Source organism: Lupinus angustifolius, chromosome LG09 (genome assembly GCF_001865875.1).
Source record: "Lupinus angustifolius cultivar Tanjil chromosome LG09, LupAngTanjil_v1.0, whole genome shotgun sequence".
NCBI lineage: Eukaryota > Viridiplantae > Streptophyta > Magnoliopsida > Fabales > Fabaceae > Lupinus > Lupinus angustifolius.
In genome coordinates, this window is record NC_032017.1 from 3,425,969 (window position 1) to 3,482,453 (window position 56,485).

General features: G+C 31.9%; 6 protein-coding genes across 11 annotated transcripts; 2 read left to right on the forward strand and 4 right to left on the reverse strand.

Annotated features, from left to right (window-relative positions):
• On the reverse strand, positions 1,349-10,637 carry LOC109357151 (germinal center kinase 1-like). 5 transcript variants are annotated; one of them, XM_019600916.1, is made up of 21 exons: positions 10,547-10,637; positions 9,528-9,670; positions 9,076-9,132; positions 8,567-8,594; positions 8,364-8,486; positions 7,199-7,310; positions 6,901-6,938; positions 6,693-6,746; positions 6,214-6,282; positions 5,952-6,068; positions 5,754-5,822; positions 5,164-5,243; positions 4,753-4,881; positions 4,400-4,673; positions 4,007-4,090; positions 3,744-3,917; positions 3,336-3,457; positions 3,124-3,241; positions 2,319-2,431; positions 2,068-2,229; positions 1,349-1,491 (listed from the first exon to the last, which is right to left on the reverse strand). In XM_019600916.1, the coding sequence occupies exons 2-21, from the start codon at positions 9,620-9,622 to the stop codon at positions 1,452-1,454; spliced, it is 2,058 nt and encodes a 685-aa protein (XP_019456461.1). In that variant the 5' UTR covers positions 9,623-9,670; positions 10,547-10,637; the 3' UTR covers positions 1,349-1,451. The 5 variants fall into 5 exon arrangements, with proteins under 5 accessions (XP_019456461.1, XP_019456460.1, XP_019456463.1 ...); XM_019600915.1 differs by having other exon boundaries at positions 10,473-10,576; XM_019600918.1 differs by having other exon boundaries at positions 10,499-10,558.
• LOC109357152 (probable protein phosphatase 2C 39) lies at positions 14,319-17,875 on the forward strand. Of its 2 annotated transcripts, none has more exons than XM_019600920.1 (5): positions 14,319-14,460; positions 15,771-16,016; positions 16,460-16,736; positions 17,266-17,420; positions 17,537-17,875. In XM_019600920.1, the coding sequence occupies exons 1-5, from the start codon at positions 14,428-14,430 to the stop codon at positions 17,672-17,674; spliced, it is 849 nt and encodes a 282-aa protein (XP_019456465.1). In that variant the 5' UTR covers positions 14,319-14,427; the 3' UTR covers positions 17,675-17,875. The 2 variants fall into 2 exon arrangements, with proteins under 2 accessions (XP_019456465.1, XP_019456466.1); XM_019600921.1 differs by lacking the exon at positions 14,319-14,460 and adding an exon at positions 14,753-14,800.
• On the reverse strand, positions 20,458-21,856 carry LOC109356403. The gene is made up of 2 exons (XM_019599731.1): positions 21,722-21,856; positions 20,458-20,994 (listed from the first exon to the last, which is right to left on the reverse strand). Exons 1-2 carry the CDS (start codon positions 21,848-21,850, stop codon positions 20,695-20,697), a joined length of 429 nt encoding a protein of 142 aa, XP_019455276.1. The 5' UTR covers positions 21,851-21,856; the 3' UTR covers positions 20,458-20,694.
• LOC109357367 (probable bifunctional methylthioribulose-1-phosphate dehydratase/enolase-phosphatase E1) lies at positions 28,253-35,077 on the forward strand. The gene is made up of 12 exons (XM_019601291.1): positions 28,253-28,541; positions 30,170-30,306; positions 30,702-30,797; positions 31,015-31,134; positions 31,299-31,388; positions 31,546-31,722; positions 31,934-32,089; positions 32,542-32,691; positions 32,770-32,871; positions 33,815-33,924; positions 34,003-34,121; positions 34,703-35,077. Exons 1-12 carry the CDS (start codon positions 28,337-28,339, stop codon positions 34,792-34,794), a joined length of 1,554 nt encoding a protein of 517 aa, XP_019456836.1. The 5' UTR covers positions 28,253-28,336; the 3' UTR covers positions 34,795-35,077.
• LOC109356115 (VQ motif-containing protein 19-like) lies at positions 39,210-40,228 on the reverse strand. The gene has a single exon (XM_019599451.1). The coding sequence runs from the start codon at positions 40,196-40,198 to the stop codon at positions 39,488-39,490; it is 711 nt and encodes a 236-aa protein (XP_019454996.1). The 5' UTR covers positions 40,199-40,228; the 3' UTR covers positions 39,210-39,487.
• LOC109356087 (dynamin-related protein 5A-like) lies at positions 50,278-55,578 on the reverse strand. The gene is made up of 8 exons (XM_019599425.1): positions 55,279-55,578; positions 54,515-54,706; positions 53,971-54,177; positions 53,333-53,761; positions 52,743-52,970; positions 52,473-52,668; positions 51,495-52,176; positions 50,278-50,722 (listed from the first exon to the last, which is right to left on the reverse strand). The coding sequence occupies exons 1-8, from the start codon at positions 55,561-55,563 to the stop codon at positions 50,536-50,538; spliced, it is 2,406 nt and encodes an 801-aa protein (XP_019454970.1). The 5' UTR covers positions 55,564-55,578; the 3' UTR covers positions 50,278-50,535.

The window sequence follows — 56,485 nt, forward strand, 5'->3', positions numbered from 1 at the left end:
TACCTTCGAGATCCCGGAAATGGCTCAACAAGGTATGTTCTTCATCTTCACCATGAACTCATTTGGGGTTTCTTCGGTCTGGACCATGGATGTTCCATTCGGGTGTATGTATGGGCATACACATTAGGTTGTGGGAACAAAGTCATGGTCATAACGACTTCCGCATTCACTCTATGGATTTCGGATGGAGAAGGAATTTCTCCAACAATTTTGAGTTTTTCCTTTATTAAGTAGTATAGATAGATATAGATATTAAAAGTAAGGATATTATGAATATTAAACTTGAACCCAAATTCTAATAAGGTTATAAAATAAATTTAAGTTTGAATATGGTCTGGGTTTTGTTAAATCCGATTCAGATTTGAGTAGGTATATACAAGTTTGAATTATATTATCATTCGTAAGTGAGGGGATTAAATGGTTATTTTTATTTTTATTTAAAAATAGCAGTTATGAAGTAAATGTTAAAAAAAAGTAGTAAATCAAACCAAGTATGTATGTTTTATATCTGTAAATGTTTGCAAAGTCTTTCTTTTCTAAATTGTGAAAAATAAGATCAACATGTTATTAAAATTGTTCTACAATAATTTTCAAACACTCTAAACTCTATGTCCCTTTTTTGTTACGGTATGTTAAATAATATTTTTTTTTATAATTTTAGCAGATTTGCATGGTGAACATTTTAATTCTAAATACATGCATCTATTATAAATTTGTTATTTGTCAATCAAATAGATAAGATTTCATTAAAGTTAGCTTTATACTTATGTGTATCTTGACCCACTTTACATGTATTTATTAATTTATCATATTTGTCTATGTATCCATTAAAATAATATAAAATATAGGAAAGTATTAATTAAAAGACTTAAATGTCCATGAAGATATTCAATCTTCATGTATCTATCCTATATCAACCAAAAAAATGTTGCTGATTGATTTAAAATTCATGCCATGTTTAAGAAGGATAAATTATTAATAAAAAAAACACAAGTATAAAACACAAAAAACAAGGATAAATTATGAAAAAAATGGGTTGGAAGGGAAATAATTACTATGAGAATTGAAATGAATGGAGCTACATATTGGAGCATATTGATGAAATATAGCATAACTTTCTTACTTTGAATTAAGTTTATTCCCATTATTTCTTTTTTAGGAAATCAGTTACTAACTGCATTAGTTTAGTTATTTTTGTTTTTGGTAAGTTAGTTGTATCTCTTGTATAAATGAGTTTTCCACTCATTATTCACAATTCAATGAATGAGAAATGATGAATTCAGTAAATTCAATATAGTATTGGAGCATATTGATGAAAAATAAGAATATTGAACAAATAATAATTATAGTAGAACATATAAAAAGTTCCTTACAATGATGTATGTACATTTTAATTAGAATAAATGCATAAATAAAGAGACAACACACAAAAGGATAATGTGTAACACTGCTCAAGATGGGTTCAGATCCCTTGAGGTTTGGCCTTGCCATCTGTGAAACAAAGAATCACATAGTAGTCACACATATTTCATAGCCTCTAATATGAATTATGCCAAAAAAAGGAGCTTATTCATACAATTCTATGATAAACTTATTCAAGTAACTAAAAAACATTATAGGGAGATCAATTTTTATAAGCTTATGAAAATAAGATATTCTCATAAGCTCAGGGAGATGAATGTTTTGTCGATGAACATGAGTTATAATAAATCCATGTAGCCGATTCCCACCTAGTGGGTATAAAAATAAGATGTTCTTATAAATCCAAATAAGCTTTGAGGAAAAAAGATATAAGCATTGACAATATATATGAGTCTTATATATTGCCACTGCATTACTTACCTTTCATTGACTCTTCAAGAAAGTAATATAACTGAACGGTGAATGATGTACTAACTGAATAAAAAAAATTACAATGACAATGCATATATGTTATACTCATAAGCTTTCTCGGAGTCATGCTCTATATTTCATTAACAAGCTAATAGTCCTAAAATGAAAAGCAAGGAAAACTATTTTAAAGAAGAAATCTATTCAAAGGGAAAATTATATATAACTTCAATAAACCTTGAGAGAAGAAATCTTGCAAGTGGGCTTAAATTGCTATTTGGATGAAGTTCCTTATTCAATTGTTTCTTGTAGTTATCAGAATCTGTATCAGATAACTTAGTCTTGCTGAATAGTTGAACTGCAAATTCCTGCAGATCTTTCAATGAATCTTTCTTTGAACTGCATACAAAAGAATGAAAGAAATGTGTTTATTTTGAGTATTCTCCTTTATTGGTTTGTGTGATGAATGTTTTTTGTAGAAGCCAAACCTTGCCAACTTCTGAAGCAACTTTTTGACAAGAACATCAGAAGATCTAGGATTTGTGCTCTCCATGTTTATGAGAGAATTGATAACTGACCCTTCTGGATCATCAGCAATAGCCTATATATATATATAAATTTGAAGAGTCCAAATGCAAAAGTGAAAATTATATTTAGAGCAAGACGACACCCTAAGTTTGACTGAAATTACACAAACCACACCTATATTTTTTGTACCTACACAAACCACCTCTATTTGTATACATACATTATACTAACTACCTCTACACGATAAATAAGTGTGACCTTTTAAACAAAAAAGGGGTGATGAATGTATTAAGTTAAAAAAATATGGGATATTGCAGAGACATGTCCAAATATTTTAAGAGTCAATGTTTCTTCATTATTTTTGGTTCGTTATAAAATGTACCAATAATTCTAAGGATATATTATTTAAGTCACTTTTATACTATATTGTAAAGAACCAAAATAATGAAAAGATATTTACTCGTACACTATTTGGACTTGTCTCCACAATTTACCATATTTTGTTTAAATTAATTTCACTTATCACTCATGCATAGGTACTCAGGATAATGCATGTATATAAATTCGGGGGCTTGTGTAGATGTAGAAAAGGGAATGGTAGTTTATGTAATTTCACTAAAACTCAGAAGGTGTGAATGTAATTTACTCTTATATTTATATACATATAATGAAACAATTGTTATTGTTGAACCTTGAGGATCCTTGAACACAATTTTACTCTACCATAATGTTTAGACAAATATTAGAATGTATATATAGATTTACCTCTTTTATTGAAGGAATGAGCAAAGCTGATAACGGTGCAGAGGATGATATTATTTTAGCACTTTCTTTATTACCACTAGAATAATGTGATCTTGACATGCCCTTTTGTGATGATGGTCTGAAAAAAAAAGGTATTTCTTGAGAATTTATAATAACTTATTTATATCAGAACAGATACATTACCAGTGTCATTGCTATGGATGCCGATGTACCTCGAAGAACCAGAGCTGCTCGTCATTTCTCTCTTGCTTTCTTGTTGATTGTTAGTTTTCCCCGGTGCAAATCTCTCGCGAGCATTGCCTTTCCTTAGTCCTCCTTGGATAGCAGCCTTTGCCTACAGAGACAAACAGTCACAAAGATTCTGTTTATAAGTAATATCAATCCGAAATCCGACCAAGCAAACATGTCAGTCTCCTGTAGCAAAAATATAAATCATGAAAACGAAAAATGGTGATTTGTTTTTTTACAAGAAGCGCTAAAGATGCCGTTTAAGAAGAAAATATACTTTACAACATGTATTGTTAACTTGCAAATATATAACATGAGAAAAGGGTTTATCTTGCAATACATTAATTAACACACAAGTGAAATTCACAGCTTATATCACAAAGAAATTAAACCTCGGAAAGATTCGCAGCACTGTCTTCCAATGAGGTATTTGAATTTCTGTCATGAAGTCCCACTCGGGAATTTGGTATCTCTAGAGAACCAGAATCATCACGGTGGTTACGAAAAACAACAGTTCCACTGGTAGTCATAGAAGTATCTTCAAAAGAGGCATAACTGCTGCTAGACTACATTTGAAATTCTCATTAAGTGACTGCACAGAACAGCAATAAGATCTGATCAATTTCTTATCGAAGTAACTCAGCTTGAACAATACCTGGGAGCTCTGGTCACGAAGCCCCGATGGCCTTGATCCTTTTGGAGATCGAATAACAACAGTTCCTGATCCAGACAATTCATCCTGAAAATTGAAGGTTTTTCAAAGGATAAAAGCATGTCAAGGATTAAAATGAAACTTAACCGAAATCATAGGAATTTCATCTTCACTTCATGATCGACACAATATTCAAAAAAGCAGATTCTCTAAATGATTAACCCACCACAGACATTTTAACTACTGTTTTGCGTCTGCTAAATGGGTAACAAGATAGAATGGAGGGAAAAAATTTATCCGATTCAGCTCAAAGTACGTAAAACTCAGCAGGCAATAACTTATGGAAGCATTAATCATATATCCAACAGAGACAGACACATAGTAAGAATCGATTACATCTTCAAGATTAGCCAGATGCTCATCGTGGTAGGAAACTCCGGGATCTTTTCCAAACGAGCTTTCAAGTGATTCATTAGGTGCACTTCTATTAGCAAATCCCCCTTGATAGCCACTCTCTGGAGCTTTTCTTTCGGTAAGCTGATTATTTGAAACTTCAGCTTTCTTATCTCTAAATTGAGATGGTCGTAAAACACTACGAAAAGTTCCGGTACCCTGTGATCCACCAATGCTGAAGTCCCATCCAGAATTTTTCATGGTTTTACCCTGATCACTGCAAATTAGAAACTATTCATAAAAGTTCACTACATAAAACTAAGAAAAGTGACAGTTAGCAAATAGTCATAACCTACCTAGGCCAATTAGTTTCTTCAACTCTTGAATCTCTCGGCACCTTCATAGTATCAGATGCCTCCCCCATCCCTCTCCGCCCATTTTCAGGTGTCTCCTGATCATCCTTTATTTGGTATTTAGGACGCTCCCTATCAAGAAACCAAAAGGCATGGTTTTAGAAGAAAAGTCGGGAATATTATATGCAATTTTCAATTTTCTGGTCATGAAAAACATGCTAAAACTACACAGACAAAGGCTTTCAGAAGTTAATCCTGACACCTCATTTTTTCCTCCTTTCCCGAGATATTGACTAGAGAAAAAAATAAAAGAAACGAAGAGCAGATTTTGTTATTTTAATAATAATAGCCATAAGCAAGGGTAGATGGAGATACATAATAAAGTATAGCAAGACCGTTAGCAATAAGTCGCACCTTATTCTTTCAGAAAGCTTGGGACTCTTCCTAGCATACCGAATGAAACGGTGTTTGAGAAGGTCTTTAGCACTTGACCTCTGGAATTGAAGCAATTAAATGGGAAAAAATTAAGAGACTGGCAGAGAGGTTAATCATCAATTCCACTTCAAGCCTATGGTCTAAAAAGCTCCTTAATGGTGAAAAGTAAGTTGACAACTCTTATATAAAAAAATTTGTACTCGACACTTTCGACAGCTACAAATTTAAACATGACAAATCAAAAAAAATATTTTAATTAATTAGGATGCAAAATTAACATACATGAAGTCCAATATTTTTAATTAATATTTCTTATGAATCTTATCACCTCCCTCCCCCCCTCCCCAATTTTTTTTCATAGACAACCCCACTAAGCATGACAAAACTCAAAAGGGCCATTTTCTGGTTATTCTCATACAATCCATAAGGTGAACATTTTACTCGAATTAAAGCAAAAAATAAAAACATGTTCATTAACAAATAATAACAACTGCAAGTATGCCCAAGGGAAGAAATAAAGGAAAAAAGAAAATGAAACAATAGAGAGTGCCGGGAAAACAGACACTTGCCTCAGCAGGGACCTTCTTCAAACACAACGAAGCAAATTCTTTTAAGGGACGAGAAAAATGCTCATCTAGCTGCAAAAAATTACATCAAATGTCAACTATTTTATACTGGGAAAAAATAACATCTCCATCTTGAAAACTTCTTTGACTCGACAGTTAAAAACTTTAAAGATGGATTGCTCTGATATTAAAGAATGCAACCTGCGGAGGATTCTCTCGAGGTATGATGAAAAGCACTCTCATAGGGTGGAGATCAGCAAGTGGAGGCTCCCCTTTAGCCATCTCAATGACAGTGATCCCTAGAGACCAGATATCTGCCTGTGTAAAAATAATACCTCTGATGATTCTGAGGGTCTTAAAGAAAATAATAGGGAGTAGGGACCAGAGACAAAAAATAAAGATGGAAGGACAAAACCGAAGAAAAATTATGAAAAAATGACATGTAGAATAACGATAAAATAACCTTCTCGTTATATCCTTCTGAATTCTGAATAACCTCAGGTGCCATCCAGAATGGTGTTCCTACAAATGTCTGTTATCAAATAAATTAGCATATACAAATATACAATCAGATGAAGAGTAATGATTTAGAGCTAGAAGTTACTTTTGTAATAACAAAGCATTTTGTGCAGTAACAATAGTAAATAGTAATGAAAGAAAAATACACATGAAAACCAGCATTTAGAAATTCAGTTGTGGAAATCTAATCAAGGCATACTCTTTTGCATTCTAAGATTTATTTGACTTTAGGGAGTGTATAAACTGGTTTATTTTCCAGTTAAAGAAGCAAAATTTTGTGTTATCGAAAGGACGTTCAGAGTAATGTAAAAAATTATAAAATAATGGACATCTGTTTTAATCTAAATGTAATAAAAAATTAAAATTATGTCAATAACCCATCTCAAAGTGGTCAAGGATTTAACCTTAATGAAATATGTTTACCTTTCTCTGTGATATAGTCCTTGTTAGCTGTGCAGAAACACCAAAATCTGCAACCTGATGACATTTCTCATAGAAATTCACTTGTAAATGAATGGAAATCCACAGCTTTTTTTTTATTTGAAGGGGCACATCTTTAATTATTATTTAGTAAGGTTGACTCTAAAATACACATATTAGAAATTATAACCAAATATAGAGTAAGTTATACCTTTACATCACCATTCTCAGTCAATAAGATGTTGGCAGCTGCAAAATTGATATTTAAATTGCTGTCAATAAAGCTAATGTAAAACAAAAAATAAAAATCTGTTAAGGTTCCATCTCAAAACCAATTGGCCATGAGAGGAGTAGTCCAACAGGTATTGAAACCATTACCGAGACAATGAGGTAGGCGATGTGGGACTTACTTTCCAACAAAATCCAATGACTAAAAAATTACATATGCAAGAAGAAAAACAGCATCGAAGTACAGCAAAAAACAATGGAGAGTGGGTTGCTGCCGATACCTTTTATGTCTCTATGAATTTTTCCTTCACTATGTAGGTAATCAATGGCATGGAGCAAGTCACGCAGAATGCAAGCAATTGACATTTCATCAAGTGGAGGACCTGATTGAAGCTACAGAAGCAAAACCAGCATTAACTCCACATGCATATACTATACAGCCATATTAGAAATTATAGTTAACAGATACAAAAATGATAAACATGGGCACACAAAAATTGACCATTCAAAACGTCAACTAGCATGCCTCGGGTTTTTCTTTTTCGGGGTTTTAATATTAGGAAGTAAGTCCAACATAGTCTATATCGTTGTCTCAGGAGTGGTTTAAATACTTTTTGGGCTACTCCTTTCATTGACAATTAGTTTTTAGATGCAGATTTAATAGAAAGAAATTATAATAATAGGGGAAATACGTCAACTTAAGGTTTTCGGAAGAATTTAGAATTAGATGACATGGTATTAGAGCCACTATGACCAAGTGGTCTAGAGTTTAATCCCTGTAACTTTTATTATATAAATAAAAAAGTTAATTTCAGCACAAGGTAGGTGGGCCTATGCATTGTTCTTGCTTCATACCTGAAGGAATCTTGCCTAAGGGTGCATGTTAGGTCTATTAAAAAACACAATCATGGGCCTTTTCCTAATACCTTAAGCTTTTGGAAATGATGGATCATGACAAACAAACTAAACGGAAGAGACCAAAGGTATGCGAAAAATGTTAATAAGCATGCAGTACCAGAGAAACTAAATCAATCAACATCAATCTAAAAATCCTATTGCCACTGATAATGAAAGAGCTATTAAATTAAAAACATATGTCATCATAGGTATAGGAATAATTGATAAAACATCAAAACCGTGTACCCAAAAAATATTAAAAACAAAAACAAAACTCCATAACCTAGTTCAATGCATATTATTTCTTTTATCCATTGGAGTCTACATAAGATAGGACAGGATAGCCTAACTCTTTATCTTCATCTTCTCTTTGTCTTAACGAAATTGTTCTTTTATCCAAAAGAATATAACAAGAATAGTTCATAAATACATGACATAGTTTAAGGATAAGCAGCGGAAGTATCACTAATAGAAGCAGATATCTTAGGAAAACCAACTCCAATTTTCATGCACTGAACATATAGAAGCAAGTAAGCAGGAGTAACCTACTAGATCCGCAACAGAGCCACCAGCCATGTATTCCATTATTATCCAAAGTTTAGTTTGATTGAGATAGGAACCATAATACTCGGTAATGTATGGAGATCGACATTGTGAAAGAACAGAAATTTCCTGAAAAATTAAATTTGATGGAAAAATATAATCACTTGGGTACAGAAAATGTGGAGTACAAGTATTCTATAACATTATACCTTCTGAATATCATCAATTTCATCTTCACTGCAAAGGGGCAAAAGTAAAGGAAAGGGATGTTAGCAGTAGTAAGAAGGAACTGCATAACAATTATGAAAGGTCGGCCCTGCGCATGAGGGTCCCACCTAGTGGGACCTGTGGAGGGTAGATGTATGCAGCCTTATCCCTCAAGTGGAGAGGTTGTTTCCAGGATTTATATTGTGCCCTTTTGGTGGCTAAGCAGCAACCTTATCGTTGCGCCGAGGCTCACCCTCCATAAGAATTATGAGTGGAACACAAAAAAAAGATCATGATGTTAATATCAGCTACAACATTTTAAACAGAAAATCTCAAACTTAAATACTCATATGTAAATTCATCACAACGCAAAAGATATCAAATGCATCTCATGGACAAGTTAAAAGGCTCCCAACCTCCCATTACTATGAATTGATTAATGTCCCTAACATGGCCAATACTGCCATTCCTTGAGTGAGAATGTTCTTTAAAAGAGAAAAATTAGACTTACGATTCTTCCAAATCGATCACTTTGATAGCGACTTCTTTGTTGAGCTCCTTGTCAAACCTGGAAATAAGATGGTGCAAAGTGACAACCAACTCACTGTTCATGTCTAACTAAAGGCCTGTTAATAAAGATGTTCTAAGAACAATAACTTGTCCTCTAGATCAGGTCATTTATTTTATGTTATTCAGAATGATGACTTCAAACAAACAAAAAAGTGTCGGCTAAGAACACGAGGCTCCCACCTATTAGAGCCTGTGGAGGGTAGCTGTATGCAACCTTACCCTCGCAAGTGAAGAGGTTGTTTCCATAATGTAAACTTATGACCTTCAGGTCACAAAGCAATCAACCTTACCATTCTGCTGAAAATACCCTGTAAATATTTTTTTAGAGTTTCTCCAATATATTGTTTTTTATCTAAAGAATTGTGTTAAAAAAAAATACCACAAAGCACCTACGCTTTATAGACATCACCAAATGATCCTTGCCCGATAAGCTCCAATGAACTGAATCTTGACCCTGCTGCCTCAGCTAGACCCGCTAAATCAGCCATTCTCAAGAGCAACTCTCAGAGCCTAGTACACTGGCTAAAGTCATACATCTGAAACATCAAACAGAAGACAATGGTGAAATTCACACATCTCCAATATCCTCACATATTCTCCAAATCCCACCATCAGAAATCAAGCCAAAATGGCAAACTAATGCTAAGTTTCAAAGAGGCACTCGTAAGCAACAAGTTAATCAAAATAAATAAACTTTTTAGTAAATTGCACAACCCCAATTCTGCCACAACTCAGTTTCTGGTGGAAAAAAACTGAAGAATCAAAATTCACTCTGATGCAAATTCAAGCCAAAACTAAAGCCAGGTTTCAAAACAAGCTTTATAAGCAAAAAATTAATCAGAATTCAAAATAAGTAATCTTTATACATAATTGCACAGCCCCTATTCTGCCACAACTCAATTTCTAGTGAATAAAAAAACACTCATTTATTCTGAGCGTTTACCCAAAAAAATCTGATGCCAATTTCTAATGCTAAATTTTCAAAACAGCGTTTGCAAGCAACAAATTAATCTAAATAAATAAACTTTTTACATAACTGCACAACCCACCAGTATTGATATAGTGGTATAAGACCTCACTAGATACTCGAGATGACCAAAGTTTAAGGGTTCGATTCTTGTGAGCGTCGCACACCTCGAAACAGATTAATTACTTAGTGGAGATACATTTGGTAGTAAAAAAAAACTGCACAACCCCATAACTAAAAGAATCAAAATTTATTAACACAAAAATAATTAATGAATAAACAATGATATGAAAAAAGTTACAATGCAGTGAAATTTGGACTAAAAACAAAGCATAGGAGAATGATTGATTGTTAGGTGCAGAATTGAGTACCCAACAAAAATGGAATGCGTGGTGACACTGAGATTCTGGGAAAACTAAAGGAAAGCGAAACGGCAACACCACACGTCGTTTTAGAAAATGGCGTAGATCTTCTTCGAAGAGTGAGTGTATCTGTGTGGGTCCCAATAAATAAGGTGCAGTTGGAACTTCTTCTATGGATCTAAGATCAACTCTTCTGTGTTTGTTTAACGCTATCAGTATTGTCCTTTGTTTACATTTTTTCAAATAAACATATGTATTATCAATTTAAAGAGTTATATATAATTATTATATTTATTTTTTATTGTGTATAAAATTCGTACATTATTAGATACATCTTTTTCATTTAAATAAGAAAACATAAATAGTATAGGATTCAGTGAAAGTGTACAAGCTCATACACATATATTTTTTCTATTTTTTCTCTTAATTTAATTTCTAAATGTTAATGATGGTGACAATGTGATTTTGTGAATAACCTTATTCAATATAAGATTCATATTCCCCTTTGTCTTAACGATGTAATGTCTTATTTGATTTTTAAGTATGGTATGAACTTAAATGTTAATGTTCAATATCAAGGGACAATCACATATATCAAAGTGTAGAGTTGGGATGTCATTAGTTAACACTGAAATAGTTCCTTTAAATTACTTTACTATTTTAAAGTTGTAGTAGTTTAAATTATTTTAGGTTTCCAATTGGTTTTAAAAGTTACCTTTCTATTAGTTATGTAGTTTAAAATCAATTGTATTAAAGAGTATTTTATATATTTAGAAATGAAATTAATAGAGAGTATTTTATATATTTCCATTTTGAAATGTCGAGTACATAAATATTAAAGTATATCTGGCGCCTATATTTAACAGATATATTTCCATAAAATGTGAGGTTTTTAGAGGTTTTCATTTAATAGTGGACTATCATTTTTCCTTTGATTTTATTCTTCCCTTAAGGTTTAATTTTGATGACATTAAGAGGAAACTCTAACAAAATATTAGGATAGGATGTATTTTTATACTAAAGATGTAATGTACCTCTTCCTTTATGGCGACCTTAATTAATAAATCAAAAAAGTTGCATGCTCGTAATCGATCAAGTTTCGCATAGATTAAGAAGAAGATTTTTAAGGGCAAACTGAGACTTGAAGAATCCTCAGAAATGTGGGCATCGTCCTTACCCAACTCTATTGTGACATGGGCATCATCCTTCTGCTAATGAAATGATTTATTGTTGTTAGCAATGGTAAAATGGGCAATGCCCGCGTGTCTACCCTCATAGCCCAAAATCGCAAACGAGTATGCACATGCTTGCTATTGATTTGCAAGTATTTTGTGGGTACAACCCCTCAATTAACAGAGATATAAATGTTTCAAAAAATAAAAGGAAATGTAATTTTAAATGACTTGTTTATCCTTTTATTTATAATAGAGTTACACTTTAATCATTAAAAATAGACATTTTCCTCTCATCAATGAAGAGTATTATCGTTTTCATTGAACATAATTAGTAAATTACTTTTTTTGGTACATATAATTAGTAAATTACTTGGCACGTCTAATATTAATAGAAACATTGATTTGATACTTTATATGGATTAAGGCCTAGATCTCTCTAACTTTATGTAGCCTCTCTCACATTAACCCAAGTTGCCCATATATTTTTTAAAGATACCCTAAAAAAACTACTCTCATTTAATGAAACATGAATCTTCCAAGAAAATTTTGTCTCTATATCTTTATCCAACAAAATTACATCAAGTAATATAACTAGAGGATGAGAACAATGTTGGACAAAATGTACACATGAGAAATTAATATGGGAAAGTCCATATATGATACACACTTCTTTTTAACATAAATAATAGGCAATCATTTTATTATTTGTTTTAAGGAGTACAAGGAGAAAGTACTCTTGTGAGGGTTTGAAACAAAACTTATATTTTAATTTATGTTCTATAACTTTATCAACAATAAAATAATCTAGAATGCTGAAAATATTTATTGATTAAATTAAAGAGTCATAAAAAATTATCAAGTTTTATTTCATAATTGGAAAAGTAAAAAAAAAATATCTATCCATCACATCACCTTAGAAAACCCCAAAACATTTTTTGGGTAAATAACTCCTCAAATAATTATATAAACACCTATTAGAGAAATTATAGTGCCTTCATTTGACATATGAACTAAATAGATTGGTCCTTTATTGTTCTGAAATATATTCATACCCATGATGTATATCATTACACTTACTTATTACTTACATTTATGTTATCAACTTTGTCATTACATGTTTATATATTGAGTATAAGAGTATCACCCTAGTTTTATTACAATTTTTTATGAAATAAAAATAATATTTATTTTTTTCCTATAATAACAAACATCATTCTTATTCTTATTTGGGTCTTATAATATCTACATTTTTCACACAACATTTACCTCTCTCCTCACTTTCTTTGGTTAAAATCAACTGAGAATTGTTCTTATTTAAGAACAAAAATGAAGAATAAGAACGACACAGTGAAAAACAGAACAAAAATATTCTTATTCTATTAAATTTTATTAAGAACAACCATTGTGGTTGCTATAATATGTATGTACCGTTAATGTAAAAATATATACAATTATTAGTACATTATTCACTATTTATTTGTAATTTATTTATATTAATTCTTTTAAGAACCAATAATAATAAAACATGATGAATAATATAATATAACAACAATATTTTGTTATATATTATTACATTACAACCTCTGACAACAACATGACGGCCCCCACCATCTAATTAAAAAAGAGTTCAATCTAATGAGTTCATGTAACAACTTATTTAGATACATGCATATATTATCATTGTTACACCAACTCTAGATTTTGTCACCCATAAAAATGTCCAAAAATCATTATCTTTACTCTAATATTATCATAAACGTTTAAAAAAATTAAAAAAAATATAAAGTGAGTGAACAAATCAAGCACCACAGATTTATTGGTTGTTAAAGAAGGTTGACTTGTTGTCTTTTCCTTTTCACACTTGAGAAAGAATCTTAGTCACATGGTTATATAATTGTGGTCCCAATATTGGTGAGTTATCAATTTTTTACAATTGATCACTTTTTATATTATTAGAAAATAAATTAATTATCAATGAAATTAGTACATACATAAAAATAATGTTAAATTTGAATTTTTTTTAACTCATTCACTTTTTTAATCTTGATTATTAATTTTATTTTTTTATATATAACAATATTATTGTATTAATCATTTTTAATTTTATAATTTATTATAGAGTGAAGATCACTTACTCCAAGAGAAAAATTTACTCATCGTCATTGCCATCAATTTTATGAACATTTACTGGTTTAGATCTACTCACTAATTCAAACCATTGAATTTCCTTCAAATTTTATATTTTGATAATGATTTCTTTCTGTTATCAATGTTGGGTAACATGTATTATTGCATTCCTACTATTATGAGTCTGATTGCAACAATTTCTTATTATCTATGAGTAATTTAAAAATATATTTATATGAGGACCAATTTCACTAACTGATAAAATTTAAATAGTAATTAAGAGAAAAAAAATAGTTCATAATATTTAAATCAAAATGCATAAAGTTTAATTAACCTTCTTTCCCTTTTCCCTTATTATTATTATTATAGAAGCTTCTTTAATATAGAATCAGGTATGTAGTAGTATGTGTCAACAACAATAACCAATGTTTAAATTTTTTTTAATCAACATGTTTTCTTTCGTTCGAGATAACATACATAAGATCTGAGACAACAAATCTGTATAAATAGTCTAGATGAGTTAACCATGTAACTATGCTCCACCCTTATTAGTTACACCCTTCATCTTTCACTTCAGAAACAGCCACTTCATCTTTCACTTCTTTATCTCTCCCTTATTTCCTTCCTCTCTTTTTCTCAAACTCAAGGAACAATACTCACCTATGGCTGCCAGAGAAATCCTCAATAAGATGAAGGTTTTACTATAGGCCATAACCTTTTGTTGTTGTTTGAGAAATAGTTTAATGCTTGAGTCATATTTTTCTTGCTTTGCATTCAGTACTTTAGAAATGCTAAAGATCTTCATGAATCAGTTCATTGGGTTGCTTATATTGTTCAATTTGATCATTTTTCATGTATGCTTTTGTAGTTCTCATTGTGTTAATTCATGCTCATATGTTTATGTGTTTTTTCTTCCATCATTGACTTTGACTAGTCTTCATTTACTTTCTGAATTATATAAAGTTGAAATCTTTCAATTGGTTCAGATCTGCAGAGAAAAATATGGCACTGAAATTGATGTATCTTTGTTTCTTGGTAATCATAAACATACCATGTTATGTTAAATACTTCAATTGTTTTTCACATCTATCTATATGATTTGTGAAGAGTAGTGACTTTTCGATGAACTAACTAGCTTCTCTATCTCTTCACATTTGACACCATTTTTTCATTATACTTTCATTGCTCATAATTTGTATCATCCTTGTTCCCTACGAGTACGGATCCTCTCCATTACTAGAAAGAGAAGTAATGTTTTTACACTTAGTTTCCCGGATAAAAATGTCACTGCAAGTGTAAGTAGAAGGATAGAATTGTCATTTCATGTTGCTTTTTGCCTTGTTTTGCACAACACTTCCCGAGTTTGGCTCATTTCTCTAACATAACAAAAGTTGCAAAACAAAGATGGTAGAGTACTTTCTTACAGAACTTGGGTTGTGTTACTTATGTATATAATCAAAATCCACCTATCTTTGTCATTAATCTATGGTTTTCTTCAAGTAATTTTCCAAAGCTTTTGTGAAAGATAATATAGTGGTTTGTACTAGGAAAGTTGCAGAGGCTATTGCTTTGTAATTGACACATAACACATTGCCTTATAGTTTGTAAATGTACCCTGCTATATCTTATAAGCTTTCAGTTTTTTGAGTTTGGTCTAACATTTTTTGTAAGAATATAAAAACTCGAGTTTCCTCGAAAGCCTATTTAAATTTATCTATATCATAAATTAGGTTCATGATATAAGAAAATCCAAGTATATGAGATGTTTTTTTCTTTATTTTTGAGTTCCTTGAAGAATTAACAAAGTCTTAGAAGTTAGAAGTCATGCAAAGATTTAGTTAATTCAACTTGGTTATATAAGTTTCATATGCCTATGGAGAAGATGATGGCTTTGCATGCTTTTCTTTGCATATTTTCTTGTCCATATGATGTTGTAATTACGGAATTTTCCGAGTATTCTAGTCATTGTTGTGACTGTCAGTTGATATGTTCATGTTGCTTGCAGGAGAAAGTGTTGGGTTCATCAGATTCTGATTCAGGGAAAGGAAAGAGCAAGATGTCGAAGAACATAACTCATGGCTTTTACTTGATAAAGGGAAGATCATATCATCCCATGGAGGACTATGTTGTTGCTCAGTTTAAGAAAGTTGAGAGCAATGAATTAGGTTTGTTTGCGATATTCGATGGCCACGCAGGTCATAACGTTCCTAATTACCTGCGATCTCATTTGTTCGATAATATCTTAAACGAGGTAACACTTCGTCCTTTCCTTTTCTACTTAGTACTCAATATATGAACTGCTTTCTGCAGATCCTCAAAATCAAATTTAGAAATCATAATACCAATTCAAGTTGAATGAATATGATTACCATGTCGAATAGAAGTTTAAACAAAATTGAAATTGGATTTTTTCTTACCATAAAAGGTTTTGTTTGTTATTTTCCCTCTTCCATTATATACAAGTTATTGGTCAATTAGTTTTTCTTTCTGCTTTGCATTTTATCCCCTTATGTTTAGACTTAGTGTGAGGTAGAGACACAGGACCGTGACCCTTGGTGGTTAAACTCTACTGCAACGACGATACTGTAGGGGAGGTCCTGCGGAAAAATAGCTCGGTATTTCTAGTACAATAATCGACTCATACCCGTTAACTAATCATCTATTAATCATTAATCCCTTTATTCCCTTATGTAGCCTGACTTCTGGAAAGAACCTACAGATGCTATCAAGAGAGCATATGATGTAACTGATTCTACCATCTTAGAGAAATCAGGTGAATTAGGCAGAGGGGGTTCAACTGCAGTTACAGCAATATTGATCAATGGTCAGAAATTAGTAGTAGCCAATATCGGGGACTCTCGCGCTGTCTTATGCAAGAACGGCGTGGCCAAACAAATATCGGTGGATCACGAGCCAACCACAGAAAGTGAGGATATAAAGAATAGGGGTGGCTTTGTATCAAGATTTCCAGGTATGACATATTTTTAAGAGTAACCCATGTTTAGTACTCCAAATATTTAAGTGTCATCACTTTAGTCCTGTAAAAAACTTTGATATTAATATAGTGTTTCAATTATGAAAGTGACATCAATTTGGTCCTACCAAAGAAATTAACATCTGTTTAATCCCTTCGCTATAAAAAATGCCATCAATTTAGTTCTTGTCGTAGAAGATTTAGCCGTAAACTCTCACGGTTGACACAGAACGACATTGTTGTGTGACACTTTTCATGATTGAGAAACTAAATTGATGTCAAAATTATTTTGAAGACCAAAGTGGTGCCAATTGTTCCTAAAAAGTGGTTTACTCCGTATCGTAAAATGTGGATAAATTTTGCCTTCATGTTATAGAATGTTGCACGGTTAGGAGATTTTAGCTCAATGAGCTTATGATTCTTCATGCCTTTGTGATCTAGTTAAGTTGATTAATCTAAAAAAGTTTGCTTAGAATAGGATAGACTGTGTTTTAGTGCTAAGGATACAAATTTTGTCATCGATTAGGGGATGTTCCACGAGTCGATGGACGATTGGCCGTTTCGAGGGCATTTGGTGACAAAAGTTTGAAGAAACACTTGAGTTCAGAACCATATGTGACAGTAGAGATGATTCATGATGATGCAGAGTTTATCATATTAGCCAGTGATGGATTGTGGAAGGTAAGCTTTTTCATAAATGAATCCAAGAATTCTTATTTGAACAACCATTCTCATTTACTGCAATCATTGTGATTTAAATCATTTATCTACTGTTAAACTCACTCAAATTCTTACAGGTAATGTCAAATCAAGAAGCAGTTGACACTATCAGGGATGTGAAAGATGCTCGATCATCGGCAAAACGGCTTACAGAAGAAGCGCTCGGAAGGAAAAGCACAGATGATATCTCCTGCATTGTTGTGAAATTTCAATGATCATAAGAGTTGCATAGTATAGTAGAATTTGGTTCTGAAATTTGCAAGTGTAACATATGCTTCATTTTATAAACAAAGCTTGATAGGTAATTATCCATCAAGTGGTGTTATTATGTTGAGCCTTTCATGAAAAATCAACAATGTGGGAAAGATGTATTTTCTGATTTTATAGACCAAATACAATGTAATTTGTTCTGTGTATCCAATGATCTTGAAAATCCACTAGCAGATTAATGTCTTGAAAATCTACTTGTGTAACCGCAAGGTTGTTTCTACATCAAACCCTGGAAATAGCGTCTCTGCTTGCGGGGTAAGGTTATGTATGTCAGTGTCAAAAAAATTCGTTTATCATTTGACTTACAAATTTTACTAAATTAAGTCACAATATATGAATTTTGTAATCAGATCAAGTTAATTTGTCACCCCTCTTTAAATTAGAACATCCTCCCTTATTTAATCTATTAACACATAGATGTAAGACTAATAATGTAATCCTAAGATAAATAGCTCAATTATTATTTTATCTTGGGTATGTAAGATCCTAAGGGCCTATTTTTGAGGTAAATTTTGAAGGAGAATGAAAACAAATGAAAATCTTCAGAGCCATCTAAGGAGTATATTTTATGACATTAGAATCTTCGGCATCATTTCTCTCAAACTCAGACTAAAGTGAAACAATTTAATTACTAACTTATCATGAGTTTATGTGATGCTAAGAGAAACAAGTCAATTAAATGAATTAATAACCTTGCAGAAACAAGACAATTATTGAGAATACAATAGAATCAGATCCATTTGTCTCTATCTTACCATAAATCCTCCTATAAAGTAGTTGTAGCAAAAGTGACAAGCCAATTGATCAGAGAAAAAAACTAGACAAAGAACCAATGACTTGTTTTTTTCTTTCTGTACATGTGAAGAAGACACAAAGTGTGTAGTGAAAACAAGACCTTGATTTTTAAGACCTTTATACATAGGCTGCCATGTAATTTTGGGACCAACAATAAATTCCATGGTACAAGATATTTAAGATATTATGAGTTGTAATGCTTTTTATCTTATCGACCACGTAGCTATCTGTTAGGACTTAAATATATGAGGTGAGTCCAACCAAAAAACTAATCTATTAAGTGGGAGATCCTCATGACTAAAATATCACATTAAGTTTGTTACGTTTTCCAATATAGGACTCCTAACATTGCCTCTGCACTATCCCTTATGTATAAAGACAAGCAAGAATTCTCTAGCACTATTAGTATTTCCTTCTTGCTTTTGTCCATTATGGAATTATTCACAACTGTCCTACACAATTACTAAAGAACACAAAAAAGAAGGGTACTTTTTGAGATAATGCACACTTTTATTGGGATAACAAGGCTTTATTGGCATGGTGCTGACCTGAATAACACATAAAAGAAGAATAAAATTGGAAGAGCAAGGGGACCAAAACCCAACTCAATATGAGAGTGATTGGCACTATTTTTTTTGGTGAAGTTAGTAAGTATAGGTGGCACATTCTGATTCTCATGCCAAGTTCATTTTCACCTTATAGACACAAACAGAGGATTTAACTACTACATATACTAACAACAGCATTAAAAATCTTAATACTATAGGAGACCATCAAAATATATATATATATATAAGTGTTAGACTACGAGTAGAAATTTACTGGTGGTCATTCGGGAGAATCTGACTCTGATACCATATTAGAGTTTTATAAACACTATAAGTATTGACTCAGTTATATTCTCATTTAATATGAGATTTTTCTGTTGAGATGAAGAGGTATATCTAGTGATAGTTTCTGAAATTTTGTGGAATAAACAACCACAATTGTGAGTGAAAAAGTAGCATCAAATCCTTTCAATTATACTGTAGGATTTATGGTCTATTCACTATTCCTTCATTCATGCATGCTTGTGTATTTAAAATTTTCTATTTTGGTGAGTAACTTGTGATGTTAATCTTTAGAAAACAAAATACAGAAACAAAGTTTTAAGCTGATTCATTTATATCAGACACTTTAACAAAATCCTTTTTTACCTTTTACCAAAATCTTTTGTCAAACACAAACTCTCATCACAGCTTTTGGGGTGAAGGCACATGAATATTTTTATCATATGGTTCAAATCTTATATTCAAAAGCCTTTTGGAGTTGAAGTGTAGAAAATGTAAAACTTTCAGGAAGGATTGGATTGCCATCATCATATTGAAAACTTTCATAATAATCTTTAACTTCAGAGACACTTACTTCACCAGTTGGATTTATTCAAGTGTGAAGTCCTACATTGAATATAAAGGGGCGAGTGAAAGAGTTTATAAGTGGAAAAGACTTATGAAACTAAAGACTTATGGAACTAATACCTTAAGGTTTTGATTCAAGACGTGATATCTCACTTGTAAATCTTCACTCTTCCCATACTCAGTAAGAATGGAACTTCCCTGCAGATAGTATGGTGCAACAAAAGCTATAATGTAAACTTGCTACATAATGAGGACTATTAGCTATTCAGCTTAAAATGAAGAATAAATATAAGATAAACATCAAGAAGTGATGTATCACGGCTATAAACATGTAAAATTATATGTATCACACTGAATTTTAATTTTAATTAATGCCTTTTGCCACTGATCTAATAGACCAAAGTTTCTATATGATTTGCAATAGTACACAATTTGAAGATTAAGTTATGTTTCTAGTGTTGGATAATTGCTTTTAAGTTTAAGATACACTTCACAAAAAGATTTGCTTTGCATTTTTGTTCCCTATCTCAAAACACAAAAGTATGAGATGTTTCATAGATTCATTGAACAAAATGAAGCAAAATGTTAACTTCCTATTCTTCAACAGTTTTCTATGTTTATCACTTATAACATTAAAGTAATGGCTTAAAACTGGAAAAAAGGAGCAAAAAAGACTAATTAACTCCACATTCCCCTTTTTCGATATAACCAAGATATTCCTTATCTTATGACTAAGGAACTAATCTTTTCGAGTCTTTCTGCCCCGAGAAGTTTTAACTATGCACTTCCTTTTTATCACAACCATCACCAAGCTGACCCCTTAAATCTTCAGCACTTCTATACTCCACAGTGTCCACAACATTGGTATCAGCCTCTGCTGTTGTTGTCTCCAACACTGTCTGTGTAGTGTTCTTTGTTGCATCCCATGCTGTATCCACTGTTTCCTTAGCCGCATGTCCAACACTCTCTAACACCTCTGTCCCACTTTTTGCAGCCTCAGTTACAAACCCTGTCAAACCACTATCATTATCATCTCTACCCTTTGCCCCTCTTCTTACATATGAATCACCACCCTGAAATTGGTATACAATAATGATGTCAATAAACAAAAAAGAGAGATCAATATGAGGCTCTCACCTCGTGGAGTCTGGTAGGATAATTGTTTCGATAACGAAAAATATTAAAGCTGTGCATATGGTTATTTATAATATTTTTCCTCAAAGACTAATTACATGCTTATGAATTTGGCACTCCTTGCATAGCGAACATGAGGTCATGATTTCGAATCCTAAAAATAGAATCTTCACTTATAAGATAAAATTGTGTATATCTATCTCCTCGAACCCCATTAAGATTAAGATGAAGCCTCGTATACATACCACCTATTTTTATGCTTATGCCTAGGCATCTAAACAAGGGACCAGGATTTATAGTGCTAAAGTATGTTACAAACCATGTCCGAAACCAATGATAATAAAGGAAAAACATAAAAAATATAATAAACAATTTTTAATTAAAATATATTTTCATTATTAGTTTAAGATATGATTTCAAAGATACCTTAGGACAGCATATCCTTATCCTATGATTTCTCCTTATAGTACTATTATATACATATGAATCCAGAAACTGGATCTAAACAACAGTGCTTAAGTGCCCTTCTACTTGAAGCAACAAGTTATTGTGCTAATATACAATTGGAAAAAAATAAGCCTAACATATGTTTCTTATATATGGTTTAAGTGAAGAAATTAAAATGTAAATGTACTATGATAAAATGACATATTGTTGTGTAGTTACTTGTGCTTGAGTATGAGTATGAACAGAAGCATTTGAAAACAAAGCTGTGTTGCTTCCTATCATGCCATTTGATTGTAGTTGTTTGGCTAATTCTTTGGATGACACAACAAAGGAAAATCTTTTCGCCATACCTTATCTTTTCATTTGAAATGTATCAAGGCCTTAACTAAGCTTTTATAATAAAAATAAAAATAAACAAGGGATTGTTTACCCTCATTCTTAAGTTACACGAGTTACATTCAATCTTTTTCATTCATTTTTTGTAAGTCTAATTAACAAAATAGGTAAAACTTAAAAGTTATTAAAAATTTCTCTTTTTCTCTCTAATCATTTATTTCACTCACTCATTTAAATAATTGTGATATCTTTTGGATTAATTGTCTTAATCACATCTATCTGATTAGATAAAATAATTTTTTTAATTTTAAATCATTCATACATCTGATATAATTTCTCGAAGTAAGTGGCACGGTGGAACAAACTACAGGTATGAGTCATGAAAATTTGAGATTCAGCACGTGTCAACTCATTCTATTGCTTTGGATGACACTTGTGATGGACATCCACGTGGAGATGAAGGAATGTATGTGTAGGCTGAATCTGTCACCTCCCAGCAATTTTCATCTTTGGGTACGAGACAATAAGAGTAGAAACACGTCAGACCATCTATCATGAACTTATTATTTGACTTATAATTGATCAGGTTAGACTAAACTTTTTAAAAAACTTATTTAACTTAACAGGTCATTTAAAAACCTAACCTAATAAGTCGACCTATTTAGTTATATTATATAACAATATTGAAATTATAATAGTTTAATATAAGTAATATTATTATATATATAATTTTAATATAAAAAATAAATACAAAAATATATTTTAATTATTAGAGTTAGATGGATCTAGTCAAAAATAGATCTATTAGTTCATTTAAAAGGAATGGATCCACTTACTCCGAGAATAAGTGGAAAAACTTACTCCACATTCTAGTCATTCATTCTTTGAAAATTCAATTATTTGAATTAGTTATTATATCTAAACCATTAAATTTCTCAAGAATGGATGATTAAGATGTGAAGTAAGTTTTTTACGCTTACTCTTGGAGTAAGTGGATCCCCTTCCTCATTTAAATATAAATATGATGACCTATTTCATGACAATATAGTATGTCAGACTTTTAGACAGACTAAGAGGTCAGACCAGATATTTAAATATGTCAAACCTATAATTTGAACTTTTTAAAGAGACTAACAAATCAAGTTGAGACTCATATATACTATATAAGTTCGGTCTGTTTAAAGTAAAATTTGGTCTACTTACACCCTTAATAGATAATCCAATATTGTATAAATGATAACATATGTTATTAAAAAAATAACTGGGTAAACATTAAATAATTTTAAATAAAAAATTATAAGTCATCAAATAATTTACACTTCACATTTTAGTGTTGAACTCTTCAATCAATATTAGAGAGAATCCAATACCCAAAATAGATATCTCTTGTTCATTAAATTCATGGACGGTAGCAAACACTACTTCTCCCATCTCAGCCTCCTTTGCCTTCCTTGACCTATGGTTCGATGATTGGGAATCACATGTTTAATTATTGTCTCACTTTGTTTTCTTATCCATTAAAAAATGTTATTTAACTAAAAAAGAAAATTACAAAAATAAAAACTAATATTTTATATTATTCTATGAAATCTAATTGATATCAGATTCTTGTTCTCAGGGGCGGAGCATGGAAGGGGCAGGTGGGGGCAGCTGCCCCCCGGATTTTTTCTCTTTATTTTTCTTAAAATATTTTTTTAATTTTTACTCTACTTAAACATATTTGTTGTCATACATAATGTGTTATTTCATGTGTCACTTAGTACGTTTGGCTAAAAAGATATTTGATTATTAAACTTTCAAATTATAAAATGTGACACATAGAAATACAAACTTTTTGGAGCAAATATACTTTTTTTACCTACACCCAAATGATATCTTTATCGAGATACCAGTGAAAGCTCATATATTTTTTTAATTTGTGGCTAGATAAATAAATATAGTGCAACTTGTGTAGTCATTCAAAAAATTATATATAATGAATCAAGTTCCCTTGCATGTTTAGATTTTGGTGACTGCTCATAATAATATGACTTCATAATGATTTTACACGTGATGAAAGATATTATCTATGCATTGATGATATATATATTTTGTCCAAAATTTCTATCGTGTGACTTTCAACGAGCAATAAGATTAGGTTAATATGTCAATGACAATATTTTACTTTTGGTATCGTTAGTTATTTAAATTTGAATTTTTTTCTATTTATTTAATTGATTGTAATTAAATATTATTGTCCCCTCTAAAATTTTGTTCAAGATCCGCCACTGCTTGTTCTGATTTGACATGTTTCCAATATGCATAATTTGGCATTTGCTTAGTTAAAAGAAGTTATAAGAACTAAGTATATACTATATGCCAATGTTCTGCAGCCGGTTCTTGTTGCTAACTAAAGTAATAGCATATGAGGAGCTTCAACATGGAAAGGACAATCCCAAGTATAATATATGGCAGTGGGGTTTCACTTCATAAATGGTGAGTCTGGCTCCTCTCATGTACTGGAGAGGGATAATGTTATGTGTCTAAAAAAATCAATAGTTCATAACTCCAAATTTAAAATTAATATTGATTTAATTTTAAAAAATTACAAAAATAAATCAAACACAGAAACGAGTTGAAGGAAGAGGGAGAAAACATTTTCACCATTGCATTCATTCCTCAGGCGTTGTTGTTGCACAACCACCTCCATATTCCTTCTCACCACCACTTCTTCTTCGGAGAGTCACTACCTCCTCTATATTCATTGTTATGATATGTAATAGAAGCTTTGTAGTCATTTTCTCAAACACATAACTCACTTTTATTAAAACATTTTGTCAAACATATGGTGCACACAAGAAAACATGTTTACGTGTAGGGGTGTAAGCGGTTCCGGTTTAAACCGCGAAACCGATGGAAACGAACTAAACCAAACCGCAAAATGTAGTTCGGTTCGGTTTCGCGGTTCGGTTCGGTTATTTTTTTAAGGAACCGTTTATATTCGGTTCGGTTTATGGTTTTAGAAATTTAGGAACCGTTAGAACCGAACCGCATATTAAAGAAATATATACTAGGGATTAAGAAATAATATTTTTATTATTGTTTAAATTCTTCAACCATTTTTCTAGCTTAAATTATCAATTTTTGTGTGAATTGTAGTATTACATATGTTACTAAATTGTTATTAAATTAGTATTATATATGTTATTAGTTACTAAAATGTTTCCTAATGTCTTATGATTTGGAACATATTTTTCAATTTTTGGGATATTGAGTTTGAAACCAACATATATCATATATTGTTATACATGTATTGTTACATGTGTTACTAATTATGAAATGTAAGGTTATAAATATAATTACCATATATTTTACTAATTGATATATATGTTACTAATCATCAAGTGTATTGTTAGATATGATTCATAATTTTCTATAATAATAGTAGTAACATTTATCATTTTATGATAAACAATATCTCTTGCAACACATTTTGATTTAATACATTTTGAATTTTCAATTGATGAAATATTTTTTTTATAAAAAGTAAATGTAAAAACCGTGGAACCGAACCGAACCATTCAAGAGCGGTTCGGTTCGGTTCTTATAGTTAAAGTTGCGGTTAATTGAGCGGAACCGAACCATATATTTTTGATCGGTTTGGTCACTAAAATGTACCAAAAACCAAACCGAACCGAATTTTTACACCCCTATTTACGTGCACTAAATTAGACAAATCCAGAATGAATATTTTGAAGTTAAATCTATATTTTGAACTAAAATTTATGGAGGGGAACATAAAGGAGTGGAGGAGATAGTGACTCACTGTGGAAGAACTAAATTTATGTGCACTTAACAAATTGAAATATATGCAAAGCAACCAAGTCATTACACTGAATATGAATATGTAGGAGATAGTGACTCGCCGAAGAAGAAGTGGTAGTACTGGTGAGAAGGGATGTGGAAGTGGTTGTACAACAACAACAACCCCTGAGGAATGAATGCAATGGTGAAAAGGTTTTCTCCCTCATCCTTCATCCAATTTCTATATTTGATTTATTTTTGTAATTTTTTAAAATTAAATATTAATTTTAAATCTAGACCATTGATTTTTTTAGACACGTGGCATTATCTCCTCTCAGTACTGGCCTCTCGAGTACATGAGAGGAGTCAAACTCATAAATGGTAGTATCATGGCAAGCTCTTAGTTATGAACAATGATTTATTGTCATAAAGACCTTTAAAATGAAAACATGTTATATCAATTAAAAAATAAACATTCGTCTTTTTGTTTTGTTTTTCACTATGTTGTGATTAGTGTGAGACATACTTAAGTGACTAACCAATTACTCAATGTAATTTTTCAAAACGTCTGTTTGGGTAAAAAATTACTCACTTACTGTAATTGGTTAATGAGAGTTGTTGCATCAGTTTTTCAGATTTGAAACTCAAGGGTTTTCATCCCAAACAAAATATCTTCATCCCAAACAACTCATACTCTTTCATAAAGGCACAACGACTGATTGGAAAGCCTATTTAAAGGTATTACAACTCACAATAAAAAACAACTCTTTCATAACTCTTTTACACTTCTCTCACAACTTTCCTATACTTTTTTGAAATAGTTTTATGCACTTCTAGCAACTTAAACTCAAACTTTCAAAGCTATTTTTCTGAGTTGCTTGAAGTAAAGTGTTTTAAAGTTTTGTAAACTTAAAGAGCATTATTACTAAGTATACAAAAGAGTTGATTGGATTGCAAGTGTTATTATATTTCATACTTGTAAAGGCAATCCAAGCCATTATTGTAATTCTTCATTAATTGTAATTACTTTCTTTCACAATCGTGTGAATAGAAAGGGGATAGAGTTACTTGGAAATGTATTTTCCAAGAGTATAAGTATTAGTGAGTGTGTAATGTACATAGAGATCTCGATGTGAGATATTGTAATTATAACTCATAATATTTAGTGGAAAATCTCTTGTGGTGCAAGAGTACTGGACATAGCCTTCGGTGGACAAGAAGGTGAACCACTATAAAATCGTTGTGTACTCTCTTCTCTCTTACCTCTTTGATTTATTCTTGTTTATTTTCTGCAATATTATTTGCTGCATTTTAACTCTTTCATTTTGCAGAAAAAGTGGTCATAATTTCTAGTCAACTAATTCATTCTCCCTCTTAGTTGCAATCTCAATCTTACAACAAGCATGACACGACCTATCTCATTCCATGGTTACTCACTCATCATGTTTGTATGTGTCTTTATTCAACTGTGTAGAGAATAATGATACCTCCTTGGTCGAAACTATCATTGCTATAATTTTTCATCACATATACATGATTAACAATATATATACATATCATTTTATATGTCATATTACATATCCATAATAACAAATAATAGTGAAAAGACTATCTAAAATGAGTATGCATTATATTTAATCGAGTTTGAGTCGAGTTCAAAGGCGGACCTAGTTGACAATAGGGTTAGATTAGATTCGGTCTGGATCTAGGGTGAAGTTTGGGTTCAAAAAAATGATTTAACCAACATTTAGAACCAGATAAGAGAAAAACATTACCCGGTCTAACTACGTGCTCACCCATATTACAACACTTTGATCGATTGTTGTATTTGTAACTTATGATTAAAAACTTTTTTTCTATATTTACTTTGCTCCTTATAAACTTTTGAGTGTGTCATCTCTAAAAAATTTAAAATCAAAATTAATACTCAAAGACTGTGAAATGTATTCAAAACCAAATATTGTCTAATAGAGAGACTAAAATCTCCAAAATTAGTAATACAAATATTAAAAGAACTAATTTGATGTTTTTGAATCCATTTTGAATTTTCCAAATTTTCTTAATACCATAAAGTAAGGGTGAATAGGGCATTGATCCTACCCGCTTACCCGATTTGGTTTTATCATGATTGAGTCCAAATAGTATTGGGTCTCACCAGTTTTGGGACGAGTTCATGTTTAAAAATTAGGCTTTGACAATATTTAGTACCGGTAGGGGACAAACATGACTCGTTCCAACTCGTCTCATGGTCAGTCACTTATCGTGTTTGTATGTGTCTCTACTTGGTCAAAAATATCACTGATTCTCTATTTTTTATCATATATATAGTTAACAATATATATACATATATTATGTCAAATTATATATCTATAATAATAAGTAAAATATTGAGAAGACTTTATCTAAAGAAATATGTATTATATTTCTAGGTTCAGGTTCAAATGTTATCGCAGTCAATATTTAGTGTTGCATTAGCTTTGAGTTTAGGACTGAGTCCAAGTTCAAAAGAATAACACTACCAATATTTAGGGTCGAGAATTGACAAACCTACCCGACTAATGCTCACCCCGACCATAGAGCAAATGAGGGTCAAAATGGTATTTTACACATTTATCCGATTCTATTCCACTCTCAACTCACGTATTCCATTCTCATTCACAAAGCTTACATATCAAGCTCAATTCCCTCTTTCTCTCTCTCTAGAATCCATCAATCATGGCAGTTTCTCTGAACGGATTTCAGGTATCACAGGCATACCTTGAAGGGAAAGCAGTGAAGGAAACCAAAGCTTTAATGGCTGAACTGTGTCGCCAATTCTACACCCTTGGATGGGTCTCTGGGACAGGTGGCAGCATCACAGTCAAGGTCCACGATGATTCCATTCCTAAGCCTCATCAGATTATACTAATGGCCCCTTCTGGTAAATTCATCAACACCCACCTTTCTTTTCTTTCTCTGCGTTACTTTTTATACTTATACACTTGTACCCTTTTTTATATATGCTTCGATTTTTCTCTATGCATGTCAAGTTTAGATTTTTTGGGTTGGTTGCAGTGTTTTAAATTGCACTCCGGCAATCAACAAGACGTTGGTTTAGACTTTAGCGGTTAAGGTCTAGCTGGATCTCTTATAGACCAAAAGGTCAATGGTTCTATTTCTATAAGCGACATTTGTTGGAAGATGTAGTCACACACTTCGATAAGAATTAGTTCCTTACACGTAGGCTGGGGGTACACTTGTTATACCAGAAAAATTGCACTCCCGTAATCGTGGGTGCAATATTGAGTTTTTAGACTGTCATCACAATAGTGGCTGCATCTGTCACATTTTTTCGCAGTAATCTTAACCACAGCCACAATTTAAAAGAATGGTTATGTGTTTTCTGGGTGTGCTGTTTAATTACTCAATTAGCGTGCCGGAACTTTTTGGCAATATTCAAATAGGCCTGTATACTAGTTTATTTTTAATTGGGTTCGTAAGCTTATAGATATTGTAATGCAGTCTCTCATACATTAGGGTTCTGTTAAGTTCTTTAATCAAGGTTCCGTTAAGTTTATGAATTTTCCTAATAGGTGAAGTGAATTATTTGACTTTAGCTACAAAGTTCATGGACTCGAAAATGCTTGAGTGGATAGATTACTTAAGTTTAGAGATCCAGAACAAAAACTTAATGGAATCTAACGGAGATGGGTATGAAATACTTAGTTACAAATTTTCAAAAGTTTAGGAACTCAATTAAAAGCTTTTCAGTATTGCGACCTTTGAGTTTTCCCTAAACACGGGTCTGTTTTTGTTTGCGTTTTTGTTAGTGATTTAATTTCTGTGTATGCATATAAAATTTGCGTTTCTTTTGGTTGTTGGTTTATTTTTGTACCTGTAACCTCTTTGTATGTGTGCTTTGATTGCTGCCAATGCTTATCAAAGCACATATTTTGTGGTTTCTCATGATCATATAATTTTGTGACTGCCAATTATTTCAATTCAGCGTGGTTATTAGTTAGAACTTATGATGGTTTTAGCTTTTAGGAACAGGAGAAGATGAAATTCTACCATGTATTGATGATTGCTTCCTCTAGATTTTCCTTTTTTATATCAGATGTTCAGATTTTGATTAATCTCGGATTTTGTTATTTTTTTTGTTGAGATTTTGGGTTGGTTGGCTTCTGGGTGTGGATTAGTTCTCATACTTATAGCTTCTTTGTCTGTGTGCTTTGATGTCCTTGTATGCATATCAAGCTCAGATTGTGTGTTTTCTTGTGATTTTGAGTTGGTTGGTTTCTGGGTTTTCATTACATTTGGTGCTTAGAACCACTTTGTTTGTCTGCTTTCTATGCTGTGAATGCATATCCAAGCTCAGGGTTTGTGTTACCTTGTGATCTTGCGACTTTGTCAATTCCATTTTGCTGGATTTCAATTCAACACACATGAATATTATCTAAGAGTCTAGGGTGGTTTTAGGTGCAGCAATGCAGGAGAAGATGAAATTCTATTAAGTATTGATCATTGCTACATTTTGTTCTTCCTTTTTTATGAAAACAATATGTGTAGGTGTTCAGAAAGAAAGAATGGAACCAGAGGATATGTATGTGTTATCCCAGGATGCGTCAGTCTTATCTGCTCCATCTCCCAAACCATACCCGCATAAGCCTCCCAAATGTTCTGATTGTAGTCCACTTTTTATGAAGGTAAGGTTAGTTTACACTCTATGAATTACTGTAATATATGAGAGATAAAGAGTTTGATATGCATATTCTTTTTTGATTTTTCAAATTCAACTACCCATTTTTTGTGTGTAGCATTTTAAGATATGTTTTTATTTACACTATTAAGTTTTACTATACTTTCATTGAATCTGAGTGGTGGCAGTTTGGTAGAGTAATGGTCAGTAGTATTGGCTTTTGGAATTATGATAGTACTTGTTTTGTTGATTAATGTTTTCCACTAATTGCTTGACTCATTGAATAAATTGATTTTTAGGTGTTACTATAGTTTAGAAAGTTATGATTCTTAAGTGGTTTTCATTTTTATTATCTTTTCTTCCGTTAAGTAGCAATTGATGTACCTTTCTCTTCCTTCCCAGGCATATCAAATGCGTGATGCTGGGGCTGTTTATCACAGTCATGGGATAGAATCATGTCTTGTAACAATGATCAATCCTTTGTCAAAGGAATTTCGAGTAAGTATATGAAGATGAATGTTTTTTTTGTTGTGATCTCTCGGAGTCTTGTGGTGCAGAATTAGTAGAAAACAAAATACTTAAAAGCGGACTTATCTTTATAATTTTATGTACTTTTCAAATGATTAATGTTCTGCTTTTACATTGTTTGTCTTTCCTTATGTTTCATTTCCTCACCCCATTTTCATTTGCTTCTAATTGTCTTCACAAATGGCAGATCACTCACATGGAAATGATAAAAGGAATCAAGGGGCATGGTTATTACGATGAACTTGTGATCCCCATAATCGAGAACACAGCCTATGAATATGAGCTCACAGATTCTTTTGCTAAAGCTGTATGTTTCCTTCCTCATGGACATGCATACATATCATATGCCTATGTTGTGAACCCTTGACGATTTCCATTAACATGCCTTCTTGTTTTGTTTTTGTTTTATAATTTGTTAAACTCATGTCTCAGTTAGCTGAGTTATTTTTTTATTTTCTTCCCAATTTGTAGATTGAAGCCTACCCTAAAACAACAGCAGTGCTTGTTCGCAACCACGGGGTATTTGTTTGGGGAGACTCATGGATAAGTGCTAAAACTCAGGTTTGTGTTGTCACAGTCCACATGAAGATTCCAATTAAATACAAGATGTATATTTGAACTTTCTTCTTAGGAGTTCTGTAACATATGATAGTCCTATGAAAAATGCGTTATTTTTTGTTGGGGTGTGGGTGTTGTGAAATGATGATTTTTCTTCCAGACTGAGTGTTACCATTACCTCTTTGATGCTGCTATAAAACTTCATCAAATGGGATTGGACTGGTCTACTCCCGATCATGGTCCGATACAAAGTGCAAGAAGGGGTCTAAGGCATGCTGGGGAGTCAATTCTTTCAGTTAAGGCAAGGAAATCAGATGGTGAAATTGATCCGTTCCCTGTAAGTTCACGTAATCATCCCCCTTTGTTTAAAGCATTAAATCTCGAAACTTTTTAATACTTTTGTTTCCTCAAATTTCTGCAACAAGATCCTCTACCCTTTGTAAACTGATAGTGCTAAAGACGAGTTCATAGGATGATTGACATATCCTGTAGTTGTGTCTTATAGTTTCAAGTTACATTGTTAATCGTTATCTCCATTTGGATTGCAGCGTTGCATTGTTCTTGACATCGAAGGAACTACCACTCCCATATCATTTGTTTCAGAAGTTCTCTTCCCATATGCCCGTGATAATGTTGGGAGGCATCTATCTGCCACATATGATACCCTTGATACTCAGAATGATATCAAGTTGCTTCGATCCCAAGTAAGATATTTATAGAGCTGTAAGGTTAATATATTTATATTTCTCCAATAGGAATCTGTTGGTTAGGCATTCAGCTATACAGTACTTTAGAAAATGTTATGCCGTATTAACACTGAAATGATATGTTGGAGATGAGAATGGGATTGTGGTTTTTAACTGCACTGTACATTGAGTATTAAAAGCACTAATGACATAACTGGTTGTCATGTTTATGCCATTAAATTTTTCTTCAAGTCGTGATACTTCCTTTTGGGGTTTATTGAAGCATAAAGTCAAATAAAAGTGAACCGTCACTGGTGAAAAGAGATAAACAAGAAGCTAAAGTTTCATACTAAACTGTGGTAATAATAGGGAAGTACGGAAGCCAGGAACTGGCCTATCTTCCCGACTTCCTCAGTATATGTTAGATTCAGCGAATTTGAACCATTGACTTCTATTTCATTGTATAACAGATTCAAAGCGACCTTGAACAAGGGATTGCAGGTGCTGTGCCTGTTCCCTCAGTTGACGCTGGGAAAGAGGAAGTCGTCGCTGCCGTAGTTGCTAACGTGGATGCTATGATTAAAGCTGATAGAAAGATCACTGCCTTGAAAGAGTTGCAAGTATTTAAACCTATTTTTACCAAATTCTTCTCTCAATTGAATTCATATTTGTGACTACGCTGACCTTTAGCTATGCAGGGTCATATATGGAAAACTGGTTATGAGAATAATGAATTGGAGGGAATAGTTTTTGATGATCTACCAGAAGCTCTAGAAAAGTGGCATGCTTTGGGCATAAAGGTAATGTTTGCTGATTCTTAGTTCTGCACCTCTTTTTGTTTCACTTGTCAAGTTTCTATTTAGCTATTTTTTATCATTTTCCTGCATTTTTACCCTGGCGCATCTTGGATGCTTCAACCTGATGCTCCCATTATCATTACTTTTCTCTTGTTACATGTTGACCAACCCATGCTCCCACCCAACTATCATAGGCCTACTGTCAAGTTTCTCAGGACCAGGCACAAAGAATTGGTCTGAAGAAACAGTTCCCATTTCGAACGATTCAACCTTTGTTGTGCCTCTCCCTTGAAGAACTTTCAACTCATAGCCTGCCTGACCTCCTTACGCTAATTGGTCGCGCTACTCTTTCTTCTCGGGGTACTGTTGAAATTCTGAATCCTAAATAACCAAATGAGTACAACTGAATTTTTCATTTGATTAGAGCTGGTCCCATCTGAGTTTTTCCACATATACATTCTGATTTTGCCACGTAAGCGAAGATATGAGCTCATTTGCATGAGGAAGTGTGTGCAACAAGTTTTTTGAATAATGTTGATTACACACACATTATCTCATATCTAGTTATCTACACAGTTTTATCATTTTATTATAGTTGGTTGATCTTACATTGTTTTTTGTGCACATGCTCTGATTCTGACTCTCCCGAACTGTGAGGAGAGGTGCACACATCTGATTTTCCGGAAGCTCAACCTTCATGTTTGGTTATTGAGATGGTTATGTATATTTGATGTCCATGTATCAAAAGCTTCCTATTTATCATATTACGTGTATTTCTTTTATTGTCATCTACAAGCTATTTAACTCTCATCTTAGCCGAAGTTTGTTGATGGTGAGGAAGCTGTTATTATCCGTTGGTCAATAATGAAACAAATAGAGCAATCACATTTTGTATGCATTCTTTATCTGATGTTTGCATTTCAATTGTTATTTCTGATCTTTGCAGGTATACATATACTCTAGTGGTAGCAGGTTGGCGCAAAGGCTAATATTTGGAAAAACGAATTATGGGGATCTAAGAAAATACTTATCCGGGTTTTTTGACACCACCGTGGGGTAATGTTTATATTGATATTTCCCCCTTGACGATTCCGGTCCATTGAAGGCCGCTATTAATGCAAATCTCATTTGCAGGAACAAAAAAGAGACACACAGTTATGTTAATATTTCTGAGTCACTCGGTGTCGATAAACCTTCTGATATTTTATTTGTCACTGATATCTTTCAAGAAGCTACAGCTGCAAAGGCAGCAGGTATAAGTTTTTGCTTTAACCCCTCATCAAAATTAATATTTCATTCAAGACTTCGACGATTTAAAAGTATTAAATCCTTTATTTATGAGCATTACACAAATACTATTTTATGTTTTATAGAAATATTCCAACAAGTAGTTTAGTCCTTCACTACTATATTTACTTACATTTTAATATCATATACAATAGTTGCTTTGGGAAGTATTCAATTTCATGCACAAAGCTATCGCTCATCATTCCTCCTAGCCCTAGGTGCTTCAGAAACCTGAAGTCTTGCTTGTTTAGTAGCAATGCATGAGGCAAATTGTTTCATAGAATCTCATATAAGTCAAACCAAAGCCCTTAACTAATTTTTGGATTAAGGCATAGTATGAAAGTGAACTATAATCAATGTTTCACAGAGAGTTATAGCAATGTTTGTTGTTCTTGCAAATGTTACCTTTCTTTTCAATTGGCACATAAATGTATTAATACAGTTCTTCCATCTGGGTTGAGGAAACACGAAACAGAAAATCGGCAACAATTTTGGCTCAGTTAATGAATATGGCCCTTTATTTAGTTGATATGTGTCCATGTTTCAGGTTTGGAGGTGATAATTTCTATTCGACCTGGAAATGCACCCCTCCCAGAAAATCACGAGTTCAAGACAATCAAATCCTTCTCGGAGATATAAAGAGTCATCGTCGATGATGCTAAACGTTTCATGATATTAACATGGTACTATCATTCACTTCTTAAAACGAAATAATGTAATATTTTGCGCGAATTTCTCTAGTTTAAGTGATGTATATGATTTGAATATACTCACTTCACTTTTTCATTAGTATTATAGGGCACATTCTTGTTGATTTAAGGCAGTCCAAGTTTTTGAGTACCAACATTTTCACTTATGCAACTGTACCTGAAAAGTGATGTAGTGAATAGCAACTCCACTAGGTTATAATTCTTCATCTTCACATTTTCTCTGCTTTTGTTATTTACATCTGGTTTCTTTTCTGCCTCACTTTCTCTTGGCATGATGATTGTAACAAAATAACCACTTTCTTTATCTTATCTCCTCTTTTTGTCATTTTCCTCATTATATTTTAGGAAAATTTTATTAAAATTTAGAACAATAATAAAAAATAGGTAGTTTAATGTACGAGACTCTTATTTAATAGGGTTTGCAACCTTACCCTCACAGGAGGAAAAGCTATTTCCAAGACACGAACATGTGACCTCTTTTATGTAGTAGCGACTTTACCGTTGTGTCGATATTTACCTTATATCAAAGAGAAGAGGCACTATTTCATCTTTGTAAGTGATAATTGTCGAGATGATAAGTAACACTTAAAAAAAGATTACTTTCTTACTTCACATATAATGAAGTGATTCCCTTGGTCAATAAAAAAAAATAGTACATCATCTCTTATACTTGTTTTTTCTCTAATAATATTATTTGTTTTATTTCTAATGTCACAAATTTATTTTTTAGTGGTTTGAACTTTATGCCCATGGTGAGAATTTTGGTCAATGTATGCAGACTAATAATGACTATACAAAAAATTCTTACTCATCTGATTGTCAAATAGTTTCAGGAAAATTTGTTTGAACAATTTTTATGATCAACATATATAAATAGTTCCTATTATGTGATCAATACACATAGGTCCTATACTAAAAACAACTTTTATGGTCAACAAAACATACATAGGTCATATATCTTGCAGTTAGGTTATGTTTATCACAGTTGTTGATAATTGCAAGAATATACAGTTAAAATGTGATTGTTGTGTAATGATCATATATCTAGATAGCAACAATACAAGGTATGAGTTTGGGCTGATGTAAAGGGGTTAGGGGTTAGAGCTGATGTAAAGGGGTTAGGGTAGAGGGCTATATATTTATGTTATGTAAACCTAATGTAACAAGGGAGAAGAATAGTCAAACACTAATCCTAATTATCTAATAATATATAGTGGTAGCCGCTCAACGCTCCCGGTGACGTAGACACAATTAGCCGAACCTCGTTACCAAATCTCTTGTGTTATTCTCTTGTCTTTGTATTCTTTGCTATATGATTATTCGCTTGTTCCCAACAATTGGTATTAGATGACACTTAACTCAGGTGCCAAATTCGAGGTGGGGAAGTTCGATGGAACTGGTAATTTCAGATTGTGGCAAAGGAGAGTTAAGGATATGTCGGCTACACAAGGTCTATCAAAGGCGTTGCGTGAGAATAAACCAGATGGTTTGGATCAACTAGATTGGGAAGAGTTGAAGGAGAAGGTTGTAGGAACCATACTCTGTCTATCACATGAGGTGATGTATCATGTTATGGATCTGACGTCAACAAAAGTATGGGAGACATTAGAGAAGCGGTTTATGTCTAAGTCTCTAACAAATAAACTGTATTTGAAATAGAGACTCTATGGCCTGAAGATGTAGGAAGGTACCGATTTGCAACAACATCTCAACAATTTTAATCAAGTGATCAATGACTTGCAGAAACTTGATGTGAATGTTGATGATGAGGACAAAACAATAATATTATTGTGTTCTTTGCCAAATTCCTATGAACACTTGGTGACAACATTGGCGTATGGAAAAGACTTAATCAAATTGGATGAGATAACATCTGCACTTCTGTCCCACACTCAAAGAAGACGAAATGTAGGGGAAGGGTCTCAGAGTGATGGTTTGTATGTGAAAGGGAGCCAAACGCGTGGGAGGAGACAAGGCAGAGAAGGTCATGCCAAAGGGAAAATACCAAATTCCAAAGGCAGAACACTAGTAGAGTGATATAAGTGCAAACAGACTAGGCATTTCAAAAAGGATTGTCACAATGAATAGAGTCCTAGCAAGCTGGTGGGGAAAGATGGAATATCTACGTCTGCAAATGTTGCACAGAAAGATGACTCTGGTTACAATAGTGAAGTTGATCTACTATCTGTATCATTAAATCATAGTACAGATGAGTGGATACTTGACACTGGTTGTTCCCACCACATGACTCCAAACAGAGAATGGTTCACCACATATAGGGCAGACAATTTTGGTTTCGTGTATCTCAGAAATAATAAAGCACGTGGAATTATTGGTATGGGATAAATCAGAATTGTGATGGATGATGGTGTAGCGAAGACGTTAAGTGAGGTTAGACACATACCAGATTTGAAGAAGAATTTGGTTTCATTGGGGACATTGTAGGCCAAAGGATTTAGCTATAGAGCTGATGGGGACAATAATATTCTTCAAGTATGCAAATGTGCTCTAACTGTGGTGAATGGTAAAAGGATTATAGGGAACACTTACAAGTTGTTAGGGAGAACAGTTGTATGTGGAGTTGCTGGAGTGGCTGAAGATATCTCAGTAAATTCAGACCATGATGCTACAAAATTATGGCACATGCATTTGGGACATATGAGTGTGTGTGGCATAACAAAAATATGCAAAAAAGGACTGTTGAGGGGAGTCAGCAAATGCATGCTAGATTTGTGCAAGTATTGTGTGCTTGGGAAACAGACACGAGTTAGTTTCAAGGTTGGCCAACACAGGACTCGAGGCATATAGTCTACACTGATGTATGGGGACCCACTCAGGAACCATCCCTAGGAGGTTCTAGGTATTTTGTTACCTTCGTTGATGACTTTTCTCGCAAGGTCTGGATATATTTTCTGAAGCATAAGTCATAAGTCTTTGCCAAGTTCAAGGTTTGGAAGGCAGAGGTAGAGAACCAGACTGGTAGGAAAATCAAATACATGAGGTCAGATAATAGTATGGAGTACAAAAACTCACAGTTTCAGAAATTCTCTGAGGAACATGGCATTCAAAGGCACTTTGTAGTGAAGAAGACTCCTCAGCAGAATGGTGTTGCAGAGAGGATAAATAGAACTCTTACAGAGAGGATCAAATGTATGAGACTGAATGTTGGACGTATGTACAATTGGCCGAACCTCGTTACCAAGTATCTCTTGTGTTATTCTATTGTCTCTGTACTCTTTATTATTTGATTGTTCACTTGTTCTCAATATTGATTACTACAATATTAGTGACCACAATTTCAAACCTTGATAATATGTCTAAGTTGGGTACCAGTGATTCAATTTGCGGATCATATCACATGATGTAACTGTAATATTGTGGTTGTGGCGACCGCAACAACCGCGTCATATTGCAATACACCGAAGCATAATGACGCAGTCACAATGTGTCCGCATTTGGCCCACATCAGACTGTAATGCAATTGTATTGAGCTGCATTAGATTGCATCAAGTTCAAAAATATTTTTTTATTCATAAAATAATTCATACTGCAACAGCCACAATGACTACAATCGCAATAACCAAGACAGTAGTTTTAAACACCGTTGGGTATTGACTCATTGTGCTTAAATATTCTAAATTTAAGAACAATTTAAAGAAAGAAATGGTCTTTGTTGTACATGGAACTTGAAATTAGATGCATAAATGGTTTTCTCTTCCATTATGAGTTAAGAAAATATTAAAATAAAAAAACACATCATATTTGCCCATTGAGTTGCTTAAGAAACTGATAAGAGGAATCCTCTCAACCTTAATTGAGTTTGATCAACACACCTCCTTCTTGGTGCAGCTTTATGTGATGACAACAACATAGGATAAGGTCATGCTTTTAGTAAAATTGACTTTTGTAACCGAATTGAGGTCACAATATTACAGTTATGGTAACGTAAATATAGCCGCATCTTCCGCAATTGCACTAAAAACAATGTATGTGTAATCATAATTTAAAACTATGGTTTTTAGGAAAATGTATCTTCCTTTACCTCTCTTTAACTTTGGATTCTGTTCATCTCAGAACACAATTTCACTAGTAGTTGGTGTGAAAAATCAAACTAAACACTCTGAAGAGATCTTCTACTGATTGAATTCATCATAATCAATTAAACGAAAAACTCTACTTTATGATCATTCCTAAGATGTGAATTTTCTCACAATTTCCATAAATAATATCTCATGAAATATGAAGAGAAAACTAAAATTCATTGGAACATTGAAAAAGACTTTTTTCCTTCTTTCATTGATGAAATATATAGCTGCAATAGAACAAAGAAAAAAACATTGCCACTTATACAATTAGACCAATCTCTATTACTTTGTTGAAAATCATCCAAAACTCATGTAACCATTCTTTGATTCAATCTAATGGTTAAGGCCCCACTAGATTCTCAGGATGACCAAAAGGTTAAGGGTTCGATTCCTGATAGTGACACTTGTTGGGAAGGGCAATCACGAACCCCGAACCCAAAAGTGAGAAGATATCATTGGTAGTACAAAAAAACAACTAATTCAAATCAACAACTTTTACTATAGCCTTATACATAGCAACAACAACAATCTCTTTTCTCAAGAAGATGATGATCCTGAAACTCCAGGTGAAGTAACAGGAAAAAGAGGCAACAGCTTTGGCTTTGAGTCTCTAGCAGTTATTGTTCTTGATGAAGGATGAAGATAAAACCCTTTTGTAGCTATAGCTTTTTCCTCCTCTAATGATGATTTTCTCAAAAAAGGTGAAGACTTTTCAAAAGGGTCACCATTCAATAATGGTGTAACTGGACTAAGAGCAAGAGAAGGAAAATCAAGAAAACTTGGAGACATAATCTCTGATTTCCTTTGAGAGAATCCATAGTTGTTGTGTGCATAACTTGGCATAAGGGTATTGATCATAAGACTATTCTGGATGCTATTGTTCCTTCTCTCATACAGCTTGAAACCTTGTTTCTTTGGTGGGATATTGAAGTTTCTTAAAGGTGGTGGTGAAGGTAGAAAATGACCTTGTTGTGGTGGTTGTAGTGGTGGTTGTGGTGGTGGTTGTTTGGTTGTTAAGGTTGTTGTTTCTGATAAGCCAGTTAACATTTGAACTACTTGCTTAAAAGTTGATGTGTCAGCATGTACAAAGGTTGTAGGGATGGAATCATATCTAGGACTAAGATAAGGTATAGGTGTCCTTGTTGTGAAGGGTGGTGTTGGAATTTTGGTGAAACTATTTCTGATATTGCTGCATTTTGGAGGGTTCATTGGAGAATCACTTTGTTGAATCTTTGAGATCATTTCCATTGATCAAAGAAATGTGTAAGAGAGAAAGAGTGTTGCTTATTGTGACTTTGATTTGTTGTGTTCTTCTTGCTTTATATACTAGTATATTTTGGGTTCATTTTGTTTTATTCAATATTATATACTATTATTTTAATTTTGGTGCAATGTATATGTAATGTATTTAATATTGGTAATTAATAATATATTATTAAATATATGAATTTAATATATTTTTAACATTGTTTGATACTTTCTTTTGTTAAGTATTTAATGCTAACAATTTAATTTTATATTATATTAGCGTGTTGATAGACATTATTGTATCTTTTAATATGTATTTCTATTATTTGGAATTGAGTATACATTTTTTATATGTAGAACTTTGTACAAAATAATTACCTTCTAAAAAAAATAAGTCAATAATTTTTAATTCGATTGTTTTTTATATCTCTTTGAAAATGTGAACTTTCTTATCTAAAGTCATTTTTTCCACTGCAAAATGAAATATACAAAAGGACACGTAGAATCAACTAATAAGAAGACTAATGGAAAAACAACTAAAATCAAGTAAACTTTATAAAGTTGTCCAAAGTACATAAGATCAAAGAATGAAAAAACAATAGAACTTTAACGTTTGTAATTTAGCAGGGGATTAAGAGAGAAATAAAATATGAAGAGAAAGATAGAGAAGATAGACGGGTGTGGAACACATTTGTTATTCTATTTTTTGTACCACTTTATGTACCATCATTCGTTAAAAAAATTATTTAAATTAAGATTATAATTATTAAATATTTTTTTAGTTAATTATATTTTTTGACACATAAAATGACACAAAAGAGTGAGATCATATATGGATACTATGGAAATTGAGAGAAAATGAGTGAGAGGATGAGAAGAATGTGTGCATAAATGTGAATACTGGTCTCTTGTGTTATTGTCAAAAAGAAAATACCTCCCAATATATTAGTTATACTATATTATCAAATATTTTTTAAAATTAAATATTATATATTACACATATGGCTTTAATATTTTTTAAATTAAATATTGCATAACATGGCAATATATTTAAACATTTCAATAATATTTGGATGCGGTGTAACGTATTATTTTGACACATATATATACCATAAAGTGAACGTATTTTATATTATTATTCAATTATATATTATAATATGTATTAACTTATGGAACTCTTTACAAGATTAATAATTATTTTGTGATTCAAAAGGCAAATATTTTAATGATGGGACATTATATAGTTATTCTAATAAAAGTGTAATACCTATCGACGGTTAATAAAAATATTTATATTTCAATTAATATATTATTTATTTATATTACTTGTATTTTAAAAATCAATGATGTACTAACCGTAAAAAATCTCTTATATTATTGATGTATATATATTTTTCTCTTCTAATAAACTAACTGCATTAATTATAATATTTAATCTTTTGAGTAAATTACAGCTCAACACCTTGAATTTTGATGAAATTACAGAAATCTTTCATTTTGCTCTTATACAAATCAACACTAATTTATACATGTACATTACAATGGTTACCTTTACAAGAGTGATAAGTGTAATTTTATAAATAAAAATGATGATAAATATAATTAAATTAAACAAAAACATGGTATATTGTGGAGACAAATCCAAGTAGTATAAAAGTCAATGTATAGTCGTTATTTTTGGATCGTTACAAAACGACATGAGAGTGGTTTAAACAACATCTCCTAATAATTATTGATGTACTTTATAACGAATCAAAAATAATAAAGATACATTGACTATGATACCATTTGGACATGTCTCATCAATATGTCATATTTTGCTTAACTTAATTATATTCATATATCCTCCAAATATAATCAGTGTAAAATGTTATATAAAGGAATATATTGTATATATATTTTGTTTAAAAAATTATACTTATATCTCCTACAAATATAATCAATATAATACATTATATAAACTAAAAATGATTTACTAAGTATAAAAAATGAGATAAAATATTTATACAATATCAATAAAACTTGAAATTTGCAATTAATTTTAGCCTTTTCTATTGAAAACTGAAACTGATATTCTTTTTGTGGGGCCATTCAGTTGGCTAGAGAGAAAATTTATCATCAAGATTTGTTTTTATATAGGAACAACTAAATATTCTTATTAATTTTCATACCTACAAAAAGAAATAGTATATATCATTTATAAATAAATTATTACCATATAATATATGTTACTTTCTTATAAATATGAGAATTAGTGATAAAATATATTATTTTTCAACATAAAAACAATAGAAAATTAGATTGACACCTCCTAAGTTTTAGCAAAATTACATAAACTACTCCTCACTTTTTTATGCCTACACAAACCCCCTAATTTTTATACTTCCATTACATGATCACCTCTGCATGAGAAATAAATGTAATATTTTAAACAAAAAATGTGATAAATGCAATTAAATTAACCAAAATATAGTATATTGTGGAGACAAGTCTAAATAATATATGAATCAATACTTCTTTATTGTTTTTGGTTTTGTTACGAAAAAGTATAACAACGATTTAAACAATATTTCTTTCGAATTGTTGATGCATTTTGTAACAAAAAATAACGAAGATACATTAATTTGTATATTATTTAGACTTGTCTCAACAATATAACATGTTTTGTACTTTTGTTTAACTAAATTGTATTTATCATATTTTTATTTAAAAATATTTTACTTATTTCCACCGGGGTGATCAGTGTAATAAAAGTATAAAACATGATATATTGTAATTTCACTAAAACTCAATGAATGATATATTGTAATTTCACTAAGAGTTTGTATAGTATAAAAAAAATGAAAAAATAATTTATATAATTTTACTAAAACTCAAGGTATGTAATTGTAATTTGCTCTAAAAAAAAAGTGAATTGATAAGTTTTGTGGCAATAAACATCTTTACCACACCACTGGCAAAGTCATCATTAATATATTGTTAAAAATATCTGAGCCATTGACTTGTGAGGCTATCTGTTAGTGACTATTTTAAACTTGATGGAATTGTAGATGATAGATACATGTCTGATATCGTATGTCATAAAAATGATATATATCACGTATAAATAAATTATTAATAAATAAAATTTATACATGTAATTTTTTATATTGTATAGGAGGATGTGTGAGACAATATATAATTTTCATATACATTTTCTGCTATACTTTGTGCATTTTTAAATAGAGGGTGCATCTCACGTACAAATCATGTATGAGCAAACTCCATAAATAGGGCTATCTGACCTAGTTTAGAAGTGAAGAATGTAAGCTACTAAACAAATAAATATCAAATAAGAGTATGTGATTATGTGATGTTAGACTTCATAATTTCATTTCTGCATTTATTTTTTCTCCTCATCTACTTAAAGTTTTTTAGAGGATTATCATGACATTGATACTAAACATTTCTTTCATTAGGAAACTATTATAATATTCTACTTTGACTCTCATAATGTTCTACTTGATTATTTTTTTAAATATCATACATGATTAAGGATATTAAAAATTAGACTTCAAGTTTTTAATTATGGTGCTTATTTGGTTGATGTTGCTATTAAAAAATTATATTGCTTTAGGCGAAAATTGTTGCTTTAGCTAACTGATTCAATCTACACGATCTAAACTACAATTTAAGCAATTCTAGCTTAAAAAAACTCTTCTTACCTTTGTCATTAATATTTTATAAGCTACATGCATTTGAAAAATAATTAAACATAAGAAATCTAACTAATATCCTAATATAATATCCTAATATAATTTAATATTTATATTTAATAGTTAGAAAATTATATACTTTCTGACCATTTTATTAATTTTATATTTTGTGACCTATGAAATTAAAATTTTATAAGTTTGACATTCTAAAATTTGAATAACTGATCTTGTAAACAAAGTTTGCCGGAGAGTGTAATTCACTTTTACTATGATGTTCAACCACTTTTAGTTAAAAAAAAATTTCTTATTGTTGTATATTGTTTTTGGTTCACTGTTGATATTTCCCAGCTGGTTCTTTTTTATTTAAAAAAAAGGTATATTGCACTCCTTGAAAAAAAGTACATCAACGCCACAACATATATAACCACTAAACTAATACTAAATGTTATAATAAGAAAAAAAATATAGTTTATGTATTAAATGTCAACATTTCATCCATTATTGTGTGTTTATATTTGTTGACCCTCATATGAATATAATACAAATAAATAAAAAATGGTTTATAGACAATGTAATTTTTTACATCAACTCTTATAATAATGATATTAAATAGTTTAACCAGTTAGCAATGTGTTAGTCTAATAATTTAAGATTTTGTTAGATCATTAGAATGATCAAAAGATTAAAGGTTCAATTCTTAAAAGTGACATTTGTTAGAAGGGATAGACACGAACTCTGAAATGAACTAATTTTTTTTTACCTAAAAGGATGAATAGATTCCTATACCTAAAAAATATAGTTTAACCAACATTTTGTATCATGATCAACTATGTTAATTAGTTAGCTTCCCATAGTGCAGCAGGAGCACTTGTTGGATTCCATAAGTATCATTCTCGGTAGAAAAAACTTAAATGAAGACGCATGTATCATATCATATTTGAAGACAAATACATTTTATGGTTTTGGATGTTATTGTTTAAAATTAAATTTAATTAAAATTAAAATATTAATATATTATCATTATGTCATTGTTTGTCTCTATATGATTTTGTGACTTTCGTCTCCATACAAGTCTTTCTTGGAGCACCTCTCACCCGCAGAGGGGCGTGAAAAGGCCTTAGTGGTAATATATGCAATTTCATATCTTGGGTTAGACTTTAGATTTTTCTGTACAAACTTTAAAATCTAGTGAAGCCAAATTATAATTTATTTTGTTTTAAATTGAAAAGGAGAGAGGATGGCAAAGAGGTAAGGGGAAGGGTCCATTAATTTTTGTAAATAAGATAAAGTCACTGCTTTTATGAATTGGTTTAATACTCATTAAAGGATAATCTCTAATATTGTGGAATCCCTTTTTAAAGTCTTTTCTATTTAGCAAAATTATAAATTTAGTATTCATCCAATAGCGTTTTATGTGTGTTAAATGTTATTGAATCTATGGCGAAAGGAAATCAACATTGCTTGGTAAAATAAACTTTGTTGAATATGATAGAAAGATATACATTCAATAACAATTGTTTCGTTGAGCAAGGTTGAGTGTATAATTCAAATTAATACATGTTAATAATATTTTATAAAAATAATGAATATGTAAGATATATTTCATGACTCTGAAATCTTTACTTTTTCTCTAACATCCTCCAAAAAAATAGCTCAAAAATACATCCTCAAGATAATTTTTTAATTAAAGTACAGGTTTCCTTGACAATTAATATTTATTTGTATTGTGTATATTACAACTTTTTGAATATTGTAATTTGAAAACTTAATTGGAATAACTTTCCTCAGTTATAATAATATTTATACATATATATTATATATAAGTATCATAAGTTGTGGGTAGAATTGTATTGTTGACCCTTGCCACTGCAAGCATCATAATATATATTTTAGTCATTATGATATGAATTATTTTATGATTAAGAAATTAAATATTTTTTTAATTTGATGTGATTAGAATATGGTTTAATGTGTTTGTGTTGCATGTCAATGAAGCCGCATTATTGTAATTTTTGTGACCCAACACAATTGAGAGTGATGCGGTAATGAAAGTCACCGCAAAAAGTAATATCGAAATTGTAATATATAATATGGTCCTCAATTTGCCACGCCTATATATGTATTTGGAATGATTAAATGAGAACAATTTCCATATAAACTTTCAATAATAATATATTTGGGCCCTACAATCATATATAAACAATTAAAATTAAAAGTTAATTATTAATCATATAATATACTTTCTTGAGTAATACAACCTTAGGATTTAACTATGTGACAGTCATGTCCCTACTGAGCTTCTTAGCTACTATTGTCATTATTATGAAAGGATTGTAACAATATCTACTATTTTTATGATGTGACAATTTTATTTTTTATATGTAATATAATGACATTTCTATCCATAAATGTAAAAACAAAATTAATAACTTATCTCTTTATTAAAATATTCTTTTATAATGGTAATGATTCTTTTGGTATTGCTATCATGAAGAGGGTTGAGAACGTGCTTACATTATAGCTATATTTCCCTTTTATTTAATAGCATCCTTGGCTTATGCAACTTGTGCTTTGTTTTTAAGTCATAGACTATTGTCATAAGTAACGTATAAGAAAATATTTAAACATTCATTTATTATTCCTCTAAGAGAAGATAAGACCAGTCATATTCAAAATTAACGTTCATTCATTCCTTAGTTCATATTATTGGCCACAATGGAGATGAACTAAGTCCTGGAACAAATTTTATTGGTATAAGGACAACTTTCAAGCTTTATTCTAAAGTGAAATCAATTACATAAATCGAATAATACTATAATACTATATTATAAATCATTAACAAATTTTATTGGTGAAGCTGAAAATTTAAACACATGATTCAAGAAATAGCCTTCACAACTATACCATTCAAAAGACAAAATAAAACATGGAAAAACGCACAAACTCCCTATTTTTTTATACTATCAAAATTATCTTTTCACCTTATAGGTAATAAACTAATCCATTTTAGGGTTTATGGATGTCTCTCCCAACAAAAGTCACTCACAAGAATCGAATATTTAATATTTTGGTCATCATAAAGATTAGTAATTATCTTGTAGTTAAACTTCTTATATTTGCTGGAAGATAATAATATGTATGAAAAACAATTTTAAAAAAATTACTTTAAATATTCTTCATAAATCAGAAGTCAAATAGGTTTAAACCAAAAATACAAAAAAAGTAATATAAATATACACCTTCCTAGGATTAGTCATGCAAATCAGCTGTGTGTATAATAATTAATAAGTCAATCATTATCAGACTCTAACTTCATGCTAATATGTCTCTTTCCAAACACCCCTTTAGGTTTTTTTTAGAATTTAAGACCTTGTTTGGGAGACTTATTTTGAAGGGGAATGGAAAGAATGGGAGGGCTTATGATGAGATTCCCTTATTTGAGAGTTTGGTTAGAGAATGGGGAGGATTATGGAGAATTTTTAAAACCCTCCAAAGCCCTCATTATACCACTTTTTGGTGTTCCCCCAAATTGGGGTTTTTTGGGAGGAAAACAATGTTAAATACATAATTACCCGTACTAATGTTTTCTAATTATATTTATACACATTTGTTGTACATTATATAATACATACCATACTATTGATTTTTTAAAGGGAGGGTAAGATAATATTTTGTATTACAGTAACCCTCCATCCACCTCCTATCTAAACAAGGGAATGATTTACTTGAATTTGTCTTCCCTTTTCTTTCCATTCCTCCCCCGTCTTTATCTTCTCACCCCTCTTTTCTCTTTCTCTCCTAACTTCCAAACAAAGCCTAAGATACTAAGTTGATAGTGACTTACCATAAATTGTATTTGTTACATGGGATAACATACAAACAGGAAAGACCTAAAAATGTAGGTAATGAGTGGCTTTCTCTAAAGAGAATAAAATGTTTTTTACCCTATAAAAAATTTATCTCTTTAAATTTACTAATTGTTTGACATGTATACTATTTTTTCTTTTTATGTCAAACATTGACTAAATTTAAAGAAATAATTATTTTATAGTATAAAGAGATATTTTATTCTCTTATTTAAATCCACATGAATAATATAATTCTCCATATGGTTACCAAAAAATGTGTCACTACTTTTCAAGTGTTGACTTAAAAAATAAAATAAAGTTTAGTTTCAAAAACATGAATTATGTTAACCATTCATTCATATTTTGGCATAGTAATGATTAAAAGATAGTATAAATATATTTTATTATATGGATCAAGATCCTCTCCGATAGTAAGTATGAATGATGAGAAGTGACAAAAGAAAAAATTTACAGGTTCATATTTTAATTTATTCTTGAATTAAAAATTTAAAAAATTACAAAAAAAAATATTCTCCCTCATACTCCAATAAATTCAATTATTATTACCTAGTGTAGTAATTAAAGCTCAAAAAAGTCATTATAAAATTTCACTTGAATTCCATTCCAAATGGTGGAAGAAACTATCAAATCAATTTCAAGTCCAAGAGAACATGGAAGAGCCTAAGGAAAGTGCATAACTAGTGCAAGAATTACTTATATCAAAAAGTTTATGTCTCTATATTCCAAGCAGTCAAGTTAATCATATTTTTACAAGTAATAAAAAAAATTAGTTAGTTAATACTTTTGATTAGATTGGTACATAATAGGCCACAAAATCTTGTAATAGGATATCTACATTCCTATAATCCTATATAATCTTCACTTCACCAAATTTTCTAGCCCAAACACTAACATAGCCCAATAGTGACTTATACCAAATTCCAAGAAGAGTCTTGTCTCTCAAATTCATGAGTGTTATTAGATTCAAACCAGTTAATAATTCAGTCAAGATACTGAGTTAATGAGTCATTGGTTGGACTAATGAGTCAATGGTTAGACTGATCAACATGGTTTACATTAAAAATTCTAAAAGTTATAATATTAACTAACAATAATTAATAACTTTAAATTGCAAATTTAAAAACATTATCATACCTAATTAAATAACCAACAAAAAAAATATTTTACTATTATAAAATGTTGTAAGTAAGTTGAAAACATTGTGAAACAAGTGGTTACCTAGTCTTATAATAGCTAATTCATCAACAAAAAGTATCAACAACTTCCATGTAAACTAAAGCAAACCAAGTAGGGAATGGGGACTTGTCTCTATTTGACAAAATGGTCTTCCTAACATGCATTCTGCAATTAAAATGGACTGAGTGGTTTACATGCAAATTCTAAAATTGATAACAAACCTTGCATGGGATGGGCCTGAGGTAATTGATAATTTGATATTATACCTCCAAAAACCTAAATTTTTGCTTCAAGGAGCACAAATATTGTCTCAAAGTGTGCATGTTTCATTTTTTATTGATACGAAAAGTAAAATATGAATTAAATATATATTAATTTTATATTTTCATGAAATAAAAAGTAAAATATATGAAATGATACGCATTATGAGATAGAAGATATGCTCCATTATTTTATAGGATGCACCTATCAAACTCTATTAACCTTTAACAAATAATGCTAATGTGGGTAAATTTGGCTAGAAATGCAAAAATGTATATGTAATTGTCTTCTTGACATTTATTTGCTTGACACAAATTTTTCGTTCTTAAAAGAAACAATTGAGAAGTAATTGTCTGAAATGAATTTATAGGTTCACAAATTTATCTATAAAAATAACTCAATTTTTTTGTTGATAAATTTTAGAATTCTATTATATGTAAAACTTAAAAGTGTTGTGAGAAGGAGAAATTCAGCTAAAAGTGTTGACCAAAATTACACAATCTCTTTCTCCTTCCATTTCATATGATTCAAGATGCTGAATCTTATACTTTAGAGTAGTAGAAGAATTCTAGCTGAATTTCTCCTTCTCACAACTCTCAGCAATGGATTAGAAATAGAGTGTGGATAGGCACAATGTTGTGCCAATAGCTCTACCCAAATGCACGTGGCAAACTTTCTTAGTGTCCGTTTGTGAGTTGAGTTTTGAAGGGAAAAGAAGGAAAATTGGAGGTTTGAGAGCCATAAAATATACTTCTAGAATGACTCTAAAGTCTTTCTTTTTCATTCATTCTCTTCCAAAACTCAACACGCAAATAAACTCTTAATGATAAAGGCTTTTGTTGTTGTGGGATGATCATGAAGGCTTAAGTTAAAAATCAATAATATTCACTAGTGTAAACAAAATGAAGAAAATTCATATTACAGAAGCATAGTACAGTGACTAGGACTTTCAGAAAGCCCCAAATTAAACCTTCTTTTTTACATGAAAAAGATAAAATAAGATGAAAATTCTTTCACTATATGTGAATGGATTAAGCAGTTTAGAAAGTGATTGGTCATCCAGCCTGATAAGAAATTCAGTGAAAAAAATTACACTGACCACAAAATTTAACTTAATTACACAACACCACAACTTATTTAAGAAACTACACCAACTTTTGTTGATGTTTATGTTAGTATCATTACACCTATCCTTAAACAAGGATGATTAAATTACACTGATCTCAATATAACTTTTGCAGCAGTGGAGATGCTGAATATAATGAAGTCAAATATCAAGAAAAGTCGATGTAATCGCTCGAAATTAAATCCTTTAGGGAGCTGCTAGTCACTCTTATCAAAGTTCTCGAGTAAGAGTTTTAAACTCATTCAAGCAAGATTGGAGTATCTTCTGACGCTTCTGAAGATACTCTTGTTCAGTTTGCAGCACATCTATAGCACCAGGAGCAACAAACATGTCCATGAATTTCTCATCATTCAGAGCAAACAAATCTAATCCAAGAGCAACCAGAAGCCGATCTCGACTGTACAGAGCAAGCAAAACAAAGAAGGCATTTTTAAAATGAGATTATGTCTGAATTGGAGTGAGTAAAAGCATAACTTCAACATGTAATCAGATAAAGGACAACAAGGTCTACAACAGTAACTGTTGTATTTACCAGGAAAAAGTTTTTCACTGAGTAATTAAATGTTGAATAGAAAATTTAATGGAAAATTTAGCTTTAACTTCCGGAGGATCCTGAATGGCAATAATATGTTTAAAAAATTGATTATTTAAATTCACAAGTAGCCATTATTTACATAGTAAAAAATGAAACAAATATAATTTGATGACTCCTGTTAATTTGTCATTGTGATAGGTGATGGGTCAAAACTCAAAAATGGTATGATTATCTTATCTTGAAGGTGAAGTATGTGACTGAAGAGATCTCAAAGTAGGACATAAAATAGTATTGGTTGACGTATTTCCAAAAAGGAAATTCTATATGGAGTTATGGCGACTATAAAAGAAGAAAAGAAACAGTTAATCCCCAGCAAAACCATTATATTGCATTTAAAGTTATGCAGAAAAGTTTCAATATATCACTGCAAAGATCTAAGTAAATCTAATGGTGCAAAAGGATGGCGATTTTGTATATGTAAATTGAAAATTTTCATTGCTTGTACTTGCATAACATTAACCTTTCAAAGTGCATCACTGTGCTATCACTTAAACTAAAATATTCAGCACCCGGCAATAACATGGGCATATACAGCAAGGATAAATAGGTTTTAGAAAAAAACAATGAAACTTACCAAGGTGTTAGGAATCCAGAATTTAATGTTGATGTCACACCTCCCTCAACAAGAACCTCACGTAAACGTACAAAATGCTGGGCCGCAGAAAAACAGATTTCTGAATAAGCTGATCCTGTTCTATCCCCATTTCCAAATAAAAGACCACCATTTTGAACTTTATTATGATCAGAAATTTTCCCATTTTCTGTCATTCTAGACAACCTTTTTCTTGGTCCCATGTCATTGCGAATTCCAAGCTCTTTTCTACTCCCCCCATATACCGGATCACCTGGCTGATCAAGCGACGGGGTTTCCGGGATTGTCAAGTGGTTTTCAAACAAAGTGTCTCGGCCTTCTGCAGCTTTACCTGGGGTGGTGTCTTGTGTGTTCTTCTGTGGCGGTATATTTTCCTGATCTCTCGTTAAGTCGTAGGAAGCTGAGCTCGTATCACTCAACTCAAGAAAAAATGAAGAGGCTGATGCCTGGCTGAATTTTTTAATAGAGGGAGCATTTATGCCATAAGATGGTTGAAAGTCATTAACATAGAACACTTGTGAGTATGGGCTGGTAACTGAATCAAGTTGGTGCCTAACTAGTTGTTTGCACTGCTTAGCAAGATCCTTTATGAAGCGATTGTAAGCACACCTTATTGCAGCATGAAAACCTACATAGCCATCCATGTCTCCTGCTTTGCTCCCATCTGCATAGATATAAATTTGAAAAGGTTAGAATCCAAGAGTAATGACGAAAAGGGAGCAAATACCAGAAACTGACATAAAATGAAATTAACTAATTTTCCCTAAACATACGATAGAACAAGCTAGTAAGGGAACAATTTATTGTTGGTGTTTATTTCATTCAGGAAAGACAAAACATTGTTGTGCCTACAAAAGAGAGAAAGGTGATCCCGAAGGCATGCCATTGAGTTGTGACTGGAACCAGAAAAAGAAACAACTATCCAACATTCTATTAGTCAAGAGTAGGAGATTCACCTACATTCTGATTCATGACTGTGGTGTCTTTCTAGTGCCAAATCAAACGAGCTTCCTAAAACAAAAGCAAGCCGATCACAAGCAGAGTCAAGAAGAGGAGCAAGCCATGATTTAGCAGCAGCACGTGCAATTTCGGCAGCCGCCTCTGCTATTCCTCTTCCCCCACCACGGCCAGCATGGGCAAGTAATATATTTGCAACCTATAAAAAAGAATTTAAAATTGAAAGAAAAAAATAATCTATTTCCCAAGTAAGTAGACTGAAAGGTAAAGCACCTTTTCCCTTGACACTTGTGGGCATTCAATGGAATATGCAGCACAGCAAAATTCATGTATAACCCTCTCAAAAGCAGCTCCTCCGTAAAGACGAAGAGTTGCATTGGGAGGATTTATATCTTTAATGACGCCAGGCCATGCCCCAATACCACTTTGAGATTGCTCCTCTGCTGTTGTTTTCCCCCACAGCTCAGGGGAAGGGTCTGCTGCACCATCGATAAGTGCACCCTAGACCAATGGAAAACAAGATAGTGATTAACTTGAAATATATGTCCATCACCGTCAAAACCATTTTCAGAAAAGAAGCTGTGAAGCTCAGTTGGGTAAATAGATTTCAAAGAAGTATAAATCCTAACAACTTAGGTCAACATGTTGAAATTAAGTGAAATTTCCAGTGTTGGCACTTGGTAGTAATATACATCATCAGTCAGAAGAGACATTGAGTGAAAGCACATGCAACTTCTGCTAAAAATACATAGCCCAGTGAAGAAAACGTCTTATAATCGCTCTTGCAATAAAATAAGTTTTGTTACCAACCATCAGTATAATTGATGTCTATATAAATGTATTTCGTCATAACAATCACCCACCACATGGTTGCTGATCGAAGCTGTGTACAACATTGCGAATTTCCGAAGATGAGCAACATCTGAGGTGGCCTGTATTTTTGAATCCAGTCTAGCAACTTCAGCAGTCACATCACTGCATCGCTGCTCAAGCAATGCAAGAGTTGCTGGTGCGGCTTCTTTGTATTTCTTCTGAAGCTCAGACTCCAAATAATCTCTCAGACAAGCAAAACCAACATGGGAAATAAACTTTTCTTCATCAAAACCCCCCTTGACAACCTCACGGAGATGATGAAGAACCTCTGAGTCGACCAACGAAATCTGCCTGCGGAACTCATCATTTGAAATGTCACCCTTGTCTTTTGGCAGGGCCACAAAAAAAGGGCGAGTATTATCTCCAAGGTAACCACTTGCACTCAAATAGCGATCCACTTCCCAACGATCACTAAATTCCTGTGTGGAAAAGATAGATGATTATCATCACAACAAAAATATTATATACTTTTCATATTCTACTACCTAAACACAACTTCCAAGTACCAGTGGACCACATTCTCTTGAAGATTTTATGAATCAATTGAGAGGTGTCTTTAGGGGCTGCCAACCAAAGAAATAGACCATCAAATATAACTAATGTAAAAAACCAACGAACAACTTCATACCCTGAGACGATTATCAAATTTGGAAACAACAATCACAGTCCGTCTAAATGTTGGATCAATTTCACGAATGGAGTCCAACCACAATGATGAGCACCACTCGACGCTACTTTGCTGAAGGAACAATAGTATGCGGTGGGGAGGACTAGCCAATGACTTAACCATTAAAAGAATTTCTTCAGGTGTGTTCTCTGGTTCACCCTTCTTAGCCTGTCAAACAAGTTTCAAATGATCAAGATACAAATTAGGATAACATAGTGATTACCAAATTCCTTAAAACAATTGCTTCCAAAATTTAGTTCTTCAGGATGAAAAAAAATCCCACCTGGTCTTTATCCTTAACAATCTAAAAGGGCATTCAAAACGGTCATCAGTAAAAATTATTAATCCTAATTTGATCGGCATTTCAAAATTTTACGGACGAAGTTAAATAATTTCCATTTCTTGATATTAAATTGGGGAGGGGCTTATTTATTTTTCTCGAAGACAAACTTGGGTATTTACTCAATGTCGAACATTATGAAATAAAAAAAACAACATAAACCACCTTAAGAACAAAGCCTGGTGTGTCAATAATAGTGAGGTTGGGACAATGCATGTATTCAGCTCTCATTACAATAGGCTTAGGAGAAACTGACGCCTTAGTTTTCTTCAAAAGCGCCTCTGTTCTTGATTTAATAATGTCAGCAATGGCAGATGCCAAAACCACAGGGCTCCCATACTCTTCTGAATTCTCCTCCTGTCTTTCCAAAACCCAAAGTTTCAATTTATTTTTCATTTTTGCATAGTCAAAATCATTTCCACACACAACTACAAGTTACAACAAACAACAACGACAACCAAACCTTTTCAAATCCCATCAAATCTGGTACCCGATATGGACCAAATGATGCTATAATTTCCTATAAAAAACTTGTCCATAGAAAAATCATTTATATTTAATATTTCTTAATAGTTCCACCTATAGTTTTTGCATAGTATAATTACATGGTTCAATCATTTACCCTATCTAAGCTGTACCAAATCCAGCGTATCATCAAAGAAATCATGCAATAATAATGTAAAAAGTGACAGGCTGCATATAAAAAGCGGTACCACATAACATGTAACTATGTTGAAAAGTCAAACTCAATTCCGTACACAATTACACACCAAAACAAAAACAAAGTGATATAGCATATGTCATGATTTTACGGGTCAAAAAGGAAAATAACTTATCTACTGGTCTTGATATGCGGAGATACTTTATTCTCGTAAAATAATTCTTAAATTGAAACAAGAGGAAATTGAAGAGTAATTATTAAGAGAGACCTGAAAGCTGCAACGAGGTTGGAGAGCGTTGATGTCATGAACCATTTGGAGGATAAGCGGACGGCGAGTTCCCATCTCCACTTCACGGACATTGAAGCGGAAGCCGAGGAGGGCTTCGAGGAGAGAGCTCTTACCGTCTGATTGGCCACCGATGACGACAATCTCCGGGATTGGGAGCTTCTCACCGAAGGCCACCGCCGCGGCCTGGAGGCGGTTGTAGGCCTCGAAACGACGGGAATTGGAATGGGAGGAGTCGAGGGAGGTGTTGGTGGCGGCGAAGGCCATTGATGGTGGTGGTGATTGATAATGGGAAACAAGTGAGGGAAGGTTTGAAACTTTGAATTTGAATTTGACAATGTAGCCGTAAGAGGTCATTCGATAAATAAAAGGGAAAATAAATAAATAAATAAATACCTATAGTATATCTTATAAGTAGTTACCAATTAATCAACCAATTTTAAATGTGAAACTTCAACTAATCTTAAATATATTTACCGACTAATCACTTATCGGGACTGTAAAAAGCTCTAGTATGTCTTATAAGTTTCCCAATTAATCAACCAATCTTAAATATATCAAAAAAAAGTTAAAATATTCAATTTTGGAGTAATTTTGTTGAGATAAGTATTCACAAACTCCATAAGTGATTAGTTTCTTATTAATGATAATTTGTATTTGAAAAAAGAAAATCCATAAAACCTCTTAAATTTTATGTCTTTTATAAGTACTTACCGTAAACTATTTTTTTACTAATTATTCATTAAATTTTAAGCATGCATCATGATAATATTAAACTACTAATAATTAAAAAAAATGCTCATTTATTTTTTAAATTTTGGCGTCATTATTATACAATTTAATTTTTTAAAAAATCAATATTACTCCATTCTCCCATTTTTAAATCTAAAATTTAATTATCATCTTTTTAATCAATTTGCATTTTTACTACGATTTCTTCCGACTATTGATTTTGGCTAACATACATTATTATAGTATTGGGCCTATTGTTATTCTTGTGAGTCTAATGGTAGTGATTTTTTTATTGGTCTACTATTAATTTTAAGGGTGAGCAAGACCCGGTTCGACCTGTAGATCCGTCTCAACCCGTTGACTTAGGGACGAGTCTGACTCGTCCAAATAAATAAAAAATATGCACTCGATTAAAAGCAATAGACTCGTCGTCAAAACAGGATGGGTTCGGTTTATG

What these genes read in the sequence shown, in the direction of transcription:
- LOC109357151 (XM_019600916.1), bottom strand. Translation starts at nt 9,622, where the DNA reads ATGGCTGATTTAGCGGGTCTAGCTGAGGCAGCAGGGTCAAGATTCAGT. An exon ending in AAATTGATGATATTCAGAAG is followed by an intron (nt 8,487 to 8,566) that starts GTATAATGTTAT and finishes TTAATTTTTCAG; the next exon opens with GAAATTTCTGTTCTTTCACA. An exon ending in GTGGCTCTGTTGCGGATCTA is followed by an intron (nt 7,311 to 8,363) that starts GTAGGTTACTCC and finishes TTGCTTCTGTAG; the next exon opens with CTTCAATCAGGTCCTCCACT.
- LOC109357367 (XM_019601291.1), top strand. Translation starts at nt 28,337, where the DNA reads ATGGCAGTTTCTCTGAACGGATTTCAGGTATCACAGGCATACCTTGAA. An exon ending in GTGAAATTGATCCGTTCCCT is followed by an intron (nt 31,723 to 31,933) that starts GTAAGTTCACGT and finishes TTTGGATTGCAG; the next exon opens with CGTTGCATTGTTCTTGACAT. An exon ending in TTTTTTGACACCACCGTGGG is followed by an intron (nt 33,925 to 34,002) that starts GTAATGTTTATA and finishes TCTCATTTGCAG; the next exon opens with GAACAAAAAAGAGACACACA.
- LOC109356403 (XM_019599731.1), bottom strand. Translation starts at nt 21,850, where the DNA reads ATGGCGAAAAGATTTTCCTTTGTTGTGTCATCCAAAGAATTAGCCAAA. An exon ending in ATACTCATACTCAAGCACAA is followed by an intron (nt 20,995 to 21,721) that starts GTAACTACACAA and finishes TACCAATTTCAG; the next exon opens with GGTGGTGATTCATATGTAAG.
- LOC109356115 (XM_019599451.1), bottom strand. Translation starts at nt 40,198, where the DNA reads ATGGAAATGATCTCAAAGATTCAACAAAGTGATTCTCCAATGAACCCT.
- LOC109357152 (XM_019600920.1), top strand. Translation starts at nt 14,428, where the DNA reads ATGGCTGCCAGAGAAATCCTCAATAAGATGAAG. An exon ending in TCGATAATATCTTAAACGAG is followed by an intron (nt 16,017 to 16,459) that starts GTAACACTTCGT and finishes TCCCTTATGTAG; the next exon opens with CCTGACTTCTGGAAAGAACC. An exon ending in CTTTGTATCAAGATTTCCAG is followed by an intron (nt 16,737 to 17,265) that starts GTATGACATATT and finishes GTCATCGATTAG; the next exon opens with GGGATGTTCCACGAGTCGAT.
- LOC109356087 (XM_019599425.1), bottom strand. Translation starts at nt 55,563, where the DNA reads ATGGCCTTCGCCGCCACCAACACCTCCCTCGACTCCTCCCATTCCAAT. An exon ending in CACCAGGCTTTGTTCTTAAG is followed by an intron (nt 54,178 to 54,514) that starts GTGGTTTATGTT and finishes CTTGTTTGACAG; the next exon opens with GCTAAGAAGGGTGAACCAGA. An exon ending in CACAAGTGTCAAGGGAAAAG is followed by an intron (nt 52,669 to 52,742) that starts GTGCTTTACCTT and finishes TCTTTTTTATAG; the next exon opens with GTTGCAAATATATTACTTGC.